Source organism: Ceratotherium simum, chromosome 3, assembly GCF_057802395.1.
Source record: "Ceratotherium simum simum isolate JZ-2026a chromosome 3, ASM5780239v1, whole genome shotgun sequence".
Taxonomy (NCBI): domain Eukaryota; kingdom Metazoa; phylum Chordata; class Mammalia; order Perissodactyla; family Rhinocerotidae; genus Ceratotherium; species Ceratotherium simum.
Genome location: NC_141902.1, coordinates 68,785,096 through 68,854,801, shown reverse-complemented (window position 1 = coordinate 68,854,801; position 69,706 = coordinate 68,785,096). Strand labels below are relative to the sequence as shown.

The 69,706-nt window shown below is 54.5% G+C and overlaps 1 protein-coding gene across 6 annotated transcripts; it reads left to right on the top strand.

The window, feature by feature from the left end:
- Positions 1-23,112: 23,112 nt before the first annotated feature.
- Positions 23,113-66,217, top strand: PSTPIP1 (proline-serine-threonine phosphatase interacting protein 1). Of its 6 annotated transcripts, XM_087428750.1 has the most exons (16): positions 23,114-23,544; positions 24,020-24,116; positions 44,319-44,419; positions 44,713-44,787; positions 54,038-54,072; positions 54,336-54,442; positions 56,775-56,837; positions 57,464-57,562; positions 58,503-58,548; positions 59,616-59,695; positions 60,279-60,377; positions 61,508-61,604; positions 62,114-62,204; positions 64,483-64,538; positions 64,733-64,857; positions 65,918-66,217. In XM_087428750.1, the coding sequence occupies exons 2-16, from the start codon at positions 24,114-24,116 to the stop codon at positions 66,047-66,049; spliced, it is 1,209 nt and encodes a 402-aa protein (XP_087284876.1). In that variant the 5' UTR covers positions 23,114-23,544; positions 24,020-24,113; the 3' UTR covers positions 66,050-66,217. The 6 variants fall into 6 exon arrangements, with proteins under 6 accessions (XP_087284877.1, XP_087284876.1, XP_087284874.1 ...); XM_087428748.1 differs by lacking the exon at positions 24,020-24,116; XM_087428749.1 differs by lacking the exons at positions 23,114-23,544; positions 24,020-24,116 and adding an exon at positions 41,875-42,004.
- Positions 66,218-69,706: the final 3,489 nt, after the last annotated feature.

Here is a 69,706-nt window from a genome sequence, read left to right as displayed (position 1 = left end):
AGTGTGTGCGTCAACCACATACTTTCCTACTGGGCACTCAGAAATACTTCCATCCTTTAAAACTTTCTTTTCTTTGGGGTTGTTTCTCCATGGTCCTTCAATCCAGTCGTTCTCAAAGTGTAGTTCTGAGACCGGCAGCATTAGCATCACCTGGGAATGGGTTAGAAACGCAAACTCTCAGGCCGCATCCCAGACCTCTGAATCAGAAACTCTGGGTGGGCCCAGGAATCTGCGTTTTAACAAGCCCTCCAGGAGATTCTAGTGCATGGTCAAGTGTGAGAACCATCGATCTGAACGTCTGTTTCTATTGGTGTCGGTCGTCAAATTGCTTTCCTTGCAGTTTGCTTCATAATTCTGTGCATCTGAAGTCACCTCATTGTAAGGCTGCTGTTATTCCGGCAGCAAAAACCTCAGTGACAGGAGGGGAAGAAGGAGGAGATACAGACCTACTGGGGTCTGCTTTGAATCTTCACACCTTTAAAAGGGAGAGAACTCACAACTGGGAAGGAAAACAAAAACCATTAAAGTGAAAAACAACTGCTATTTTGAATCTGTAGCACAGTGAATTGAAATGGCCATAACACATTTTCACTTCTGACAACGGAATCCCTTTAGGGCAGATAATGGGCTGTTAAATATCAAAGGAGCAGACCAAGGACCCGAGGACATTTAATACCAAGAAGAGGTGAGGTGGGGAGAGGGGAAGGATGTGAGATCTGCCTTCATCTGGCTACAGCCCAGTCACGGGGAGAAGGACCAGAAACAGAACTAATGCAGAGAACCACGGACAGTTGTTTGGAGGTTCCCTTTGATCATTAGAGCTGCCCAACAATGGAGTAGCATCTTAGGTACAATAGGGAGCCTCCTGGCTCTGGGAGCATGTAAGTCTGGATGGCCATGTGACAGATACCATAATAAATGGAATTCTTGCATCAGGCAAAAAACTGCACTAAGGTCAATGTTTTGCAGCCTTTTTTTAAAAAAAATCAGAACTCTTTCTTCAAGCGAGATAGTACACCATGGTACTTAAATTTATAAAACAGATCAAAGAGGGGCCTCTTTGGTGATCCCCAGGACATCTCTTTGGAATATCCTAAGTGAGAACCAAGGTCCTTTCCAACATGAGCTTCTCTGATTCTGTAGTATTTTAACAATTTTTCAAACAGAACTTCTGCTCTCTCTCCTCTCCAGGCTTCTCCTGAACTGCCCATGAGCTTCCTTGGATGTGGTGTCACCAAGTTAGGAATGTTCAAGGGAACGGAAAAACCCTAAGAGTGCATGCAGCCACATGGCTCACATGCCTCTCCCCAGGGATGGTGCACAGGGAGGGCTTTCATTCTCAGGCCGAGGATCACAGTGCCAGGAGAGGGCAGAGGCTGCGATTTGAGCTCACTGGAGCAGGACATGCCTGTCTTCAGCCACCTTTGGTGCAGACAGGAAAAAAGGCAGGCAGACTCCAAAGCCTGAGCCAACAGGTGGGGCCTGGGTAGAATTGGTTTTGCCATCCTGTGGGAAACTCATCTTGAAGGTGGCCCAGAATGATATCTGGGCCTGGCCTGGTGGGGGACTCAGAAGCGAAAAGGGGGAACTTCCTCAATTCTGAAGGGGCCAAATGTGAGATGGCCCAGGGACCTGCTGCAGAGGGCTGGCAGCCTTTTCTGCCCAACACTTGCTGGCTCTGAGTCTGCTTTTTTCCAACAGAACCAGAGTTTTTGTCATAAAATTCTTGGACTACTTGAGTTTCTGGATTATAATGTCTTTTTTTTTTTCTTTTTTTCCACAGTGATGATAGCTCTAGTCTCTCTCATAAACATCTAATGGGCAGAAAATACTTTTCCTTCAGAGGGTAACAAAAACACCAAGGAGATTTCATTATAGTGTGGCCGCTTCTCTGGTTGGCAAGAAGCACAGCTGTGACCTGGAGCTGATTTTGTTTATTTAAAAGAAAAGAAAATTGTTCATTCATTCAACAAATATTTACTGAGCACATAGGGCGTCTGGGTTTCTGCTGGGCATTGGGGATATTAAGTCAGCCCCAGCTCTGAAGGAGCCATGAGTTGAGGGGATGGACATAGAAAATCATGGACCAGGCATCCATGCATTGACAGCGTTGGCTTACACAGGCTGCTGCATAGTTAGCCAGGTGAATAAGAGAAGGACAAAAAACCTTCTAAGCAGAGAGTAGAGAATGTGTAAGCAGCACGGAGTCAGGGAAGTATGGACTTGTCCTCCTGGGTGGAGGGGACATGAGAGGTGCTGGTGAGACAGGGGCAGCACGTGGCCTGGTGAGCTGGGCAGGGTAAGATCTGCCAGGGTGCTGTCTATAGAGCTAGGGAGTTTGGATTTTATCCTATGAGTGAGGAGGAGCCATTGATGGATTTTAAGCATGGAGAGTCATGACCACATCTGTACTTCAGAAAAACTCCTCTGTGAAGTGATGTGAAGTCTAGGATTTGCATCCACATAAACTCAGATGAAAATACAAATAACAATTAACTGAAGGACTCTTTGCAATGGGAAATAGCCTACAGGTCTATGGTTGAATAAACTATGGTATGTCCATGCAAAGAAGTATTAAGCAGCTGTAAAAAAGAATGGAGAATATCTCCACCTATGATATATTATTGAGTAAAAAAGGTGTATGTGTATAATATTTATCCGAGAAAGACAGCGATATAAATATATGAACATATAAATGTATCCGCTTACATTTAAAACAGACAAGCAATGGAAGGATAAAGCAATGAAAAGTGGTTACCTGTAGTGGGAGGAAGGGTGTAGAGTGGAGGAATGGGGAAAGAAGCTGGACTTATGTGAATATATCTTGTTTTGTATATTTGACTTTGGGACCAAGTAAATATTTTACGTAAGTAAAAAACAAAATTAAATACAAAAGGAATCCCTAAAAGTAAAAAATAATATGAAACAGATGAGCATAAGCACAGATATGGTTGGTGGGATAAACACACAGGGGAACTCTTCTACAGTAATTTGACTGCATAGCTACACAGAGATATAACCTAAGGACAAAAAAACTACAGACAAACAATCTTAAACCGTTTTCAGCAACCATTTGGCTGGTGAGAGAATTGGTATTGGTATTCTGAGACTGTTGCGTGTGCAATGTGGGATGAAGCAAATGAGAAATTATGTGAAATTCTAATTCTATAATTCTTGGTGTCTTTGAGAAATGAGATCCTTAGCATGGAAGAAAGGAGATGCAGGTAGAAGAAATAAGAGGTTATGCAAAAACCCTGTAGGATTGTTGTCGTGGTTATGTTTTTTTCCAAGGGTCCTTATCTTTTAGAAATATATACAGAAATATTTACATACAAAATGGTATAATATCTGAGATTTGCTTCAAAATGATGGCAGAGGGGGAGGATATGGGTGGGGATAGAGATGAAACAAGTTTGGCTATAAATTGATAATTGCTGAAGATGGGTGATAGGGACATGGGAGTTCATTCTTCTATGCTACCTTCTACTTTTGGATGTTTGAGGTTTTTCCACAATAAAATGTTTAAAAATATAAACATAAAGCAATTAAGAAGAAAAGAAGGATCCCTGCAGCAGCCATGTAGAAGATGGACTAGAGGGGCTGTTTAGGGCATTTATTTACCTCTACTCTCTTCTCAAGTCTTTTGCATCTCCTTCCCTATCCCCTGCCTCACAGAACAGGACAATGAATGTGCATCAACCCGCCAAGAGAAGGTAGTGCCGGGCCTGCCCCCAATATTTGCAGGGCCCAAGATAGGACTACACATGGAGGCCACACACCATGGGACATCTAAATAATAAAAAGTATAAATCAAGCTAACAAATTGCTAAGTAAAACATGTTTTATCCTATTACCTTGGCAAATATACTTTCGTACAGACCTGGAAGACTAGGTTCAAATTTAAAATTCTCGGACTCTGTGATGGAACACGGAATCTTGGAAAGGGCTCCCTTTTTGGCCCACCCCCAGCCTTGTCCCACATTGCAAGGCACCTTGTGCACATGCATGTGGACATCTCAGCTCATGTCTAAGCCCTGTCCATATCCCCTGCCAAAGCTGCCCCTTGGCCATCCTCTGGGCCTAGAGCTGCACATGCCAACAGTTCAGTTTACCCTCAGGAAGATAGTGTTGTGAAGAAGAGGCCCTTGCAGGCTTGGAGGACATTTGGGTATGCTATTCCAGAGTCTCAGGGACCTGAAATTTGTTCTAGAAAGGGAGCACAGCTCTGCATGGGTCTGTCTCCTTGGTCCTGTTGACTCTTGTGTTGTGGAGAGGGGTATGGTTGGAGGAAGGCCATAATGGGGCCCAGGGTCCATGGGTCCCCAGGGTGATACCAGTGACAACGAGTGGTGGGAGGATGGAAATTTTATTTTAGCTGAAGCAAAATTGGGAGGCCCTTGGAGTTTTCAAAATCCAAAATTAAATACATGACTTTCATCTAAAGGATGATGGAAAGAAGATAATTTTCTTGGCCCCCAACCCTAACCCCACAGCAAGATGACAAGCCATAGAGAAATCAAGGCATGCAGATGGAGACAGCGTCCTAGAAGACGTCTTAAAGGGACTGATTTATCCTTTGAGGGTTTAAAATCTGACTTGTTTGGAGTAACATTATAAATAATACAATTATTTTGATTTGATTTGAGGAACAAATAAATATAAGATCAATTATACATAGCTTACCTTCTAAAAAGTCACATCACTTATTGAAATTGAATTCATGTTGTGCTTCCAAAATGAAACTGGCATAATTTTCAACAACAAACAGCAGGGGATATTGCTCCCCAAGAGTCACTGGTATGGTCGGCCAGGTGGTGGTCTCTTGGCCTAATAGGAACAATCTTTGTTTTTCAGCTGCCTGAAGTCCCACCACCAGTATTTCATCCCTTGGCATTAGCAGCAATACACACCAGGCTCTTATAGCAATGTGCAACTTGTCCTAGGAAGGGAAACCTTTCAGATCCTCACACCTTAGTGAGAACAAGTTGATCAGCTTTTCCCACAGGAAGGGCTGGGGCAGCTGGAGATCCCCTGGCCCCTGGATGGAAGGGCTGAAGAATGAGCTTAGGACTTTACACATAGGGTACAGACTTCCACCCAAGTTTGCCTTTTTCATAATTTTGCTGAGGGCTCCTATGCCAGGACGTATCACAGACATAAAAGGTGAGTCGTTTCTCAGGGCTCTGTACGCAAGGCAGCACTCTGCAATCTGAGGCTTGTACCTCTTTGGACTCCTGGCTGATTTTGTTTCTTTTAGGAGCTGGATGTAGGGGACCAAAGGCCCAACAGGCTTCAGGTTGACCGGTTCTCTGCTAGAGGCCTGCCCAGCCAGCTCCTGCCTCATGAGCACAGCAGCCTGAACATCAGTGCTGTTGAGCCGGCAAGGGTTCCGAGGTCGGCCAGGACAGACTGACTGCCCAGCCTTCATTTGTCTGAAATTTTGGTTCAACTCAGACCAGAAACAGACTCCCACGACCTCTGGCCACCTTTCCGGCCTCTAGGTGGCGCTGCTCTCAGTCTAACGGTCTTTTTAGGGTAAAACTTCTTGATCCTTGACCACAAGCTTCTAGGAATTTTCTAGAATGCAGGGTCTCTGGGTGGGTGATAAACCACAGGCCACTATACTTTTGACTCGAACTCTTGGAGGACCTTAGGCCCCAGAGCTGGAGTGGATGGACTTGGCCTTGGCCTGGAGACAGGAGCTTTGCAGAGTTTTTTGTTGTTTGTTCTGCCTTCAGGTGCAGGCAGGGAGGTTGAGATACTCAGTCATCATGGCCCATTCTCATCTTTGAGTAAGGCCCCTTTCTGGATGTTTGATTAACGAATTCCCTTTAACCCATAGTTTCCTCCCATTCCTCTCCCCACTACAGATAAGCTTTCTAATGTGCTTAATGCCTATCTTTTTATTTGCACATGTTCTTGCATGTGTTTTGTGTCAAGTATATTTTTTTAACTTGAAAAATTATGTATTTTTCTTAAATGTAAGGAGAAAATTGTAAGCATTAAAACATTATCAGGATTTTATTCAAACGTAGAATAAGCATGTTATTTCAAACTCAGGGCCCAGGCAATGTGAAGATGAAAAATAATTTGGTAGGCAAAAATATATTGTGAATAACGCATATATTTACATTTCCACTTATATATCATTCCTAAGTCAATGTGTAGAATTTTCAAGTACATTTAAATAACATTGAATTATTGAGAGTAACCACTGAAATACCTTTCAACTATGTGAAATATGCAAAAGTTGCAAATTAAAAAAAATAACATAAGAGAGATGTTATACAATCATGCTGGTCTCTGAAATTAGTGTCCAAATTTTGGATGAAAATATGTTCCCCTAATATCTTAAAAAGAAGCAAAGTTTTTGAAATCTTTTACATACTGGTACCAGATAGTCATGCTCATTTTATTAACCCCAGAGGTCTGTATTATTAACGTATGGAAATGGTATTGTGCTATAAAATCTTATCCGGTTTCCTACTTTTTTTACTAAGCACTTTGATTTTAAAACGCATCCGTGTTGCTGAGTGTGCCTGCCGTGCATCGGCCACGTTTTACTCATCCACTCCCCCGACAGACTCTCAGGCTGCCCCTCCCTCCCCCATCATGGGCACAGAAACAGAATTTCTGGGTCATAGGACTGAAAAGGAGGCTTTAGTCCGGAAACCTGCGCAGCGGATGCCAAAACCCCTTCCCTGTGCCTGGAAGAGACGTTCTGGAAGTCTGGAGAGCCACAACGCCTCCCATCCTCCCTGTAGCACCAGGCTTAACTCCTAAAAGTACAGGATTTGGGGTAGGAAAGTTGGAGTTGAGGAGCAGCCAGTCTCCTCTCCTCTTTTCTGGGAGAAGTCATCCCTGGGGCTCGTCGAGAGCTCCGACATCTTTGAAGAATTTGCTTGCAAGTTGCTTGCAAGTCCTGAACACTGAGCCTGCCCCTCCCGCACAGCTCAGGCCAGGGGAACAGCCACCTTTCATTTCAAGGCGGGGATGCGACGGGGGGCAGGGCGGGGCAGGCAGAAGACTTGAGCAAGGACCCTCTGGGATCAGGTGGTGCCTATGCACCTGCCCCTGCATCCCAGGTGAACCTGTGGGGAGCAGCTTCACTAACTCTTGGACTGAAGCCACCATAGGAAGCTCTGGCTTCTTGCACTAAATAAAATTCAGAAACACCCAGGTTGACTCTGGCAGGAAGGTCTTCAAACCCTAGGAAGGGGCCTAGGGGACTCTTGCTGATTTCCACTGTTCCACCCTGCTGGCCTTCAGGGGGCGCTGTTCCTCCAACATTTAAGAGTCTGAGCCAGAACCAAGGGCAGTTCTCAGGTGACAGACAGCTCGGTGGAGCCTCGCAAGGATGATGAAGACCACTCAGATAAAGGCTTGGGGAGGATGGAGGGAAACTGGCCCAGGCAGAATCCAAACCCGGACAACTCCTTGGGGGTATAGCTTAGCTCTCTCCCACCTCGCTCCAATAGCACCATCTCTCCCCTTGCTCAGGAGCCCTTCCTATTCATCCAGACCCTTCAAAATGCAGACCAAGCGAGGCTGAGCCTCCCCCCTGCCCCCCCGCAACTGCCTAGCCCTGCAGTTCCATTTTCTGCCTCCTCTCCTCCTTAGCAGGAGAGCAGGGACCTTGCCTGGTATGCCCCCAGGATGGCCTTATCTCAGGAAGACACAACCACAACTTCCGTGGATAATAGACACAGTAAATAGTGGAAGGGCAGTGTGGGGGAGGACTTTTCTTTGCCCTCTGGACCCTTGTCCCATGGGCATGACTCTGTCAGTTAAGGACAGCTTGGGGCAAGGCCAGTGAGATTACGGGGTGGGGGAGTGGGGAAGTAAGTAGGAGCCATGGGGTGTGGGTGCCTCTGGGGCAGCCTAGGGTGGGGGTGAGTGGTAGAGCCTATAAGCATGGCCCCTGCCTGGAGAAAGGGTGCTCACCGTGACGGTAACATTTACTCATTCAGACCACTATTTTTGAAGCATCTTGCTTGTGTCAGGCACTGCTAGTTGCAGGATACAATTGTGAACAACAGATGTGCGGTTCCTCCTGTCATGGAGCTGACACCAGAGAGCAAGGGAGACAAACAGTAAGTAAAATACGTAATTACAAATTGCAATAAGAATGGAGGGAAATTGGGAGGGTGCTGACATAGAGAATAATGCGAAGGAGGGAGCTACTTTAGACATGGTGGTCAGGAAAGGAGCACTGAGAAGGTATTTCTCCTGAGGCTGAAACAGTGAGTTCTGGGAGGTATCCCTCTGCCCAACATCCCTTTCCCTCTTCTTGTACAGCGTTCTCAGTTCCCTCCTCTACTCTCAATCCACCTTGGCTCCCTGAGTGGACATGTGACCCAGATCTGGCCAATCAGGACACCCCACCCCACTCTGGCCACAGTGATTGGTTCAGAGATGGCACATGACCGGAATCAGGCAAAGGAGAGTCAGGGTGGAAACTAGAGGGACCATTGGACAAGAAGCATATCCTCTTTTGTCTGATGATGCTAAACAAGGACGGAAGCTTTCAACAGCCAGGGGCAGCCACATAGAAAGAGGCTGCTTGAGAATAGAGCCAAGCTCAAGGAAAGCTGAGCTGAGAAATGGAGAGGGAAAGAAAATGAGAAAGGGAGAGAGATCTGATGATCAAGCCCTGATGCCATTTTTGACTCCCTGAATCTGCAGGAGGGGAGAGGAAAAGAAAGATGAGCAAAACTCTCTTCAGAATCATCTTCCTTCGCCCGTCTCCTCTCGCCCCCAACTCTCTTCGAAGCTGGAGGTGGGTGATGGGCTACAGTGCAGGGCCTATTTGGAGTCCCCTCTGGACAGGTCCTGCAAGCACAGGTAGTCTCCTAACGTCTTTCTTTAGCTTCACCTTTGGGCATCTGCCAGAATTCTGAGATAACAAAAAAGCCCCGTTTAACATCCGTTACACGAATATTGTTGGCCTGTTTCTACAAATGAGGAAAATGAGGCTCAGAGAGGTTAAGTAACTTGCCAAGAACCCACAGCTGGTCAGGGAGAGTTGAATTCACATCCAGGTCTATCTGGCTTCAAACCCCCCTCCTCCTTTCTGCTACTCTAGCCTTCCGTGAGACTGGAGTCCCAGCCTAGAAGGTGGTGTGGTCCAGCAGGCAGGGCCGACAGGTGGGAGCAGATACAGGCCCATATGGAGCCAGGTGGCTCCTAACCTCGGGTCCGTAAGCAACTTGGCCTAGGGTTCAAAGCTCTAACTCCAGCTCTGGCAGGCTGGGGGCAGGGCAGTCCCACATCTAGAGGAAATCACATTTATGGGGTCCGGAAGGGGCAGCGCAGGGTCTGGAGTTACCACCATGAGCTGAGTGCTCACTGTGTGCCGGGCACCAAGCCAGGCACTTCGCTGTGTCACTGTTTCATCCAGATAGGAAACCGACTACCAGCCAGAGCTGATGAGCCTTGCTGCTGGATGCCTTCGTATCCCCCTCTCTTGGGTCAGGACTGACCCCAGGGTAGGGTGAGGCTGAGGCCGGCCAGCAGAGAGCGCCAGCTGTTGGGAGCAGAGGGAGGCAACGTCAGGAACCAGGCCTACACACCCTTCTCCCACATCCATCCAGGCCCTGGCTGAGCCTCCTCAGGCCTCTCCAGAAGCCTCCCCTGCCTCCCTGCCTCTAGCCTCACCCCTCGCCCCTGTCCACCAGAGTTGCCATTGCTTTCCTGATTGTTCACTGTTTTGCTGCCAAATTAATGGTCCAAAAACATGTTTTATAATGGCAACCTTTATCCATGAAGAATCTTTGAAACTTCTTGGCCTGGTATTTAAAGTGATTCAAAAGTGTGGCCTTACTGAACGTTTTCAGCTTTATTTCTCCTTGCTTTCAGATGTATACTGCACGTGTCAAACTGCGTGTGCTCATTCCTGCTGCCACTCCTTGGCTCCGGCTGTTTCTCTGCCGCTCCTGCCCTCCCCTCTCTATCTGGTTAATAAAACAACGCAGTCGGTCAACCTTTCACTCAACAGGTGTTTCGGGCGTCTCACTCTGTGCCGGCCATTCCTGGCAGCCTCGTGACTCGAAGCTCTGACGCCTTCTCCCTTGTACCGCGATCTCTGTAACCCTCATTATTAACAGCTGTGTGAGACATCATTCCTCCCCTGCTCCATCCACCGTAAACCCTTCAAGGGTAGAGGCTATGCCTTGCCTGTTTCGCAGCTCCATGGGGTCCTGCTTGTGGCAGGGGTTAACAAATAATAAATGTGTCACATGATTGGGACACACACAGGCTCTGGCAGGAAAGCACTAAACACTGGCTTGAGAGGCTAGAGCTTAGTCCTAGCTCTGCCACTTACCAGCTGTGTGGCTTGTGGAGAGCTACTGTCTTTCTCTGAGCCTCAGGATCCCCCTGTAAAATGAGTCTACCATCCTTGTCCTGGCCGCCTTACTGGGCTTTAGCCCCTCCCTTTAGTAGGGGGGAGACTCTGTACAGGTGTGGGCTGTTGTTATGATGGTTTTCCCTACAGGCAGGATGGGTGTTGGGAGGCGGGGGGAGATGATTGTGTTTCTTGGAGTCCCTTGGCCATAAGAGCTGAGCTGAACAAAGCCAGCTCCCATGACCCTCAGAAGCCGGCCCAGGAGGTTTAAGGCAGGGGGAAATGGCCGGGAAGCTGGTGCACCCGTGACTATCTGAGGTGTGGGTGAGGTGCCCCTATACTCCCGGGCTTTCTGCCGGTGTCCGAGGGGGAACAGGAGCTCTTCTCCAGCCCAAGGCGACCGTCGAGGTGGACGTGGCTCACTCGGCTGGCTCGTAGTCCTGTGGTCCCCAAGGCTTCAGACTGCCTCCAGGGACTGGAGGTGGGGGAGGATTTGAGTCAGGGTGTTTTATCATCATGGGCTATCTGAGTGGGGACAGCTGAGCCCTCTGAGTCAGCAGCCTCACGGTCAGGAGGGGAACCCAAGGCTCACACAGGAGAAGGGACTTGCCCAAGATCACGTTTATAGTCCTGATGTGGGTTTTGGAGACAGAGAAGGTTGAATCCCAGCTGTGCCGCTCGTTAGGTATAAGAGCTAGAGCAAATTATGACCCTGACTCTTAGTTTCTGTAAATGTTGATGGGGGCTTATACTTCTAACATTTTAGAGCTGTGAGGATTAGAGGGAATGATGTGTATAAGGTGCCAGCTCAGGCATCAGGCTCCATTCCCCCGGGCCAGGGTGATGACGATGCTCACTTCTTGAGGGGAAATACCATCCTATTTCGCAGGTGACAAAGCTGCCAAAGCCTTTAGGAGAGATTTGGGTTGGCTTTGGATTTTGGGCAGGAGATGATAAATCTAAGATCCTGCCAGTCAGGAGACTGATTCCAAGGAGGTGAGTGGCTTGGGGCCTGGGCCGCCCTTCCCGCCTCTTCCTTTCTTCCTTGGCTCATTCATTCTACAGGTGTGGATTGAGGGCCACTCAGGAACAGATTCTGTCCTGGCTGTTGCTCCATGGACGAAGACCCAGCTGCCCCTCACCCAAAGTGCTCACAGTCCAGTGGGGAGAGAGACAAAGCCAGGAGGCACCATCAGGGTGGAAATTGCTGTTGGAGTCTTGTGCATGAAACAGGGGAGCCCTGAGGAAGTGGAGCTGCTGAAGACTCGCACTTCCTTCTTTTCCTTGTTTTAATTGCAGAGCACATTTTCATGGTTGGGATCGAGCTACGTGTATAATTTTATAACTTTCTACTTTTATTTGGCGTTATGTCATAAACACTTCCCCCATTAAACTTTTTGTAAATACTTTCAATGGCTGCAGCATATTTTCAGCAGAGCAATGCCACAATTTAATTAGGCTTGGACATTTGTGTTGTTTTCAGGCTTTTTTTTCCTGTGATAAATAATACTCTTATGAACATCTTTGTACATAAATTGTTTCCCATGTTTCTTTTTATTTCCTTGGGGTAGATTTCTAGTCATGGAATTCCTGGACACTGTATATCAACATTTTAAAATCCCTCAATAATCCTTTGATACTTACTGCCAAGTGACTTTCTGAAATGGTTTTCCTGGCGGACGCTATGGTACCTGTGGTATTGTCAGTTATTAAGTCGGCATGGAGTATGGCGTTATAGTGGAAAGATAGGGTAGGGAGGCGGGGTTTGAATCACACAGGCTTGGGGCTCCAGCCCCAGCTCCTTCACACTAATCACGTAGCCCTGGCCATGTCAGTTCTCCCTCCTGAGCCTCCTACATCCTCATCTTTGTCACAGGATGATAATACTACCCTTGAGCAGTTTTGTGAGGACCAGAGACAGTGACTATAAAGCACACAGCTCAGTGCCTGGCTCACAGTAGGAGCACGATAATTGTTTACTGCTACAGTAAACAACTTCCTGGTAGAGACTGCTGTGAATTCATGCTGCTCGGAAGCTGATGCTGCAGAATGAGGCCTCAGCTCCAGCCTCCACCAACCCAGGCATATGTACCCCTGCAGTGGCCAAGCCAGGCCCCCAGGAGCCCTACAGACATCAGGGCAGAAGGCAAAGGCCAAGGCCAGAGGCCACAGAAAGGGAGTAAACGGCTCTGGGGGCAGAACAGAGCGGGGAAAGTGATCGCCAGGCTGCCTGAGATGGAAAGCTGGGAAGGAGAAGGAAGAGGAAAGGGCAGAGGGAGAGGGCTTGGGGGGCCCACAGGAAAGGTCAAGACTAAGGGGCGAGATCCAAAGGGAAGGGCTGGTTCAATGCCAGAACATAAGGGGAACCCAGGTGCTAGGTCACCAGATGCTGGCCCTAGGGCAGGAGCAGGTGCCAGGGGTCTGACGGGCAGCCCAGCACCTGGTTCTATGACTAGCTCACTGTTGACCCTGGACAAGAACCTTGCCCTTGCTGGGCACTGGGTCACCAATCTGCAATAGTCTTCAGGTGTCCTTCCATCCCAGACCTTCTCCGGCCTGGCAATGCTCTGAAGAGATGACTGACCCCCCCACCTGGCCCTCTGAGTGAGTTTAAATGCCTACCAAACAGTTTCCCTGCTGCAGAGAGGAGACGAGAACAGCCCTGGGTCTTTTGGAACAACGGGAAGATTTTCTGGAAGATTATTGGAAAGGGGAAGGGCAGAAGTCAGAGGGAAGGGGCTTGCTTTGAGACCACAGCTAGAGCAGAGTGGAAGGGGAGGGCAGGGGGGCAGGGTGAGGGGAGTGCAGAGGTAGGAAGTGCCAGGTGGGGAGCGCCAAGGCAGGCACAAGGAGAACTAGAAAATGGTGCCTGCTCTGGTGGATGAAGTCCATGTTCATACCACTTGGCTAGAGGAACAAGGGCCCTCACTCATCCCCTTGGCTGGGTACCCTTGTGACACAGGTTGGGTTCTGCAAGAGCGGACACTGAGACAGAGTTTGGGGCACATGACGTTTCTTAGGGATCCATGCCTGTGAAAGGAAGGGGGAGAAAGTAGGATTGAGCAGAGGGAAGTCAACCTGTGTTTCAGGCTCAATCAAGTCTCAGCTAACACAGCACCAGAGTGAGTAGTGCCCATCAGAATTGTCCAGCATCAGATCTAAATGAAGGGAACTTCATACTCTTGTGCCCATCAATCAGCAGATGCAGGCTGCCCCAGGAAGGGTCTGGCCTCAGGTAGGGTGGCTCTCTGCAGCTGAGGCAGGCTCTGAAGGAGCTGACAGCAGGAGGCTGTCTGCTGACCCCTCTCCCTGCAGCTGGGCAGCAGGGCCTTCCTTGAAGGGGGGTCTGGGCAGCACATCTTCATGTCTGTCACACACTGGGCAGTGAACCACCTGCTGAACTGTACATGGCAGCCTGGTGGGAGAGAAACTTTAGAGGATACAAATCTGTGCCTTATCCAGATGTTTTGAAAAATGTGGATAGGGAAAAGAAAGTCAAATAGCAGATAATTGTGTTTGTGCCAAGGGAGCCCCTGTGAGGAGAGTCAGATCCTCCGAGCACGCTGGTTCCTGATTTTCTGGCCTGGCAGTTTTGAAATGTCCGGCTTGTCACATCTCACCACTTCCCTCCCCTCCCCCTGGGCTAGCTCCTTTCTGCTGGGAGAGGGTGTCAGATCGTTCTTCAGTTACATTTAAGGCAAAGAACATCATTTCTTTCCTTTTCCCATTTCTGTGTGATTTGGCCACGAAGCCTTGAAGTCAGGGAGTGAGGAGGCAGCTCTAGAAAGAGACATGACCTGAGGCTTCAAGAGAAGAGGGGAGATGGGACCCTCTGGCTCCAAGGCCTTCAGTGGCTCCTTAGTACTCTTAGCTTAAAGTTCAAAACCTCAGCCTGGTGTGTAATGCCTGCGTGAGCTGGCCCTGCCTCTTCCCAGCATGGCAGAGTGGGGACTCAGTGAGTGTCACTGAATGAATGGAAATGTTTACTATTATTAATAGTGATAATAATAATAAAAGAACTCATGTTTCTCTAGGCTCCACCAAACCATGGGCACTGCTAGGGGCTGAGTATCAGCAATGACCTAAAACTTCTTGGCTCATCTGCTCATGCAAAACCTTGACTCTCTCCTCAAAGTCTACTCCAACCATTCCTGGGAGACAAGAGGTAAAAAGCAATGAGTTAAGAGCAAAGCTTTGGACTCACCAATGAGAGGAACCAGGGATCCTTGGAGAAAGGTTGATTCCAGAGCTGGGGGCAGGTAAAATACAAGATGAGCCTGAAATAAGAAAGTAAGGAAGTGCTCAAAAAAATGGGGCCATATCAAAATGAAACAGAAGTCACTCTATATGGGCTCACACTGGCCAAATCTGGGCCAGTCTGAGCAACAAAATAAATAATAGTAGTAACAGATTATAACCCATTGAATGAAATAGAAATTCCCGAGTCTTCATTACTATAAATGAATAAATGGGGAGAAGGGAACATTCTTCCTTTCAGTAGGATGCCAACTAATTAACTAGATGGAATGATGGTATTGGAAGATCATCAATGGATGCCAGAACCAGTGGGTGAGGGTGTGATGAGAACAGGATATACTTATTTACAGTCTCAAAGTATTTTCCTATAAGATACTTATTAATCACAAAGGGGAAAACAGTAACTTTTTGAAGAAAACTAGTGGACGTCACCTTAATTAAGGGATCAAAGTTAACATCACCAATAATGGCACAAATTAACATCATGTGTCTCTTGATATGATGCATGCAGGAGGACACAGCATCACTTATGTGGTGTTCTGGCCAAAAACGCATGATCTGAATCTAATTATGAGGAAAGGACTAGACACAAACCCAAATGGAGAGACATTCTAAAAAATGACTGGCCTGCAATTTTCTAAAGTGTCAAGGAAAGACAGAGGAACTGTCATAGATTGAAGGAGACTAGGAGAAAAAAATAGACTTAAAAGACATTACAATTGATGGAATTAAATTTGAATGTGGAATGCAGGCAAGACAGGAGCATTGTGTCAATGTTACATTTCTTAATTTTGAAAACTGTGCTGTGATTATGCAAGAGAATGTCCTTGTTAGAATTTAGGTACTATGTCTGTAACTTAGATAATATAAGAAATTAATATGCATATATAAAAATAGAGAAACAATAAAGCAATTGGAGTAAAATTTAAACAACCTGGTGAATCTGGGTAAAGAGACAAGAGCTCTTTGTACTCTTTTCTCTAAATTTAAAATTATATCAAAATAAAAGTTGTGCAAATCAAAAAAAAAGTGAGAAAATGTGCCTCTTACAGATGACCCAAGGAGGGTGCTGCTGAGGGCTGGGCTTGGGAGAGAACTAGGGAGCTGGGCGCCTGCACCATGAGAATGTGGGGTCTCCTGGTCTCATGAAAGTCTGTTGTCAGGCTCCCTGTGCTGCTTAGGCTGCCAGTCGCTCCTCAGCTTGGTTCTGCTATTTGAAGTCCTAGGAGTGAGGCTTTTCCAGCTGAGCCTGAGAGCACAGGGCTGTCAGCAGAACAACACTAGGTCTAAGGGAGCACCATCACCATGGTTTGAGAGCCTGCTGTGTGCGGGATCTGGGCTGGGTGCCTTTTCATGTTCTCAAACACTAGGCTGGGCATGTTAGCTTTAAAGCAACCCTGTTAAATGCACAGGCTCATCATCCCCTTTTTCCAGATGAGAGAACCGAGTCTCAGCAGGGTGAGCCTGGAGCCTGGATTCAAACCCTGCTGTTCTGACTCCAAGCCTAGTGCTCATCCCCACCCCCGAACCCTGGACATGCCAGGGACTCTCCTGCTTCCAAGCCCTGACACACACCGGTCCCTGTGGCTGCATCTCTGGGCCCCTCCTCATATCTCAACTTAGCTATTTTCTGGCCCAGACACGACTGAAGTCAAGGTCTCCTGCCTCTGAATCCCAGGTTCTGGGTGATAAGTAAACACCAACTGAGCCCAAATCAAGCTTTGCCTCACTGTGAACAAGTGATTTTCCGACTAAGTTAAAACCAACCCAGCTGGAGAGGGGATGCCAAAAAACTGCTTTGAAGCTCTTTTGCGAGACAGTTGCCGTAATAGAAAGCACAAAACGAAACAGGCTAGAAAGGACAGGGGTGGGGATGGGAGATGGGGGTAGGGGGTTGTTATACTCTGCCTTCCCTGTTAGAATCAGGTCAGTCGTTCTGTCCTGCTGGGCCTCAGTTTCCCTGTCTGTAAAATGAAGCAGTAAGGCAATAGCAGGAGTTCTGGTCCAAGGGTGTATGTCTGACTCACTTATGAAACCTAAAAACTATGTAGATTCCCTGGCCCCCACCCGGTCAGTAGGTCTAAGTTGGGGCCCGGCCTTTTGTTTTTTTAAAGTCCCACAGGGCTCTGAAAGGCACCCTCCCTGCACTTTGAGAACCTCCAGATGGTCTCTGAGGGCCCTTCCATCACCGCAGGCCTCCACCCTCTGACCAGCGAGCTGGTCCTGGTGATTTTTGGCCCTCGCTGAAGGAGCCCCTCCCCGAAGGAGCCCCTCCCCCACGTCTGCTGGGCCTCAGTTCCGGTTGGGCCACTCCACCAGCTGCCCACTGGCCACTGTGTACCTCTTTGATGTCTTTCAAAGATCCTGACCAGCACCCCAGCTTCTGAAGCCTGACAGTGCTTGGAAACTCAGAGTCACACTCTTGTGGCTGCAAATTACTAAATCTGAAAGCTCTTTGTCAACTCGGGAGAGCTGTATGAGTGCGAAGAAGACATTTTTTGCAACTGCTTTCCCGGAGCAAACAAAAAACAGAATCTATAGCACATCCTGAAGGCTGAGGGCCACACGCTCAGCCCCCACTGAGGATCTGGGGCTGGGATGTCTCCTGGTGTCAGATTTACTGTCTGGGAGCCCCACCCTGACCCTGCATGGCCCCTGGTGTCTGCACTTCCTCCTCAGCTGGGGACTTTCCTTCTTTCCCCTCCCTACTCATCAGCTCCTGCCCCAGACCCTGGGCTGACCCCTCACCTCCAGCCCCATACTCTAGGAAGGAAAGACCCCACTTAGGATGGGACTCTGACAATTAACTGACCTCTCTGAGCCTCCATTTTCTTATCTGCTGGATTAAGTGAGACCTAAGGCATGTGAAATGTTTAGCACAGGGCCCTGGGCAGTGAGACCCCCGCAGGCTATTACAATTATTCTGGAACTCCCTTCCAGCCTGGCCTCACTGGTAAGTTCCTTCTGGTGAGTCCCTTTCCTTAATCAGGCTGCAGCTCTCCTTCTGCAGGAGGACTTCCCAGGCCAGCTTCTCAGCAGGGCCTCTCTCTGATTGTGCACACTGCTGCCTGCCACTCAGCACATTTCCCCTCCTGGGCTGCCTCCCCACCAGACTGGCAGGAGCCGTGCCTTGTTCATTTCCAAGTCCCCAGACAGGAAGGCTCAGTAAATGCCCGTTGGTGCACTGTGGTGGGGCTCCTTCCATGCCGGGCAGGGCAAGTAGGGTTAAGAGTAGGAGCCCCAACCCAGTGGACATGTGTCTCTAGCTACCTGGAGGGACCTTGCAGACATTTCCCCCAGGAACAGTAGATCACAGTGTTCAGGTCCAGGAACATTCCAGTTCAGCCCTGGACTAGGCGGGCACCTGACAGCCATGGCCAGTAACTTGGCAGTGCCCTTGGCTCTTCCAGGAAGGAAGGATACATGTGTTGCTTGGACTGCCTAGTGAACGGCAGATATCAAGACAGCATGTTAGCACTGAAAGGGACAAAACAAATGTCCCTCGGCCCAGTGGCATTGCCGTTTCCACATGAAATTCATGGTAAGGGCCTTCTGGCTTCCTGATGTCACCAAGGAGCTTTGAGATGCTCCTTCTCTGCAGCCCCTTCCCCTCTCTAGAAGGCTCCAATCTAATGCTTCAGATTCTTCCTGTATGAGATGAGGTTGAAGGGTAGCTGGGGCCGGATCATGCAGGGTCTATAGGCTATGTAAGGACAATGACTGTTGTCTTGAGAACAATGGAAAAGCATAGCAAGGTGACAACGGGAAGGTACATGATCAAATTTGGGTCTGAAAATGTCCCCCACTGTGTGAAGAACAGACAGTAGTGAAGTGTTGGCTTCAGGAATGTGAACTAGTGCAGTTACACAGGGCTCTGTTGCTCAGAAGGGGTTTGCACTTGGGGCTTAATGCTCTGTGGTTGCCGTCTTGAAAATCTTACTAATGTTATCTTTGAATTTGTGTTTTGTAAGTGAAGTCTGATGCGACAATGAGGCACGCATCAAGGGCTCGGAGCCTCGGCTCATGTGTGATCCTGCCTCCTACTAGCTCCCCACTCCTGCCTAGCAACCACTGCCACCCTCTGCCCCCAGCAGGGACCTGGGTGCAGGTGTGGGGAGGCTCAGGGTTGCCTGGTGGCATCTCAGGATGGAGCATGGTGGTGGCTGTCCCTGCCCTGGGCTGACAGCACCATGCCACATTTGGCAGGTGACTCAAGGGGGTGAGTCTCTTGCCCACTCCTCACCTACATACCTAGTGCATCCTGGCATGAGTTTGTGATACCCTTGGGGATTGCCATCCACCATGGGTAAGGGAGATGCCTGGCTCGACTTTGCTGCCCCCAGCTGGGGAATGCAATCTGGTGGCTGGCGGAAGGACAAACCCAGAAGCTGCTAGTCAAGACGTGGAGAGTGCTTGTCCCACAAGTATACCCTGCCCAAAGGAGTGGAAACATTAAATAGCAAATAAAGCACCATGACAGGTCGAGAGAACATGGCAAAGGAAAAAGCTTTCTATTTTAATAGTTTAATGGCAATTTTTTCCCTTTTTTAGTAAGAGGCCCCACATTTTCATTTTGCATTGACCTCACAAATTATACAGCTGGTCCTGGTAGCGAGCAATCGATGAGATCAAGCATGTAAAATACATGCAGGCCCTGCAGGTATTAATACTCCCTTAGTGGTGGCTAGCACTATTGTTTTTGTTGCTTATTTGGCTCAAAAGAATGGATGAAGTGGCTTCAGGAGCTGAGCCCTGCCAGGTGACTGGCTGTGGTGATTGATGTTGTAAAAACTGATTTCACATTTTATTCTCAATCCTTGGACCTACTACTTTTTGAATTCTTCAAGCAGATGTGTTCAAATCCCATGCAAAACAGGATGGGGCTCTGCCTGCACAGGGGGACTCCCCCTTAAAAAAAGAGTGACAGCCTGGCCTGAGGTGCAGCAGCCCAGACCTCAAGGCAAATTGTGTTTTGAAGCAGCTGGAACAGTCGTTAAAAAGCTATGATTTTCAGGACTGGATTTCCCTCCCCGGGGGTCTGGTGAAGGAGGGAGGCTGGAGAACAGTTCCCTTTTCTGGGAGGGACACTCAGATGTCTCCATCCTGCTCCTCCACCTCCCCGATGTCCCACCAATCCATCCCCCCACCCCAGTTGCCCCATCCAGGCCTCATCCCTCTCTCAGAGTTATTACAACACCCTCTTCCGGTCTCACCTCCTCTGAGCCACTTCGCATCCGGAGAGATCTTTCTAGAACCTGTCTGTGGACCCCTCAGGGCGGAGACTAGGTCTACATCCTCTCTGAGCCCTAGCCCCAGCAGGACCTGGCAGGAGTTAGTGCCCAGCAGTGTTTGTGGACCTGGTTGAGAGAAGGCTGTGGTGGTCACGGTGGTTGGCTCCCAACATCCATAACACCCCAATCAAGGGATCAGGGGAGGCCAATAATGGTGAAGTATGAGTATGTGACTCACTTCTGGCCAACGAGACACAAGGGAAAGTCTCCTGGGAGGCTGGGGTGGGGAGGACTTTGGAGAAAATGAGACACAAGGAGAGGTGTCCCTTCTCTTCCTGTAGATGTAGCTGTGTGTGGAGTTGTAAGCCAGAGCTGCTGCAGCCTGAGGAGGAAGATAGGAGATGGAGGAAAATCACAGAGAAACTGAGCTGGGGACCCAATGTACCCCACCCAGAGGCCACACTGCATCCAGATCCCTTGTGTGGGTGATAACACACTTCCTCCATGCCAGACCCTCTGGTTGTGTGTTCCTTGCTGCCAAAGCATCCTTAGCGGGTGCAAATAACACAGTGAACTTGGAAGACCATGTACCAGGGCTGGACTCTCACCCAAAAGCACCGCCAGCCCCAACAGCCTCCCTGGACTCAGTTTTTCCACTTGTAGATCAGGGTGAGATGTTCTGGAGGCAGAACCGGAGAAAGAAAGGGGGAAACCCACTGTTAAGAGAGGGCTGTCGGTAAAAGATAGCTGTGGAGGTTAAGAGAATGCGTGGGCTTTGGCATCAGACAGATCTGGGTCCGAAGCCCAGCCCTCTGCTTACTGGCCGCCAGGCCTTAGGTGAGTCACATAAACTCTTTAATCACTAGTTTGCTCCTCTGTGAAGTGGGGATGATGATAGTGTGTACCCCACAGGATGGGGTGAGGGCTAAGCGCGGTGACCCATGTAGAAAGCTTAATGGTGCTCCCAACACTTGGCAAGTGCTCCCAAGCTGACTGGCGGTTCTCGTGGCACAGGCTTGGGAGCTGCATAAGCTGGGGTGGTGGGGAGGGGAGGAGGCAGATTTCTCTGTGGCGGAGAACTTGAGAGTCTCCTTAGATGCCTCCCATTACTCCTTCCCCAATTGCTCCAGCCCACAACCAGCATGCCATCCGTCTGGGGCTGCCCTGGCTGGACCAGAGCAGTTGGGAAATGAAGGCCTCATATGTGGGGGCCTTGAGGGATGGGAGAATTTGCCCAGGTCAGGAAGATCAAGGAAGGCATGCCAGGAGGGAGGCTGGGGGACCAAGGGGCAAAGGTGTGGAGGTAGGGATGGGAAGGTACCTTTGGGGAAAGGGTAAAGTCCTGTTTGAAGTGGAAATTCGGGGGGATGATGAAAAGAACCCCTGGAGAGGCAGGGGAGGGGGCCTGGCCATGAAATTTTCTGCCAATAAGAGGGTTTGTTGCTGTTAGTACCACTGAGTGAATTTTAACTCCTAGTGACCCTGTGTACAGCAGAGCAGAACCCTGCCTGGTCTTTTTGTGCCTTCCTCTCACCTTCCAGCACTATGTCAGACAATGCTCTGCTGCTGTTCATAGGGTTTTCATGGCCAATTTTTTCGCAAGTGGGTGGCCAGGTCCTTCTTCCTTGTCTGTCTTAGTCTGGAAGCTCCGCTGAAACCTGTCCACCATGGGTGACCCTGCTGGTATTTGAAATACTAGTGGCATAGCTTTCAGCATCACAGCAACACGCAGCTGCAACAGTATGACAACCGGCAGACAGGTGGTGTGGTTCCCTGACAGGGAAACAAATCTGGGCCACAGAGGTGAGAGCGACGAATCTTAACCACTAGACCACCAGGGCTGGCTAATAAGAGAGTGGGAGCTTTCTATTAACAGGGGGTTTCTAGTCTGCCTCCAGAACTAGAGGTATCACCCCATTTGATAGGTCACAAAACTGAGGCCAGGGAGGCTGAGTCAGTGCAATCAGAAGTGGTTATGCCATGGGGATGAGGTACAGCCGCAATACTTAGCCTTCTGGGTTTAAGGTGATATTTACACCAGAAAAACCGACTGGAGTGCCTTCAATGCTGAGGGTGTGTATTAACTCAAACCCGAGGATTCTGGAGGTAGGGGACTCCCAGGGGCAGCCCCACTGGTCTGCAATTCTCCCTGATGTGTTCTGTCTTGGGCAGCTATTTCAGAAGCTTGGGTGTGCCCCATCTGTAACCCTGGGCACACATAACTGGCACTTGGGAGCTTAGCTCTCTTCTGCAGCAGCTCTCATCCGTCTTACCACCCTCCGTCAATGGTAGGGGAGGCAGTGGCAAGGGTGGTGATTTGTGGACAAGCTTGACTCATCCCTTCCTGCCAACCCACCCTGGGATCAGGCCCCCCTGCCGGCACCTTCTGCTGAGTGGGCAGGCCCTAGCTCCTCAGAGCTGTGTCTGGGGCTCCAGCCCAGGGATCTTCCCAAGGAGATACCAGACAGTGACCCCAGCACCTGCCCAACCAAACAGAAATTCCAGTAATGTTCTCAACACTGTCTCCTTCCCAAAGACTGGGGGCTGGCAGATGGGGAAACTGAGGCTCAGAGAGTTGAAGGGTCGATTAAGGTCCCTCAACCACTGAAGGGTAAGGCCCAGACAAAACAAAAACTGGGGCTTCAGTTTGGGTTTCCAATGCCTTTATAATCCTGTCTCTCTCGGTCCAACCACATTCTTCCAGCCTGAAGACTCCAACTTCAGAGCGTGGCTTCTTGCCCCAGAGTGTCTACTCTGGAGCTGGGGGGAGGGGAGCAGTGCCCAGCAGGCCTCAGGCTGTTCTCCCTTGGTTAGTTACCGGCTCATCCCACCTCTGTGCTCCCACAGCCCCCAGCCCACAGCTGTGTCTGCCCCCAGACCGTGAGCTCCTTGAGGGTATGACATGGACTGGGGCCCTGAGCAGCCAGGGTTTGATGAATGAGAGGGATGTCCTGGGCCTGGGTAAGCCCCTCCCAAATGGGTGGGTGAGGGGTGGAGAGTCTAGCATCTCTGGGCCTGGTCTGGAGTGGGGCTGGGTGGTGGGCAACAGCACCTGGGTTCCTGCTTCCCTCCTTGCCCACACCTTCCCTGGGCCTCAGGCTCCATAAGTTGATGGCCTCTGAGAACGGCCAGCTAGGACATCAGAAAGGGGCAAGTGGAGGCAGGCAGCAGGGTGGCAGGTGGCAGGCGGGGCTGCGCAGGGGAGCACAGCAGCTCTACTTCCTGTGGGCGATGGCCCTGGTGCCTGCCCCGGAGGAGGTTGCACAAACCTTCCTGCTCAGGCCTCAGGCTGCCTGCCCACCTGGCCTCTGCACCAGCCTGCCTCTCCCGCTGGCCACTCCTCTCAGTCCTGCAGCCTGGGCTGTGTCCTCATCCCTGCAGGGCTGGCCAGGGGCCGGGCCGGACACCGGGACCCGCCCTCCCATCCCTGGGCACCCCGCCTTCCTCATTTTGCTGCTGATTCTAGCCCCAAACAAAATAAGTTGAGTCCTCTTCCTCCCGCAGCAGCGCGTCCCTGGCTTGCAGCTGCCTTCTGAGGCACTGCAGACGGCGCCGGCCAGGGAGGGGGGGGCCTGGGCCAGCCCTGCCGGGTCTGGGACGGTGCGCCTGGCTCCTGGCCCTGTTCAGCCCTGCCTGTGGCAGGAGAGTGAGCTTTGCCGTGGCAGACGCCTGAGGATGATGCCCCAGCTTCAGTTCAGAGATGCCTTTTGGGTGAGTGAAGACGGCTGGGGCTTTGAACAAGTGAAATGGGCCCCGGGGGAGGCGGGCAGCTTGGCTGAAATTTCCTGTGGCAGTTCATGGGGATGTGGCTCCAAGAAGGGGGTTTTCTTATAAAAAATAGTGGTTGGTTTTTTGTCTTGGAAGATTTTTGTCTCGGAGGTGACCTGGGCTACTGTCCTTTCTGAGTTGTAAGATGAAGGGGGTCCTAGCCTGGGCCACTGATTTCTCTGCAAACTCACCACGGTGGATGAGGGATCTCCTCTGTGCTCCCAGGGCTGGGTGACCCTCTCTCCACAGCAGGATCTTTTTAGAGGAGTCTAATGTATGGGTGGGAGTTTGAGGCGAAGGAAGGCGGGGGTCGTGGGTTTGGGGACCAGACAAACTTGAACTTGGATCTTGGCTCTGCTATTTAGAGTCTGGACAAGTCATTTTACCTCTCTGAGTTTCATTTTCTCCATCTATATAGTAGAGATAAATATTAATAAACCTACCAACTGAATGGAAGGATTAAACAAGGCGATCTAACGTCATCAAGTCCTGGCAACTTGCTGGCATGTCAAATGGTAATTCTCATCCCCTCACCCACCCTTCTTCCTTGAACACCTGAGGGGTCCTCTGAGGAGGCAGCAGGGCTGGGTGATTCCTTGCTTGCTTTCTTAAATTCAGCACAGGCACAAATCAAGTCCTTTCCCCGTGAAATTATGGCCCCTGGCGGGCTCACAGAGGTGAAATGGCTTGGCGCAGGCCACACGGCCTGCAAGCCCCAGATCCCCTCAGCTTTTTTCCAGCTGTCTCTCAACCTTCCCGCCTGCTCCTCAAGCTCTCGCTTTCCCTAATGGCTCACTGGGAAAGTGGAGACCTCTCTGGTTAGAGTTGAGGAATGTGGCTGTCCCGAGGGTGCCCCTCCTCCAGCCCCGCAGAGGACTCCTTGGCCCTCTGCTCAGCCAGCTCAGCCTCAGCCAACAGCCTGCCCTCCCTGGGCCCTTTCCTGGGGCCTATGGCCAGGAGGATGAGAGCTAATGAGCCTTCCTTCTCTTCCGGGCCACGCTCTGCTTGAAGCCTATGGCCAGTGTGTGAGTGGCCTGCTTCTCGCTGGCACTGACTGCCCAGTGGGCAGTGGGCTGCCTGGGGAGGGCACCCTGTGCCTCTCTGGGCCTCCATTTCCCCATCTCAAAGAGGGGCTGGAACCAGCCTGGAGAATCTGATGGAGGCAGACCTGGCTCGGCCCATCCCAAGTACCAGGCTGGCAGGTGTGGGTGGGTGGCTGCAGTGGGGGAAGACGGGGGGTGGTGAGTCACCACGTCACACCTCTGACTTTAAGTGTGAAGTTCAAGTAGGGCCTGGAAATCCAGGGTGCTCCGTAGCCCAGGGCAGGCCAGGAGATCCTAAGTGTCTTACCTCCAGGACATCTGGGCCCATCTTCCCCGGGGGAAGAGCTGGGGCAAGGAGCAGCCTCATGGCAGGATCTGGGCAGCAGGGGATGGTATATGAGGGAGCAGGGTGTGGCGGCAGCAGCAGCAAGAAAGCAGCCTACCTGTGGTAGCTTCCTGAGTGGCAGCCCGCCCAGGCTTGCCCCACCTCTGAGCCGCTGCGGGCTTCATGGCCTCCGGATGCCTCCTCCCCTCCATTGCTGACTCCTTAGCCCTGGGTTAGGGGTACAGCTTCCCTGGGGAAGGCCAGAGCAGGGAGGGGGAGAGAAGTGGCCAGTGGGAGCCTCTCACACTGAGCCTAGGCAGATGCCCCAGAAGGTCACTGTCAGCATCACTGCTCCCAGGGCTCTGAATTCTAACACTTCCTCCTGAGGCTCAGCCCAGCTCAGTCCATGAGGAAAACTAAGACTATTGAGCACTACAGAGGTGCCAGATGCTGTTCTCAGGACCGTGTATCTATCTACTCATTTAAAGCGATGAAGTGGATGCTATCCTTATCCCTGTTACTAAGAGGAGGAAGTTGAGGCACAGAGGGCTTAAGTAACTTGCCCAAGGTCACACAGCTGGGCTTAAACTGACATGTCGACTCCGGTGCTGGGGCTTGCACCTGGGGCACTTCATTCTCCCTCAATTAACATAGCAGATCGCTGGGTCTTTGGGCCGCATCAGTGAAATGGGGAGAAAAACTCTGTCCTTCCTACCTCCCAGAGAAGTAAGATCAGACGAGGTTGATAGGAGTATTTTGAAGCTCAATTTACAGACATACTGACTTAACTGCAGTCAGGTGTTAGGGACAGAGCCCAACCTCCCCCTCCCCCGTCTGCCCCCTCCCCCAGCCCAAGGCAATGCCATTGGACCCTGCAGCTTGGCGGCACACTGTTTGAAAATGACTAGTCTTTAATAGTGGGAGGAAGCCCCTGAACGAGAAGGATCATGTCTGGTGCCGTAGCGCTGCAGTTGTCTGGCAACCTCAAATCCAGAACACAGGTGAGAGCCAGCCCTGTTTCTGGCACTAGCTCTCAGAAAGGGGGCAAACATGGTGGTTTCTGAGAAACTAAGAGCTTGCACTAAAGCACATACACTTTATTCACGAGATGGCTCATAGCTTTTAGTTAGAGCCTATGAACCCTGATTTTACCTACAATTTTAACGAGCTTGGTCAGGTGCTCTTTTAACCTATAGATGCAGCGATTAGGAGGGGTCTACATGGAACCTGATATACAGCTGGTGATTGATGAATGTTGGTGGACCCGAGCTGTCAGAGACAGTTTCACAGGTAGCTGTAGCCTGATAGCAAGGGAGGAGACAGAAACGTTGTAAGAAGCAGACATAATGGCTCAGAAGTGGTGGGAACACTCGGTGTGGGAGCAGACCAGTCCTGTCCCTCGGTAGGCCTGTATTTGCAGTTTTGTCAGTGTGGCCACCCAGTATTTATTTATAGCCTGCTTTTATCTGTGGCAGAACATTCAGATGCAGGCTGCTGTGGGAGTGAGGTGGGGGTGGGCCAGCCATGGGGAGAGGGAAGGGATAATTTGATTTCTGTCAGACACACACAGTGATAAAGAGCATCACGACTTTGCAGGAAGTTTGTGGCTGAGCCTCAGAGCGGGACCTGTCAGAGAGACAAGGCGGAGGCTGAGAACACCAGGTGCCCGAGCTGAGAGGGGCTTAGATCTCAGATAACCTGTCTCCGCACAGAGGCAGAGGGGCACAGGAGCCCAGAGAAGGCAGGGTCCTGCCCCACCCCCCATACACACAGCTCTCTTTGCCAGTGGCTCTGCTCCCAGCAGGCAGCCAAACTGTATTGCAAGAAACATCTGTCTGCATCCTCAGCACAGGGCTGGCAAGAGGGGTACGTGTTCAGTCAATGTCTGTAGAATAAATGAACAAACAGTGAAGGCCTCCCTGGTCCCACTGCCTTCCTGAACCCATTTTCTCCTTCATTTCACTTTAGTTATATTCTACAAATAGTTATTGAGCAGGGTTCTCCACTAGGTGGTCTAAGCTGGACCCCTGAGCCTCACCCCCACATCCAACCAGGTGAATGAGACTGTCCTGCCCTCAAGGAAGTCACCATCCAGTGCTGGAGGCTGAGGTTCCCTAATAACTGGGCCAGGTGTGGGGTGCACTGAGAGGAGCAGTGCTCTGAGCTGCACCGCCCCTTCCAGATCTATATATCCAATGGCCTTTGCAAAGAAGTCACTGGATACTGTTTTAAGAGGGAAAAATCTAGTTCTGGACCAGGTTTTACTGAGATCCACATTCTATCCCTTTTGGGGTCATTAAAAGGAAAAGGAAGGGCCTGAGGAGGCTGGGCCACATATCCTACGGGAACCACCAAGGGTGATGGAGAGAATAGGCCTGAACTTTCCCTTTGACTTCTGTCACATCTCTCCCCTTTGAGGCTGGGCTCCAGCTTCATCTGGAAACCTCTGTGCCAAGCTGGGAGGAGCTGAGCCCCCCAACAGAGTGAAGACAAAGGAAGGTACCACTCCCTGGGTGGGGCGAGGGGGATGACTCACCAGGGACAGACACTGGGCTGAGGCTGGGGCTGCCCCTCCCTCATGCGTCCGCTCAGCTGCTGTTGCCTCTTCCCCTTCCCAGTTCCGAGACTCTGAGTTTCCCCATTTAGGAGGCTACAGAGAAGGGGCCCAAAAGGCCCCACTTTGGCCTGTCCTAAAGCTGCCTGTCCCCCACCCAGGACCTGCCAACCATGGCCCTGGGGCCTCATGGAAGATCAGGAGAGGCTGATGTTCAATGGGCACTTGTTCTGTTGCGGGCACTTAGAGCTATGTATATACCTTCTAAAGAAACAAAATCAATGAATATAAGATCCTAAAAGGAAAGTGGGAAAATAGACAAAAAAAGGAAAAAAGTACTCTTAGTCTTGCACACAGAGACAACTGGTAATATTTTGCCATGTTTCCCTAAGATTATTTTACATAGGTGCAAGCATATTGTGTATGTGGTTTTGTATTCTCCCCCACCTTTTTTCCTTGTATTTTAAAATTTATTTTTAATTGTGGTAAAATGCGCCTAACAAAATTTATCATCCTGACCGTTTTAAGTGTACAGTTTAGTAGTGTTAAGTATATTTACATTGCTGTGTGACCTACCCCCATCTTTTCAACATAATTTCATTTTGAACATGTGTGGGTGTGGGTGTGATTTCCTCATCTTCAAAACACCTTTGTTAATGACCGCGCGGCCCTCCAGCTTGTGGATTTGGGGGACATGCTATGATCTATTTACCCAATCCTCTATTATTGGACATTTGGGTTACTGCTAATTGTTTACCATCTGGACAGCAATGCAATGGTAGATTTTAGTGTATCAAGGTTTTTCACTTGAGGATTATTTCCTTGGATAGATTCCCAGAAGAAGAGGCATTCCTGAGTGACAGAGGGGGGCCAGTTCTCTAGCATTTGGCACTGGCAGCCCCTTTGTGACCGCTCATAATCCTCTGGCTGGACAGGAGCCTTTTTATGCAGGAAAAAGGGACCAGAGTGGCCTGGAAGGGACCAGAAGGGTAGGGCTGGAGGGGCTCTGCTGTTAACTGAAGGCTGCTCAGACTTTGTGGGAAGACTTGCAGCAGGGCAGGCCCTTGTGGCCTGGAAGGCCGAGGAGGCTACTGGCTGAGGAGTGGGTCCTTCTGAGCAATAGGGGCTTGTACACAGTGCAGGAGGTAGGAGAGGGAGGCCCTGGCTGTCCCATGTTTGCCGCCACCAGCTGCCTTCCCAGGACCTCCCTGGCCGTGGCTGTCAGAAGCAGTGAGGACGGAATCTCTCTGTCCTGGTTGGGAAAGCTCTTCAGGACGTGGTATTATGTAGAAAAAGCACTGAGCCAAACGGCGTATCTGGTATGCGACCTGTTGTGGGAAGTGGGGGGAACAAGCATTTGCATGGGCGTAGGCTGTACGAACCTGAGAATTTCTGGAATGACACACAGAGAACGAATTGAAGCGGTCACCTTTTTGGGGAAAGAGAGAAGAGAGATGGATGCGGGACAGGGCTGGGGGCAGTGAGTGGCTTCACTGTATACTTTTTTATACCGTTTGATTTTTGAACCATGTAAATGTATTACTTACTGAAAAAATTAAATCACACAATTAAAAATGAAAAAGAGGACATTCGTTTTAAGTTTCGTGAGATTTTTCTCTGAGTCCTATCTACTGAAATCATCCCTAGATGAGCGACAACAGTGCCTGTTTGTTGAGTGTCTATTACGTGACAGGCACGATGAGAGTCACTCCACATGTGTCCCCAAACCCACCCCGCAGGGAAGGGCTTTTCACTGTCCTCCCATCTCTGGCATAGAAGCAAGGGCAGGTCAAGGCCCTCATCCATGGTCACATGTCGAAGACAGAGCAGGGACCCCCACCCAAGTCTGTCGGAGGCCATCACGCTCTGCCGCTGAATTCAAGGAGATTGGGTAGTTTGTTCTCGGTTCAGTTATAATTCTTGTAGGATGAAAGGGTGGCCCCCTAGATGTTAACATTGGTTTCTATGGTTCTGAAAATAAGGTGATTTTCCTCTCCATTTCCCTCCTAATTTTCTGCAGGTGAACACAGATTATGTACATCATTAAAAGGAAAATATTTAAAAACAAAACTAAGCAATTCCCATTTTCAAGGCCGAGATGGTGTTTTTAGGCGGAATTTGTGGTTCAATAGCATTACTTCTTCCACATACTCTGTGCACACTTTGCGGTACGTGGGCCCCCCGGGACCTGAGCGCTGGGTTCATCTATGCACCTTCCACAGGACGTAGCCAGCTGTCTGTTGGTGTTAGCAGATTGCAGAGGTTTGTGGTTATGCTGGCTCTGCTTTTGCGATGCCTGCAGATGGTCACCTGTAGGATTTTCTGGCTACAGTGTCCCGAGCTAAGAATGTAACCCATACCTTCGATTTTATTCCTGGTGGAAAACAAGATCTGCTTCTCAATGACACTCTTTGCACTCCAAATCTCAGGAACGCGTGTACTTTTCCCAGCTGTACCTGGCACCTGCACACAGCTGGGGTAGCCCCTGGGCTGGAGACGGAGGGCCTTGCTTGGGCTTTGAAGGGTGGGTGTGGATTTGGGAGATGGCAGGAGGCAAGTGGCACTCCAGGTGGAAGGAACGGCATGTTCGAAGGTGTGGAAGGAGGAGTGGGCACAGTGGGTTTGGGGGACAGTTTGCTGGCCCAGAGGACTGTGCAGGGTGACTAGTTGGATTGTGAAAGGTCCTGCCCGGCTTTAAGTGGTGGCAGAGATACTTTCTTCTGCCTCTTCGCGTCCTCTCCAGTGGTGGATGTTTCCTCCCATGCAAAGGGGCCTGGAGGCTGCAGGCTGTGGGCGGGATGCCCGCCCTCCTCACCCAGAGCCTGGCTGACGCTGCAAACCACACGATGGAGGGAACTGGGTGAGGAAACTGCAACCACCTCGGCTGCCAGCAAGAGAGAGTGGTGGCCTGTGCCCTGGGGGCCGCCCACGCTGGGGCTCCCCGCTGAGGGAGCTCCAGAAGGTCCCTCCCTCACGATCTCAGTCACTCACCATCCTCCAGGCTGAGAAGGAAACAGGCTTCTTTGAAGCCTCCCCTGGCCCCACCTTCGCTGGCTGTGGGAGGGGGGAGGGAGGGTGGCCTTAGAGAATCATTTCCCCTCTCTGAACTTCAGTTTCCTCATCTGTAGGGTGTCAGAGTGATGCTCACTTAAAATAAAGGCTTTGAAGATTGGGAGGCTCAGGGCAGTTCTAACGGGACTATCTTCTGCTGCTCACCATAGGGAGTTAGCAGACCAGGAATAGGTCCTGAGGGACCCAGACTTATCAATGGGAATGCACCTACAGGGTGAGTCTCATATGTGGGTCCTGCTATTCCCAGAATGCCTCCCCAACTCTGTTCACTGCTGGATATTTAAATTCCACCATTAGAGAGTCATTCCTAGGGCTTCAAGTGACAAGATGCGTTTAATTCCAACAGTAGCCCTGTGAGGTTGGTCTTCTTATTCTCATTTTACAGAAAGAAAAACCAAGGCTGATAGAGGGGATATAGGTCTGGGGATGCCACCTAGGTGGACTTTGGGGCTGCTGAGTTAGGCCTGGCTGCTACCTTCCCTGGCCTGGGTCAGAGAGCCCTGTAAGGCTAGTGGGAAGGTGTAGTAGTTTGCTGAGACCTGGCACCCTGAGCAATGGGTGATGGAGCAGACAGGCAAGTGACATCCTCTTCCGCTGGTGTTGACAGGCAGCTACTATTGGGCAATAGGAAGTGCCAGCTGGAGTTCTAGGAACTGGCAGCCAGGGTGCGGAGGGGGTGGCCAGATGGGACTCAGGGCTTCCCAGCTGCAGAAGTGGGAAAACGGAAGCTGAGCCATACTGGGGAGGAGAAGAGGGGGTGATGGGCTGAGACAGCAGAGAGCTTGACATATTCAAGGGACAAAGAGGGCTGTGTGGCTCAGGCAGAGTGACCGAGGTGGAGAGTAGCTGGAGATAAGATCAGAAATGTAACAGGGAGCCAGATCTTGTAGGACTGTGGTTCTCAAAAATCCCAATGCTCAGGCCACACCCTAGGCCAATTACATCCGAATTTCAGGGTGGAGTGCTGGGCATCAGTATTTTTCAAAGTTCCGCAGTGTTTCCAACGTGCAGCCGGGGTTGAGAACCGCTGGTGTCGATAACTGTGCAGACTCTGGATACACTGCTGCTGCTGATACTGAGCACACATCTGGCTTTTACCATATACGTCACCTCATTTGACTCACTTATGAATGAGTAGATGGTAGAGGTTCGTTTTGTTTTTTGAAACCTTGTAACCTTACACGATTACTTTTTTTATTGTGGTAAATATACGTAACGTAAAATTTACCATTTCAGCCATGTTAAGTGTTTAATTCAGTAGTGTTAAGGACATTCACATTGTTCTACAACCATCACCACTATCTATTTCCAGAACTTTTTCATCATCCCAAACAGAAATTCTGTCCCATTAAATACTAACTCCACATCCCCCTCCCTTTATCTGCTACTTCTGTTGTACTTTCTGTCTCTATGAAAACGCCTGTGCTAGGAACCTCACATAAGTAGAATCATACAGTATTTGTCCTTTTGTGTCTGGCTTATTTCACTTAGCATAATGTCTTTAAGTTTCATCCATGTTTTAGCATGTATCAGAATTTCATTCCTTTTTACGGCTGAACAATATTCCATTCCACGTATATACCCCATTTTGTTTATCCATTCCTCTGTTGATGGGCACTTTGGTTGTTTCCTCCTCTTGAATATTGTGAATAATTCTGCTGTGAACATGGGTGTACAACTATCTGTTTGAAGCCTGCTTTCAGTTCTTTTGGGTATGTACCTAGGAGTGGAATTGTGGGATCCTATGGTCATCCTATGTGTAACTGGTTGAGTAACTGCTAAATTGTTTTCTCCAGCAGCTGCTCCATTTTCCATTCTCATCAACAATGCACGAGGCTTCCGATTTCTCCACATCTTCAACACTTGTTATTTTCTGTGTGTGTGTGTTTTTCTTTAATCATAGCCATCCGAGCAGGCATGAAGTGGTATGTCATTGTGGTTTTGATTTGCGTTTCCCTAATGACTAATGATGTCGAGCATCTTTTCATGGGCTTATTGGCCATTTATATATCTTCTTTAGAGAAACATCTATTTGAGTCCTTTGCCCACTTTTGAATTGGGTTGTTTGTCTTTTTGTTGTTGAGTTGTAAGAGTTCTTTATATATTCTAGATATTAATCACCTATCGTATACATGATCTGCAAATATTTTCTCCCAATCTGTGGATTGTCTTTTCAGTCTCTTGATACTGTCTTTTTTTTTTTAAAGATTTTATTTATTTATTTATTTTTCCCCCCAAAGCCCCAGCAGATTGTTGTATGTCATAGCTGCACATCCTTCTAGTTGCTGTATGTGGGATGCGGCCACAGTGTGGCCGGAGAAGGGGTGCGTCGGTGCGCGCCCGGGATCTGAACCTGGGCCGCCAGCAGCGGAGCACGCGCACTTAACCGCTAAGCCACAGGGCCGGCCCACTTGATACTGTCTTTTGATGCACAAACTTTTTCATTTTGATGAAGTCCAATTTATCTATTTTTTCTTTTGTTGACTGTGCTTTTGGTGTCATATCCAAGAAGTCATTGCCAAATCCAATGTCTTGAAGCTTTTCTCCTATGTTTTCTTCTAAGAGTTTTATAGTTTTAGCTCTTATATTTAGGTCATTGATCCATTTTGCGTTAATTTTTGTATATGGTTTGAGGTAAGGTTTCAACTCATTCCTTTGTGTGTGGATATCTAGCTTCCCAGCATTTGTTGAAAAGACTGTCCTTTCCCCATTGAATGGTCTTGATTTTCTTGAAAATCAGTTGACCATATTATGTGAGTGTTTATTTCTGGGCTCTCTACTTTATTGGTCTATAGACCAATAGTTCTGTCGTTATGACAGTACCACACTATTTTAATTACTGTAGCTTTGTAGTAAGTTTTGAAGTCAGAAAGTGTGAGTCTTCCAACTTTATTCTTCTTTTTCAAGATTGTTGGCTATTCAGGGTCCTGAATGGAGGTATTTTTATCATTCCCATTTTATAGGTGAGGAAACTGAGGTTTGAGCCTTCCTGAGGTTGCCCAACTTGGACTGGTCACCAGTCTATGACAAACCCCCCATAAGTCTCCCAAGCTGGGCACACCTAGAGAGAGATCCTCCTTAGAGAGGCCACCCCTGGGGGTGGTAGAATCTTCCCTATATTTCCCCATCTTCTGGTCCCCTGAGAAGGCCCATGACTTCTGAGCTTCCTTGAGGACCCACCAGCTCTTACTCTTCAAGGAGGGTTTGCCCACAGGCTGGGGTCACTGACTTCCTCAGTGGATCATGGGAAGGCCTGACAGAGAATTGATGTCCACCCTGGCCTCAGACTGCCTGGACCTGAGGGCCTTTGAAAATCAGGACTTCTAGCTCCCGACTTCCCAGCTGGCAGCCACTGAAGCAGAAGGTTTCTTGGTCACCTCCTGAATGTTTTCTCTTCATCCTGGACAAGTTCTGAGCCCTACTCTCCCAGGCATGGGGACCCCAGACTGTGGTGGTAGGAAGGTCCAGGAGGTCAGCTGGGGACAGTCCATGCAAGCAGAGCTGGGGTGGTGGGCAGGGGGATTAGCACAGAAGTCTGAATCAACTTCCTGGAGTTGTCGTGAATACTAAACAAAGTGTGGGGCACGGGGTCTGCACAGCCCAGGGCAGCACAGCAGTAGGTGGTGTGTTAGTGTCTGTGACCATTCTCACTCTGTCACAGAAGAGGATGGAAATTGACCCCAGAACCAAAGGAACAGGCAGGGCTGATGCCAGGGCCAAGGGAAGACCAGCAGCTGAGACTAGGCCTTGGGTCAGGGCAGGAGCTACCACGAAGCTGCTGGAATTTCACCCCAGTCCTTAGGTAACCCCCAGCCCTAGAGGGACTGCAGATTCAATGAGGGAGGGAGTTTGCATCCAGGGTCCAACAGTTTTGGTTTAAGTCCTACCAACGTGTGGGTGCGAATGAGAGGCTGAGAGGGAAAGTCAAACAGTGAATGGTCCCAGAGAGAACAAAGTTCCCTCAGGCAGCCCCAGCGCCCCAGGACTCAGACTGGGGCATCTTGTTCTGCTGAAAGATGTATTTTCCCACAGTGTGCTCTAGGCCTGGTGCATGCTGGCTGTGTTGGGCAGGGTGAAGCAATCTCCCAGTCTCCAACACAGAGCCTTACTTGGAGGGCGCCATCTTTGTCTCTCATGGTGCCTTTAGAACCGAATGCCCTACCTTGATTCTACTACATTCACGGTGTGGCCCTGGTGAGAACTTCCACTCGCTGAGCCTCTGGAACCTTGTCTGTATTAAATAGATTTCCATGGTTAGAGGATTGAGACACGACAAAGTGCACATTAATGGTCTAGCAAGGGCAAGGACACCCTCCCCCCCATGCAGACCCCCTGCAGGTGCAGGAGTGCAGCTAGCACCCAGGCTTAGAAGGCATTGCAGCCAGAGCCCAGGGTCAGCTCTGAGGCCCAGAACCTGCCGGGGCTGGCAGAGGAGGTTGAGGGACCTTCTCCAGAGGCTGCAGGGGTCTGTCCCTGCCTTCGGGGATAGGTGTGGGGATGGGAGTGGGGCTCCCCTGCAGCTCCAGGGGCCCATCTCTGTGTCTTGAGCAAGTCTCAAGCCTAGGGGAGATACACACCTCAGCACACACCTGCAGCAATTCACAGCCACAAAGCAAGGAACCCCACATCAACCTCATGAGGGTGCAGGGTCCAAGTGTTCCTCCCACCTTGCAGATGAAAAAATTGAGGCTGAGAGATTGGGAGCAACCAGTCCAGATAAGTGTCACAGCTAGGATTCAAACCCAGCTCTCCTTTTTAATTTCCTTTCTTGGTTTTCTTTTACTTACTATGTACTAATCACCATGGCCACCATTTTCCAGGTGCTCATTAAGTGTCAGGGTACCCTTTGCTGGACTCCTACCTGTATTATTTCATTTAGTCCTCAGAGCCTCTAGGAGGTGGGCAATATGTTCACACTCATTTTACAGAGGAGGGAATCTGTGCTCAAGAGGTTAAGTGACTTGCCTAAGGTCACACTCTGGGTGCCTGGAACCGGCCAGGAGGAGAACCCAATGCCTGAGCTCTCCGCATACCCCGCTGCCTGGACGTCCTCCTGGGGCAGTGTTCCTGTGGGGCATCCCCTGGCAGGTGTAGGCGGTGAGGGAGGGGTGACACTGGGGGAAGGAGACATGCAGGGACAGCACCTGGACCACTGGTGCCAGCCCCCAGTCCCTGGCTGGTCACTCACAAGCTGGAGCCTATGCAGCAAGGAGCTCTGTGTGGCCAGCCACGGGCCGAGGGTGGACAGAGCCTGAAGGGGTCAGAGTGTCCTCCAGGGCTCAGAGTCAGGGGTTAGCTCAGTTCCCTCCTTCTCTCCATCAACCATTCCCTGGGTCCCACCGGCTCCCTTCCCCACCTGCACTCACCCTGGGCCACTGGCATCTGCCTCCTGCCCCTGCCTCCATTGCTAGATCCTAGTGAGACCCCACTGCCAAATCAGCTCGGCAGGGGCCGTACAGAGGAGCCGTGGGACCTGGGCAAGTCACCCACCTGGCTGAGCCTCAGTTGCTCATCTAGGGGATGCGCATGGGGCAGTAATAGCACAGTCCTGACATTCCAGGTTCTCTGAGGATCGGAGGTGATAAGGTATGGAGAGCACATCCTCCACCTGTCTGCATCCCGCCCAGCCCCCTCCCCTGAACTTGGAACTGGCGCTGGTTCCCGTTACCTCCTGGGAAGACCCCACCGTGCTCTGCCCTCTGCCCGACCCCGGGCTCTCCTCCGCTGGCCCCAGGCGCCCTGTTCAGACACTGGCTCCAGCTCCCTCAGATCCCTCACTGCTTGCAGCCACTCCCAGCTCCGAGCATCAGACTGCCAGTTCCCACGACCCGAGGGGCTCATTCGCACCTCCAGGCCTCTGCCCAGACTTGTCTTCACTCCCCCCGCCCCTTGTTCTAACTTTTCTACACGTTGTGGTTTCATGAAGCAGGAGGAAGAAGTGGGGGGCTGAGCTGGATTGAACCTTTAAGACTTGAGAGAGCAGAGAAGTGGGCAGTACTTCACAGGATGGGGGAGGGGAGTGTGGTAGGGAGACCTTTCCTTCCTGATAACTGAGGAGGCCTATTTACAAGAACAAAGCTTTCTAGCATGAGGGACCTTGGTCAAAAGCCAGGCACACCCACACAATTGCTGTTCCGGCCTGGACAAGTTACACAGCCTCTCGCATCCTCACTTTCCTCAAACTCTCACACCCTGCGGTCATATTACTGAGATAAGAGGCCCCAGGCGCACACGGTAGGTCCTCTTCTGGAGCTCCTGTTGCGCCCCCTACCCTCGCCGGCTCATGTGGGATTCCTCAGACCCTGACAGTTCACAGGGCTTTGACGGGGCCCCCGGAAGGCTGCAGGGTGACCGTCAGCCACAGGCCTGCGGCTCCCCAGGGCGTTGGGGCCCAGTGGGGACCCAAGCCCAGGGGCTGGACATTTCAGTGGCCCAACCAGATGGGCTGCTCAGCTGCTCTGGGGAGAGACCCTGTAAGGCCCTGGGAAAGCCAGGCTGTCAGACTGGGGGCCAGTGGAGAGCTGGGCCCTCTGGAAACACACTTCTAAACTCAAGCTCCTGTCAGCCCAGCTGAACCCAGAGTGGCTCATCTAACCACATTCAACGTGCTTTTGTTCTTTAAAAATAAAGGTCTGTCATTGCCATCTTGGCTCTCTCCCCACGACACCTATCCTGGGTCATTAGAAGAGCTGCAAATAACTCCACATTTATCTGCTTATGCGTGGACCCCTCAATCCTTGGGTCAGGGGACGCCTAGACCCAAAACACCTAGTACAATATCTTGTCTGAGGCTTGAGTCCTCTGCGGAAGCCCTAAGCTGCTCGCAGACCCCAGTGATGGGATGCTCTCCGCCCATCGAGGCAGCTCGCCTTGCATTCTGTGCAAGGCCCACATGGGCTCTTGGAAAACCCTTCCTTATATTGATCTGGATTTGGTCTCTACCCCTGTGAGTCCAGGCTGGGCCTCTGGGGATGCCAAACACAAACGATCCCTCTGTTCCTCATGGCCCCACAAAGGCCTGCAGGTGACAGCTTTCCTCAAGGGCCTTGGCTTGGGACCCTCTCCTTACCCACCCCTCTTCCTGGGATACTCCGGGTAAGCAACCAGCTGCTTGTTGAAGTCGCTGGTCGTCCTTCCTTCCTTCCTTCCTTCTTTCCTTCCTTCCTCCCTCCCTCCCTCCCTCCCTCCCTTCCTTCTTCTTTCTTCCTTCTTCCTTCTTCCTTCCCTCCTACCTTCCTTCCTTCCATCCATCCAAGCCATACCTGCGTGTCTGGCCCTTTGCTTCCTCAACTTGCCAACCAATAATGGTGGGGATGAGCTGCACTGTGGGGTGATAGCTGAAGGGCAATGCAAAGAGCCTGGCTACTACTCATTGACTTATCCTCTCTGAACCTCAGTTTCCTTATTTGTACTGTGGGGATAATACACAATCTTTTACTACTGTAAGAAGTAGAAGAGACATCTGGTTTATTTAAAGGTGTTGGATAGTGAGTCATTGAATCTGCAAGCACATGGTCTGGTCCCCTCCGTGGCGCACCTCAGGAGCCAGCAGTCATAAAGCCACATCCTCTGCAGGGCACCCCTGAGGCCCTTGTTCAGCTCTTCATTCAACGTGTTTGCTGAGCGTTTCTGCTGGGCACGGGGACCCGGCAGGAACCGCACAGACACACTTTCTGCCGTCATGGAGCTGCCTTCTCGAGAGTTCAGAGCTCACTGCCTCAGGTTTCCTAACAATCCTAAGGATTTGTTTTCTCAGTCCACAGAAGACAAGCAACAGTAAACTAGTTGCTAGTAAACCACTAACGGCGGGCAGGCTGGCTGGGCTGTCCCTGCCGTTAAACCGTGCGCAAGATAGAGGGCAAAGCCGCCCGGCGCTGTGCTGCGGCTTCTGAGATGAGAGGGAGCCAGTCTAGTCTCCTTGTTCTGTCTCCCCGCCCACCAATAAAAGGTGATGTTTAAAAAAGGGTTTGAAAAAAGAAGAGCCTATCAATCCAAGAGCATGTCAGACGTTAGAAAGATTTTTGAACTTTTTAAAAAGGTTTTTGAACTTGGCAGGGTGCAGGCAGGAAACAATTTTTCTTGCTTCTACCTTCAAAGCTGCTATTAGCTCTCTCTTCCCCACCCCTGGGCGGGTGGCAGAGTGTCTCTAGTCCTCATCAGGTGTCGCTCGCTCCAGTTCAACCTAATAGCAGAATTTCACTCTCATTCAATTGAAAGCTTCCCTGTCTCCCGGCTATGCACTGGAAGCTTCTTCACTTGCCATGATCTACCCACGCCCACTGCCAGCTGCTTCTGGAGTCTCCGTGGACAGCAGAGCAGGGGGGGATGCCCACCGGTCAGCTCTTTCTCTCTTGGGCACCTCGGTGGGTTCTCTGGCCATCCCACCCCCCTGGAGGATCCCTCTGCTCTGGTCCCTGCAGCTGTCTGCTTCTGACCCTCCCAGCTGTGCCCACCAGCCCACTCTACACAGCTTCTTTTGGGGGCTCCTCCCTCCCTGTCAGGCAGTTCTCACGGGCAGTCACAAGGCAGCTCTTCCCAGCTACCTTCCACAGCCACCACTCGGTTCCCAGGAAAAACAGGTGCCAATTCCTGGTTATGCCCCCCCTCACACCCCAGGCCTCACTCTTTCCCAGGCAGCTCCAACCCACCTCCTGACTTCAGACTTCTCCAGGTAAGATGCAGCCCCTGGTCACCATGGCTTCCTAAAGCCAGCAGACATACATCAGCCTCCCTGCTGGAAGGACAGTTGAAGGTCACTTCCTTTCCCTATAGCCATTTCACAGTCAGGAAGCCCCAGAGAGGGCAAAGGACTTTACCAAGACTACCCAGCTTATTCCTGGCAGATGGGACCCAGAACCAAAACCCAGGCCTCTCCCTCTAAGGTTAGAGGTTTAGCCGTCCTCTGATGTACTTTATATTCTGGAATTCCATGTAAGGGAGCATTTGAAAAGGTTCTGCAGCCTTTTAAATGGAGCCTCTGGGGGCCGGCCCTGTGGTGTAGTGGTTAAGTGTGTGCGCTCTGCTGCTGGTGGCCCGGGTTCGGATCCTGGGCACACACTGCTTGCCAGGCCATGCTGTGGCGGCATCTCATATAAAGTAGAAGAAGATAGGCACAGATGTTAGCCCAGGGCCAGTCTTCCTCAGCAAAAAGAGGAGGGTTGACATGGATGTTAGCTTGGAGCTGATCTTCCTCACACACACTCACAAAAACATTAAATGGAGCCTCTGGTGGCGATGCTGTGTGTGTGGGCTGCGGTGGGGAGATAATCTTTTTTTCCAGCCTGGCCAAAGCTAGAGAAGGTTCTGTCTGCTGGGACAGTGGCAGGCAGGGCATGGGGACCTACCACTTGCTGAACAGCCACTACGCTGGGGCTTTGCAGAGAGGAGAGGGAAGGGGGAGGTTAAGAGCCAAGATCTTGGCCTGGGAGAGCTGAGTTCAAATCCCAACTGTGCCCTGCAGGCTCCTGGGCAGGTTAGATGACCTTTCTGGGTTCCATTTTCCTCATCTGTAAAATGGGGTCATAATCTTTAGCCTGGTACCCCACTCAGTACACCCTCTGATCTCATGTTCGTATTCTCATCTGCACACATTGTTTGATTGGCTTCTCAGATCAACCCTAGGTTGTGGGAACTATTAGGTCCATTTTTACCAAGAGGGTGAGAATGACGCGGGTCACAAGGTGGGGTGTGAACCCATACCTAGGCTGTTGCACTCTGTCCAGTCTCTCAGACCAGGCCTGGGCGCCTTCCTTGACTTGGCAGCCACAGTCTGCCCTGATGGGGCTGTGTCCTAGAGGGGCGGGCTGTCAGGGCCAGGAGAGACGTTGGCCTCTGTCACTACTTTCTCGATGAGGAAACCAGGTCCCAAGAAAGGAAGTGGCTTGCTCGGGGCGCTGGTCTCTGTGGCCTAGCCCCCGCAGCCACCAAGAGTGATATGGGCAAGAAAAGGAGGAAGTGGTGGTAGGTACAGAGGCTGCTTCTCTACCCACCCAGTGGGGGCATGGCAGGCCCAGGGCCAGCTCGCAGGTCTGGACAATGGCTCACACCCGGACCCACCCAGAGAAGGAAGTGGGGGGCTGTCCTTGGGCAGAATAGAGCACCCAGGCCTTCCCCACACTGCCTTGAGGCTGAGGCAGGAATATGCTTCTTCCCGCCCAGAGCTTTCCTGGGCGTCTCCTCCTGGAGCCTCGAGAGACATCCTGCAGTCCCCTTTGGCCCCCCTGTGGGGAAAGGGAGGCCCAGAGTGGCCACACAGCGTGGATGGCAAGGCGAGCGGGGCTGTCAATGGACGGACTGCCCCTGCTGACCACCTGGCGCCCTACCCCAGCGTGGACTGCCCTAGATGCCGCATGGTGGGGGCGTGGCTTCTGGCTGCTTGCTGGCTTTCAGTGCACACATCTGCAGGGCCAGCATGGCCCTTCTCTAGGGCAGCGTCCCTCTGGCCCAGCCTGGGCACGGACCTGGCCTCTGTGAATCCATGGTAATGAAGGATAGCCTGAAATACAGCTTTGATTTGAGGTGAAGAGAATTGGGTAATCATTTTCAAAAGTTACTTGTTTAAATCATTTTTTGATGTTTCAAAATGAGAAATAGTTGCTGGGCTGTCTATTGAGTGACCGATGTAGGGGACAGGCCGACCTGGGTTCATATCCCAGATTCTGACCTTTACTGCTTGAGTGACCTTAGGCTGGCACTTCCTGTCTTTGGGCCGCCTCGTCCCTGTCCTTACCTGGATGCGGCGTTTTCAATAAGATAACGGCTGTGGTTCTTGCTGCAGTGTGTGGCAGGTGGACTCCAAAAATGGTGATTTCACAAAGGGCAAAGCTACTGGCAGGTTTCAGGTGACAGAGGCTGCGGGTGGACAGAAGGAGGCGAGAGGCCCTGCCTTCTGGTAGTTTCCGTATTGTGGAAATGTCAGCTTTGAACGGAGGGGGACCAGCAGGGGGGCCGGGTACTTACAGGGAGGAGCTAGGTGGATGTGGAAAGGGAAGGCCAGGTGGCCCCCCTGGAGGGGGTGATTCTGGTGCTGGGCCTTGCACTGTGGACGTGCAGGGCCGATTGATTAACTGGTCGAATGGTTGGTTCATTCATTTCCTCAACAGCCTACTGAGCCCGACTCTGCCTTGCTCTGAGCAATGAGTCAGAGCCCATCCCCTTGAGGAGGTGGCTGGGGTGGGGGTGGAGGAGGAGGGTGCGGGCTGGGGGAGGGGTGCAGTGCAGAGGAGGCATTGTGAGCAGCCCCGGAGGAGTCAGGCACTTCCTCGGAACAGTCTAGTCACCTGTGACGGTGGCTCCCTCGGCCTCAGCCCCTCCTAGCACCACTGTGGCTCCGAGCAGGGGCCGCACCGGATTCTTGAGCTGCAGCAGCAGGGACACTCGCTGCTTTCTGCCTCCTCCAGAATGGCCAATGTAGGTTCGGTTTTGCTTCTCTTTGCGCTCTGGGGGTCTCGATAAGGACAGAGGGTTTCCTCTGGAGAGTCAGGGCTGGGCGTGACGCTGGCAGGGAAGGCCAGAGCGTCCTGCCGCGGGGCTGAACTCCAGCCCGTGTTTCCCTGGTCAGCTCTCCGCCATCTCCCCCAGGGGCATCATGGAATAATAACACGTCCCCTAAAAGTCCAGATTCTTGTCCTGCCTCTGCCTCTGTGACCTCAGGCAGGTCCTTCTCTTTTCTGGGCCTCAGTTTCCCTGAGGACTTAAGGGTACTGGACAAGATGTCTTCCAGTTCTGGTCGTCCGTGGAATTTGGACCTGAATCATGGTGTCCAGCTGAGAGCGACCCCCTCATGGGGAGAGGGCAGGACGCTGAAGCTCCAGAGTCAATTTCCTTCCCAGCTGACCCAGGCTTCTGCCCTAGGGGTCCAGAGGGAGGGCAGAGGCTGGGGGGCAGGAAGCCGTTGTCTGCTGGCTGGTTAGTGGGCAAGTGGCTGGCTGCCCATGAAATCTGCAGAAATGGAAGCCTGGCCCAGCCTGGCCCAGCAACACCAGCCTGGACATTGGGGCTGACGCCTGCCACGGAACAGGCCTGCCGTGGTTGGAGGGACAACCTCCTCCCGCTGGGGACCTGTTTGTCACCCTGTAGACAGCTCTGCCTGGGCCTCGGGAATTTCTAGGGATGCTTCTGGAGGAGGGTGTGAGCTTGGGGTGCTGTGTCCTACAGGCCTGGAGATTCCACTATTCCCAGTTTGCTGAGGGTGGGCTGGGCTGGCACAGGGCCAGTTGGGGCAGTTTGTGGCATCTCTGCGTTTCCCTACCACATCTGATTCTCCTTAGACCTTGAAGAACAACACCTTCTCTCCCCAGAACTTAGCTCAAATGCCTCTTCCTGCAGGAAGCTCTCCTTGATTTAGACTCTTCCCCTGCCTCTCCCCACACACCCATAACACGGCATTTGCGGGGAGGCATGGGGCAGGGAAAGGAGCTCCACCAGCTTTCGACTCTAAGACGGGTTAGAGCTGCCTCCTCCAACTGCACGTGGCCTTGGGAAAGCCGCACTGATTGCCTGAGCTCTGTGGGGTGGGGCTGTGAGGCGTGTGGTCAGGGAAGCAGGGGCTCCTTCCCCGGGCTCTGAGGCTTTTTGGGGTCTGTAGGGATGGAAAAGACAGACTAGGTGCCGAATCTCGGGGCCTGCCCCGATCTGCAGTTGTCTGGCCGAGCACCCTGGGGGCTGGGGGGTCCTTCCTCAAGAATGGATACGGGAGCCAGGCTCAGGTCAGACACAGACACCTCTGCTCCCAGCAGGACATTTTACTGCCTCCCCCAGGATCCATCTCTCTCCCCTGCAGTGGCGCTGTGTGCAGCACCTGGAGAGCTGGGAGGGGCAGCCTGGCCCTGGGGCCCACTCCCTAGGCCTGGGGATGTCCTAGGAGACCCCCTGCCCCCTCATAGTCCTCAAGTACTACCTGCCTTCCCAACTTCCTGCACCAGCAGCTCAGAATCCACTGCAGGGTGAGAGAGGGGCATCAGATGGTCAGGAACACCAGGCCGGGCTGAGCAGCAGTGAAGCAGCTGTGACCTGGACTCTCCAAGACTCCCCACCGCCCTGGTTAAGAGGGGGCCCCGGGGCGTCCTAGGTGTGCCGTGTCCTACGTGCTTCCTCCACGTGTGTTAGGGTGTGCCCCGCTCCTGACCGACGTCCCCTCAATGCCCACGTCCCCGAGTGGGCGCGGGAGGAGAACCTGAGCCCACACAGAGGGCTGGCGTAGCGAGGGCACAGTTGCTGATGGAGAAACAACCATCGCTATTGTCGCTGCAGAGGCCATTTAGTGTAGGGTGAAGAGCAGGGACTCAGGCCAGACGGCTCTCAAGCTGCGTCACTCAGGGCACACGTCACCCGCCTGAGCCTCCGTTTTCTCACTTGGACGGCTGAGGTAATAGGATTATTGAGAAGGTGACAGGAGCGACCAGTGCCGGGCACCCTGTGAGGCTGTCACCATGGGGCCTTGGTGGTGGCCCTTCCCTGGCCGTCTTGTGTTGGAGTCAATGTGTCATGGACTCTGATGCCAAGCGGGGCTCATGTACACACCTGGATCCTCCACGGATGGGAGGAGACCTACTGTGTGCCTGTGTGAAGCCAGGTCCTGAATCCCAAGAGCTTGAATGGGGGAGATGGAGGCAGATGGGGATGTGGTCAGAGGGGTCCTTGTCTGGCTGCGCGCGGTGCCTCCCCAACCCACACTGCCGGGTGTGGCCTTCACACACCCCTCCTCCTCCACCCCTCGTCACAGTGCAGGGACTTCACGGCCCACACGGGCTACGAGGTGCTGCTGCAGCGGCTGCTGGACGGCAGGAAGATGTGCAAGGACGTGGAGGAGCTGCTGCGGCAGAGGTGAGCGCCCGGCGCCCTGCTCTAAACCGGCAGGAGTGCGGCTCCCCCGTTTTCCCCCAGACCTGGGCCTCCCCCAAGTGGGCAAATAACCTGATGTTCCTTCAAACGTGCCTGTATTTGGCCGACATTTCTTTGGAGGAAGGGCTGGGGGCTTGCCTTTCTCAGGAGGAGCCTGCAGGGCCATGCTCGCCCCCAGAGGCTGGGTGGGTGGACCCTCGGTCCTGGCGCGGACGTTGGAGGGAACTGCAGCCGGCAGGAGTGGGGGAGACGCAGTGCCCACCTTGTTCTTGCAGGGCCCAAGCGGAGGAGCGGTACGGGAAGGAGCTGGTGCAGATCGCCCGGAAGGCTGGCGGCCAGACGGAGATCAAGTAAGAGGCCCGGGCCCCGGCTCCCTCCTCCTTTGCCAGGCACCTTCTGGGCCTTTAGACAGGGTCTAGGGCTGCCTGGAGTGAGGTGGACGTTGGACAGGGAGGGCCAGGGAGGCCTAGATGGCCCCTGGGGCAGAGGGCCTGGAGGACAGCTCTCTTGGGCATCGGGCATTCTGGGTGAGGTCAGGTTCTATGGGGGAGAAAATCCAGTGGTCTGGGCAGAGGGTAGAGGCCATCTGTCCCCAGGCGCTTGCAGCACAGCTGGCACCACCCAGCAGCCCCCACCCAAGTCCTGAGAGGCCTGAGGGGCAGGTGACGGGCCCTCCTCTGGCTGCCCGAGCCCCCCTGCAGCGTTGGCTCTGCCTGAACTTAAGGAGGGAAGTGTGGCCAGAGACGGGGGTTGGGAGGGTACACACATGGGTTCCAGTCCAACACCTCAGCCACCAGCTGTGTGACCTTGGGCTGGTCACTGACACTCTCTGAGCCTCCATTTCCTCATCGGGGAGACAGGATAATAATACAACCTTCCTTGAAGGATTAAGCGAGTCCAGGGGCTCAGCTCAGGCCTGGCTTGGAGGAGAGGCACTAAGGCTGCTGTGGGGCAGCTGGGCCTCTCCAGCCCTGAGGCCTGGTCTCTGTACAGACTCGGGGGGAGCAGACGGGGAGAGGGTGCCAATCTGAGGGCAGCTGAAGGAGGACTTTCTAACAGTGGAGTGGAGGGGCTGCCTTGGGAAGGCGTGGACTCTCCCCTGGGTGAGGACCCAGCCGGGCAGAAGGTCAGACAGGGTGCTGGACTCCAGGTTCAGAAAGGGCTCTGACGAGGCCTCCCCCTCATGGGGAGCCCCAAGATCTGACCCCAGCCCGCGGCTGCGACAGCAACCTCTGACCCTTGCCCCTGCTCTCCTGGAGGTCAGGCCTGTTAGTGCCTGGCTCTGCCCAGGGAAAGAGGCCCTGAAGCCAGTCAGCTCCAAAGCCTGGATCCAGGTGCACCCGTCTGAGTGCCCTGAATACACAGCCCTCTCTAGGTCTTCTAGAGACACCAAGGACCTGGCTCCCAACCTGGAGCCCCAACCTGGAGCCACAGAAAACATGGGAAGGGCTAGGAAGGGTTAAAAGTGGTGTGACCCAGGGGAGATTAATGCTCAATGCCCAAAGGCCCATGCATTGGACTGGAAAGAGTGAAGGCAGCCCAAGGAGAAAGAATGCGTGAGCTCTAGTCCCCACTGTCTTTGTGAGCTGTGTGACTGTGGGCAAGCCACTTAACCTCTCTGAGTTTAGTTCTCATCTGCCTACTCCAGTGGGCTGTTGTGCAGATGAACAAGAACATGGCCTGAGGGCCTCCCAGGGGCAGGGCCGAGGCTAGACGCAGGCTGGGTGCAGAGGAGGGCTCAGGACAGAGTGGGGAATGAACAGAAGGGTCTGTTGGGACCCTTCTTCATCTTCCCTGGGACAGGGCCAGTGGGGAGGGGGGCAGGGGAAGCATGACCCAGGAAGAGTCCCTGCCTGCCTCCTGACCTCCCAGGCCAGCTGGAAAAGGAGAACTTTCCCAGAAAGAGAGGAGACCTCCCGGGGGAGTTGTAGAGGGGGCTCCAGGCAGGGCCACGATGGGAGCCTGGGCTGAGGCAGACTGTGTGAGGCACACTCAGGGGGCTGTGAGTCACAGGGGACTTGACAGAGGAAGGAGAAGCCACTAATGAGGAGGATAAAGTGGGAGCAGAGCCGGGTGGGCAGCGGGAAGGGTGGGGAGGTAACTGTACCCGCCCGTCTTGAGAACTGTGAAGTGGCCGGGGTGAGGCTCGGGGCCCTGACTCCCTGCGTGGTTATAGGAGCCCAGTGGGGCAAGGTCTGCCCTGCCCTACTTACCTGGGATAGTCACCCCCCCCAGGTCCTGGGTTCTTGGCTGTGAAAGGGGACAGTCACCCCCAACAGTTGCTCTTGGCAGTCACATTGTCGAGCTGAGAGCACCAAGCCACAGGGGTGCTCAGTCAGCAGTGGGGTCTTTACAATCTCACAGGCCCCTCTGTAAGTCACAGAAATTGGAGTCTCCTGCTTAGTTTGGGGCTGAGAAGCCTGACCGGGCAGCCGAGACCATTTCCTTTGGGGCCCAGCCCCTCCCTGGCCCAGAGAGCTGGAGGCTGGGAGCCCCTGGAGAGGGAGCCCTCATCCAATGTGGGGGCACCAACGGTGGACCCCCAGGCCAGGGGCCAGAAGCAGAGTCAGGGTCTACCTTGCCGCCTACCCGGAGGAGCTGGAGCCTGGGCTGTGCATGCCAGGCCCCATGGCTCAGCCTAACCAGCAGCAGGAGAGGCAGAAACAAAACCCACAGGGGCCCTGCAGCCCAGCCACACAGGTTCCAGAACAGGCCAGGAGTGGTGCATGCGAGCATCAGGCTGGTGCGGCCAGAGGAGCAGGGCAGAGTGTGGTGGACGGGGAGGGCACCTCCTGAGAGAGGCGGAGAGGAAGGGGAGGTGCCTTCCTGCCAGAGGACCAGCAGGGACAAAGGCTGCAGGGCACACTGAGAGCCAGTGAGTGACAGGCAGGGGTTGAACCATCCCAGCGTACCTGCTGCCTCCCTTAGGGCTATACCCCGTGTGGCTCCCAGGTCAGCTGACTGCACACAGTAGGTGCTTAATAAGTGCTGCTGTTGACCCACGTGGCATGACTAGAGTTAGTGAGACCATGCAGTCACTCCTTTCTTTAACTGTGGGCCAAGCATCCACCATCCCTCCATTTAGTCAACAAGCAGATGGAGAACCTACTGTGTGCCATGCCCAAGGCTGAGTCAGGGGGATTCAAAAGTTTAAAAATAAAATAAAGGGCCTCTGGGCCGGCCCTGTGGCTTGGTGGTTAAGTGCGCGCGCTGCGATGCTGGCGGCCTGGGTTCGGATCCCGGGTGTGCATCAAGGCACCACTTCTCTGTCCAGCCTGAGGCCGAGTCCCACATACAGCAACTAGAAGGATGTGCAGCTGTGACAGACAACTATGTACTGGGGCTTTGGGGGCAAAAAATAAATAAAAAATCTTTAAAATAAAGGGCCTCACTGTCTTAAAGCCAGAGTCTAGCACACTGAGGGTGGCTTCATTCTTTTCCCCAGCCCTTTGCATCAGAACCTCCCTTCAGGGCCCTTTCATGCCTCACCTCCTCCAGGAGGCTCTCCCAGACTCTCCAGCCCGGCCTGACTGTCGGGGTCTTGGCATAGACCAGGCCACCCCGTCCCCACAGCCACATGGAGGGGTCTTTGTGGGAAGAGCGAATGACAGCCTGGGTGGCTTCTGTGTTGTGGAGACTTGTGGGTGGTGTGTTTGGGGTTGGCACCTCCGGGAAAGGTGGCGTGGCTGTTCAGTGTCAGGGCTAGCAGCTCACCCTCCAGAGCCCATCCCCTGGTAGGGGGAAGCCCCCAGCCTTCCCACGGCCAAGCCCCCCATGGGATGCTCATTCTCAGCCCCTTGGAGGGTGGGCAGCGGGCTGGAGGGTGCACAGGCTGGGCAGGGATGAATGAAGAGGACAAAAGCCAGGAGGTTAAGTGACCCCAGAAATAGCCTAGTGAGAGCCGAGAGGGCAGAGCGGGCTGGCCTCCCCGCCACTGCTGCCTGAAGATGCAGCATTTCTGTACCATCTCTGATCTCAGACCGGCCAGAAACCTCACTTGGGCCTGGAGGCTCAGCCACATACACTAAAAGGAGGTTGCAGGGGCTGGCCCAGTGGCGTAGCGGTTACATTCCCACGTTCCACTTTGGCAGCCCGGCATTCACAGATTCAGAACCCTGGGCGCGGACCTACGCACCGCTCATCAAACCATGCTGTGGTGGCGTCCCATATAAAGTAGAGGAAGATGGGCACGGATGTTAGCCCAGGGCCAGTCTTCCTCAGAAAAAGGAGGAGGGTTGGCAACAGATGTTAGCTCAGGGCTAATCTTCCTCACCAAAAAAAATAAATAAATAAAAATAAAATAAAATAGAAGGAGGTTACTCCCGTCTTCAAAGGACTTTTAGCATCTACGTCCTTCACACATTAACTCATGGACATCCCCTGGGCAGTGGCAATGGAGAACGCATGAATAAGAGCAGGTCCCCGAATGTGAGGGGTCCCCACAAGCCCTTTCAATGCATCATACAGACAGCATTAGGTGGGTGCCGGGGGCTTACCGATATGGTTTAAACCACACCCCCAGCCCTGCAGAAGGCTCCGCTGACTCTCCCCTCCAACCTCCGGGCCTCCACTCTGGCCAGTGTCCCCGTTTCTCCTCTGCCCAGTCCAACCCATCCTTCAAGGTCTGCCTGAGATACCGTGCCCCCCAGGAAGTGTCACCTCCTCCTCCTCGTGCTCCTCCTGCCCCAGCTGGGGTGCCGGGGGGCTGCATGCTCCTGGAAGCTGCATGGGGCAGGCATTAGGAAATGAAGGGGCATCGAGGCAGGCAGGGCTGGCGCCATCTTCCTGGGAGCCCCTTTGCAGTTACTGCGAGCAAGGACAGCCCCCCAAGGGGCGTGGGTTTGAATCCTCACCCCCTCACGTCCTTGCCTCGCCCCCACTTATCAGCTTAAAATGTTGTGGTTTTCCTGTCAGAAGAGATTTTTTTTCATGACTTCTCTTCCTCTGGGCTCAGAGAAGGAAGACATCACTGAGGACGTTGAAGGGAGAGAGGCGGGCCCTGTCCCATCAGGGGCCCTCTGACATCAGCTCACTTCAGGCCCAGCCTCCAGCAAGGGAGCTGAGAGGAGCCTGCTCCTGTCAGCTGGGAGGCAGGAGACTCCTGGCCGGAAAGTGGGCAGCGGGTAGGGATGCCAAAGCAGGGACGTGAGGTGGTGCATACTACATGGTGGGGAGAGTACAGAAGGAGATACTTCTGTATACTCAATTTAGGTTGAGCATCCTGAGAGCCAAGTCAAAAAGGGCAATGGGATGAGCTACACAGGAGGTCACTGGTGACTGATAACAGAGGGTAGAGGTCTGCATGGGGGCCTTGTCCTCCACATGTGATGGAGACACAACAAAGGAGAGCTCGAGGAGATCTTGGTGACGGTTTCCCTGAGTGGCAAGAGGGGAGGAACCCGGGAGTGATAGAAGAGCTAGGAGAAACCATCTTTTCTGGGTCTCATGGGCACAGAAAGTCTTTACATGGTCCCCAAATCCTCCCTAAGATCTGGGTTTAAGGCCATTCACTGGGAGAGTCTTTGCCAACCCCCAGTGGGCTGCCTCTGGTCCCGGGAAAAACTGAGGTCCTCCCCTCAGCCCCAGAGCTGAGGCTGCTTCCTGGAAAGTCTGGGGCCAAGAAAGAGAGAGGTGGTGTCCTGGGCCTGTCGTGTGAGCGGAACTGTCACGGCCTGAAGGTGCCAGTGTCAGGAACAGGTGGGGCTGGGGCAGGAGGGTCTGCTGCCCAGAGGTGAGCGGGCAGGGGACCTGGAGCCATCAGAGCCTGTAATCCTGCCCAGCTGTCCCAGGCAGAGTGAGCACCCGCATCTATGCAGCCCCCGAGGCCCAGCAAGCTTGTGGGGGCAAATGGGAGCCTAAGGCGAGCATGGACTTTGTTGCCATCAGGACTGTCCCAGGGCGGGAACAGAGGCTTCAGCATCCACCTGGCAGTGTGGTGGGCTCAGGCAGGGGCTACCAGCATCCAGTGGGGGGTGGGGGAAGGACCAGCTGCTCTCAGATGCTGTGACTCCTTAGAGCCACCCCAGGCCTGGGAGGAAGGGCCTGAGGCCACGGGCCAAGGAAGGTGGGGCACAGATGGGTTTGGAGTGGAGAAAGGCCTTGGTATGTATCCAGTGCTGTGTTTGTCATTCTGGGCTATGAGCTTGGGGACACTGGGGAAGAGAACCAGGCATTGCCCCTGTTCAGTGGGCTCACAGTTCACTGAGGTGACAGACACTGAATGCATCAGCCCAAGGTGACAGCAGGGGCAAGACAGAAGAGGAAGCTAGGCAAAGATGCTGCACCTCAGGGAATTAGCATGTGCAAAGGCCCTGAGGCAAGAAGAAACATGGTATATGGAAGGAACTGGTAGATGGCCAGATGACTCGGGGGCAGAGAACAGGGCTGACAGGTGGGAAGTGAAGCTGGAGGGATAGAGGTGATGGGGCAGGGGCTAGGGTGGTGGCAGTGAGAGGTGGACAGACAGGAGACTTAGGAGGTAAAAAAGAAGGTGGTGTAGGTGGAGGGAAAGGGTAGAGCCAAGGATGGCTCCTGGTTTCTAGGGTGCATAACCCAGTAGACGGTGCTGCCTTTGCTGAGAGGGGAGCCCTGCAGGGGGAGCATGTTCATGGGGTGCCAAGTCCAGTTTTGGACACTCTGAGGTGTCTGTGAGATGCGAAATCCAAAAGGAGGTGAGGACCAGGCAACGGGTGTGCAGGCCCCGAGCCTGGGAGGGGTCTGGGCAGGGTGTGGTCATGAAGGAGTTGGGGGCCCGCGGATGGTGTAGGTGAGAGGTGGGGGGGTGGGGAGAGGAAGGGCCATGCTGAGCCTAGAGAGGCTCTAACCACGGACAGGGAGACTGAGGCAGGAGATGAGTGTGTGGGGAAGGAGAGGGATTGGAGGTGTAACCACTGGCAAGGGGTCAATTCTGTCAGAGAAGAATCCTGACCCTGCCCAAGGCAGGGGGGCTCCCCATGGTAATCACCCCTCTCCTTCCTCTGCTGAGAAGCAGAGCGCGGGCCTTGACCAGGCCTCACCGGGGTCCACCTCTCACCAGTCGTGTGGCCATGGGTGGGCTGCTTCACCTCTCTGACCCTTGTTTTTCTCATCTGTGAGACGGGGATAATGAGGGTCCTCTGCCTCGCAGAACTGGGAGGATTAATAATTTGGGCCAGAGGGTCTCACGTTTGAATGTGCATCAGCAGCACCTGGAGGCTTGTTAAGACAAGTGTGTGGCCCCCACTCTGAGTTCCTGCTTCAGAAGGACTGGGGTGGGGCCTGAGAATCTGCATTTCTAACAAGCTCCCGCCTGATGCAGATGCTGCTGGTGTGGGGACCACACTTAGGGCAAGTGGTCTGGCATTGACTAGACCCCCACAGTTCTCCTCTAGGCCTAGATCCCGGTGGGTCTTGCCAGGTTGCTGTTCCTCCTTGGCCTCAGTTTCCCTAACCGTCCAATGGGAGGAGGCAGCCCCCATTCAAAGCCTGCCTTGCAAGGATTTCGGGAGATGCAGGTGGGAGGGCTGGAGCCCAGGGCTGTCCCGGCTGGGCGTCATGCGGCCATATGGCCACCAGGGGGCGGGCGCGCTGCTGGGTATAGACGCGGCGACGGGAGCGGAGGGGCTCCCTCCGACCGGACACTTCACTGCTGGAGCACCTCTGTGTGACCCCAGCAAGCCTGGCCACGCTCTGGCCTCAGTTTCCCCGTCTGCCTCGATTGACTGCGGCTCCTCGGGCGTCCCGGTGAGGAGGAAGCCGCAGCATATTTTGCCTCCTTGGTTAAGGGGCTGCAAATGCAGGCAGAGAATCTGACCCGAGTGTCTGCAGCCTCCACCCTCCTCTCTGTGCACGGGGAGACTCGGCACCCCTGGGCGCACGCTGGGGCACAGGCCCGGGCGCCCCTCACACACGCGCTGGCGAACGCAGGTCTGCTCCTCATGGCCACGCAGGCTGCAGGGAGAGGGGAAGGGGGCCCTTCCCCTTGAGGCAGCTGGGGCTGCCTCAAGGGACCCCTACCTGAAGGCGAATCCAGTGGGGTGTTTCTGTTAAGAGGGGGCACGCGGAAATCTCCTGGGCAGGGCACTTGGGAGGTACTGCTCAGGTCAGGCTCAGGGGCCCTGGGGGACCCCCCCCAGGACTGAGGGGGTGTGCAGAGGTGAGCTCAGGGGAGGGCTGCACAACGGGGTCCTGATAGAGTTGATTTACACACGTAAATCCATTCAATCCTCACAACCATCCTGTTTGTGTTGTTATTGTCCCTATTTTACAGAGGGGGAAACTGAGACACAGAGAGGTTAGAGAACTTGCCCAAGGTCACACAGACAGTGAGTGGTAGAGCCTGGATTGAACCCAGGCCGTGTGGCTCCAGGGTCTGCCTTAATGCCTGTGGGGGTCCAGAGCAGGAAGCCCCTGCCCAGGTCCTGCTGGTTTCCTGGGCTGGGATTCCCAGTCACCTCCCTCCTCTGTCGTGATGGGGAGGTCACCCTCTGAGAGGCACTGCCCCTGAGAGCTGATGGGCCAGGAGAGTCTCTCTCCCCTGTCGGTCCTGTTTCTGACCAAGGAGCAGTCTGTCTCGTGGGGTCTCATTACTGATCAGCAGATAGGACTGGGTCCTCTGTGGGCTCTGAGGCCTTTGCTTGGGCCTCAACTCCACTCGTGGCTGGAGGAGTTGGGGGAGCCCCCTGGGCAGGGCTGCTGGATAAAATACACAATGCCCAGCTAAATGTGAATTTCAGATAAACAACAAATACTTTTGAATGTAAGTGTGTTCCAAATATTATATGGGGCATAGTTCAACCCAAAAAGTATTTGTTGTCTATCTGAAATTCGAACTTGACTGGGTGTCCTGTGTTTTCATTTGCTCCATCTGGCAACTCCACCTCGGGCGTCACGCCACCCCCCTATGCCCAGGGCCAGCCTCTTCCCTCCTGCTCTCCTGGCGCCGCCCTGCAGTGGACAGCACCTCGTCTCAGCTCCGGACTGGCCACTCTGCTGCCTCCTGACTTCTGCTGGGTTCCCTCAGGCACCCCAAGCTCAGTGCACCCTGAAGTAGACTCCCCATCTTCCCTCCTGGGGCCCCTCTCAGAGGTGTCACCACCGTCCACCCAGCCACCCAGCCACCCAGCCCAGGACCAGGGGGGCCTTCAGCCTCTTGCTGTCCTCACCTCATCCTATTTGTTCTGTCCTAAGGCCCCCACATCTCTCCTCTCCTGCTCGCCCACCCCCTTCTCCCCCATCCACCCTCCTCCAAAAGGTCGTCAGGCCACTGAGTCTGAGCCCTGCCCCCTCCGCTTCAGCTGGTCCTAAAGAGGGGAGGGCACTGTGGGGGGACAGGCTCCAGGGAGGGAGGGCCCTGAAGACATGCAGAAGCCAGGAGCATTCGGCCACAGTGGGGAGGTGTGATTGCTTTATAATTCCCAAAGAGAGCTTTGCCTTCCAGAAATCCCAGCTAGGGCTCTGAATGGATGGTCACCCACTGTCTGGCTAGAGGGTCCCTTGGATCTAGGTCAGTGTGTGTGAGTGACCTAGGGCCCTCTTGCCAAAATAAAAGTCCCTGGGGCCATCAGGGACTTGAGGTTCCGCTGCGCTCCTCCTGCCGACCCTGGGCTTTCTGTTTTGCAGCTCCCTGAGGGCCTCCTTTGACTCCCTGAAGCAGCGTAAGTCCGACTGTCCCCCACCCCAGGCTGCAGTGTGACAGGACCTTCTGGGAACACCCATATCCCCCATAGATGGAGGTGGATGGATTCTGGCCGGGATAGGGGAGTCGGGCTGTACGCAGGGCTGCGAGGCTGGTGGAGGATGTGACCGAAGATGAGGCGTGGGGTGAGGGCTGGGCTGGTCCAGGCACAGGGCGAGTATGTGGGTGGCCGAGGCCCGTCAGGTCCGACATCGGGGACCGACATCCTTCCTCTGCCCCCAGAAATGGAGAATGTGGGCAGCTCCCACATCCAGCTGGCCCTGGCCCTGCGCGAGGAGCTGCGGAGCCTTGAGGAGTTCCGCGAGAGGCAGAAGGAGCAGAGGAAGAAGGTGAGGTGGTGCTGGGGCTGGGCCCCGGGTGGGAGGTGGCCATTGTAGCTGTGAAGGTGGTGGAGGATGGGCCCTCCTGACGGAGCCGATGGAGGGTGCGGGGCTGTGCCCCAGGCTGGAGGGGTGAGGGTGATTTGAAGGAGGAGGGGAAGGGCCTGGGCAGAGGCCAGGCCACTGGAACCAGGGCCCAGCTCTCAGGTCCGAGAGCCCCCCTGGGGGTCTTCCCCCTGAGCCAACTCACACCAGAAAGAGGGAAAGACATCGGTCTTTTGGATTGTCCTACTACAACAGACTGGAGAGGGTCACTGACAGCCTCGGGGTATCCAACGGAGGCAACCTAAGTTGGGGAGTCACCAGAACCTTGTCCTGAGCCCAAGCATCAGGGCTGTTTGTCCAGAAGAAAGACAGACTTGGGGGTCAGTTACTGCAGCCACTCTGCAGGGCTCCCAAGGCTGAGGGGGCAGACAGAGCCTGCGGGGAGTGGGTGCTGTCAGGCTTACCTTAGCATCCAAAGGTATTTCTCACCCATGTGTAGGGCATGGCTGTCCCTAGATGGAGGGACTGCATGGAAAAGAAGTGCAGTCCCCATCATGGAAGGTATGCAAGGAGAGGCTGGAGGGAAGCTGTCAGGGAAGCTGCAGGGGTGGGGTGGGAGGCAGGCTTTGTGACCTCTGTGTCCCAGGGCCTCCTTCCAAGCTAAGTCTCTCTGATTGGCTGAGCACCTGGCCCGCTGGGGGGGCAGGTGGGGACATGTGCTCAGCCTCTCAGGGCCTTAGCGGTGAGGTGATGTCCCAGAGGGTGGGAGAGGCCAGCACACAGAAAACACTTCTTACTTGGAGAGGAAGGATCATTGTAAACTGTCCCAAGAATTGAAAATGGAAAAGTCCACACACCTGAGCAGGGAAGGGGAAGACGGTGCCAGCTCATGGTTGGGACCAGGCTGGACCTGGGTGTCCTGGCTGAGTGGCTTCCCCTCTCTGTGCCTCAGTTTCCCTCTTGCAGGATGGGACATTTATGTCTACCTCCCAAACTTTGGGGACCCAGCCCAGAACCAGGCCCCCCTCAGTTCTCAAAGACAGGGTGCCTGCTCTGATGAGTGGCTCTGACCACAGAAGCTCAGCGTGGCTGCAGTTCCTGTCTGCCCATCCGGCCAGCCAGGGTCTCAGGCTTTCAGGATTCTAAATTTGGGTTCCCGAGCAGACAGTGGGTCCCCAAAACTAGCCCCAGAAGCCGGCCCAGCCTTGAGGTGCTAGAGCAGGCAACCTCTCTGAGCTGGGCCTTGTCTGCAGAGGCCCTGGGCAGGCTATTTTGAGCTCTCCTGTGGCCAGAGGGGCTGTGATGTCTGCAAAAGCTGTTTTGGACAAAGTGATGCCTTCCCCAGAGCGGCCGGGGTCCCCGCAAGCAGAGAGCTGTGATATAGCGTGTGGAAAGCCTGCCTAGGTGTGCGTGTGTACAAGTGTGTGTGTGGGTACGTGTGTGCGCAGAACATGGCACATCTGTGCACGCCTGTGAGTATGACCCTGTGTCTCAGTGTGTTTGTGTGTGCCCAGCTGGCTTGCTGGAGGTCTCCCCACTGGCAGGGGCCCACTGAGACCCCAGGCACACACCGGCTCCAGCCCCAACACAAGGAGCATTTCATTTCCCTTCTCCTGATACCTTGTACCCAATCTCTGTCCGGGCTGAGTTTCATCCTCTCTATCTGAGCAAGGGCCCTGCGAGGGGAGGTGGGGTTGCAGTGGCCCCGTGTGCCCGTGTGTGGCCATGACTAAGTTTGGTGTGTGTGCTCACCTGTGCAGACAGGCCCGTGGCTGTGCGTAGGGGACATGGGAGAGTGTACATGTGTGTACTTGTGAGTGTTGTCTGTGGGTGCTCTGTGAGTGTGCCTGTGAAGGCCTGTGTGTGCAAATGTGAGCAGTGGGAGCATGGGGGCCTGTTAGTGTGTAGTTCTGTGTGTGTCATGAGGAACTTTGTGTGCATGCCAGAGTGTGTCCACAGTGTGTGACAGCCATGAGCAGGTACAGGGGCTTGTGAGTGAAGGACAGTGAGTGTGTGTGTACATGTAGGTTGGGTGTTCCCCAGCTAGAGATCCAGTCCTGGCTGGGTCTGCAGGGAGGGGACACGATGGGTGTATCCATGCCCAGGGCCTCTCTAGCCTTCTGCTCTGCGTGGTAACTGTGAACCAGTAGGCCGTGGGAGAGGGGGCATCTTGTCGCTGCCCCATTCAGAGCCAGGAGGGGATGCTGCGCCTCATCCCAGGGACACCCCATCCTCTTGGCCTAGGGGAGCGTCCTGAGGCCACGGCCCCCCGCTCAGACCCTCGTGTCCCCTGCAGTACGAGGCCGTCATGGACCGTGTCCAGAAGAGCAAGCTATCACTCTACAAGAAGACCATGGAGGTGAGTGCGAGGGTCTTGGGCCTGGAAGGCGGCAGGGCTCAGGGTATGGACCCCAGGAGGCCTGTGCTGGGCACCTGGGACAGGGTTTGGCTCTGCCAGCAACACACATGTGGCCTGTCGGGTGCTCAGGGCTGCACTAGGTGCCAAGGCCCCATGCGGATCGGCCCAGGCCTTGCCCCTGGGGGGCTTCTGCCCGATAGGCAGGTGGTCGGTCCCAGACAGTGGCCCACAGGATGATCCACGCTGACCACTGGGGACTCCAGGGGTGGAAGAAGAAGGGATCCCTGAGCTGTGTCACCTAGGACACCACGCGAGGAGAAAGAGGGCTCCACAAGAGGGGACAGGATTTGCAGAGGCTGGCATCATGGGGGTGCGTGGCGTTTTCAGGGACCTGCTACTGGTTTGCTGTGACCACGCCTCTGAAGAGGCCGGGGCTGTGGGCAGGGTACTGTCCCCAGTGGGAAGGGGCCTGGGAACCACACTCCCTTCTTTGTCTCCGTTCTAGACCCCAGATCCTTGTCCCTGGTGGGGACATACCATCCATAGCCCCCCAACAGGGAGAAGGGAGGCTGGGCTCAGGGAGCCTCACTCTGGGGCCCCCAAGTCACGCCTCTCCACACCCCCAGTCCAAGAAGACATATGAGCAGAAGTGCCGGGACGCGGACGATGCCGAGCAGGCCTTCGAGCGCATTAGTGCCAATGGCCAGCAGAAGCAGGTGGAGAAGGTGGGTAGGGCCACCGAGGCTGTGTGGTGTCACCCACGGCTGGGGCAGGGGGTATGGCGCAGGTAAGGGGTGCCACAGACACGCCCCGGCAAGGTCTGCATCTGGGACATGCTGGCTGCTCACCCCTCTCTGAACCTCGGTCTCCCCATCTGTGAAGTGGGTCTCCTAGAATCTGGGGAGTAGATAGCCGGGTGATCTTGATCCCCTTTGCCATCTCCAGGCTGCACCCAAGGACCCATTCCTCAGAGCGGGCCCCTGCGGCCCAGGCCCAGAGCTCACAGGGCAGTGAGAGCAGATGCTAACCCTCACACAGCCCTGGGAGAGGGGATCAGTAGGCCCATGTCACAGAGAGGAAACTGAGGCCCAGAGATGGTGAGTGATTTGTCCAAGGTCTCAGAGCCAGGAAGCAACAGAGAAAGGATCCAAACCCAGGTCGTCCACAGCCCAAGCTCTCAACTGCTCTGGCCTCTGGGCCAAGGGTCTCAGAGCCACCAGGCCCAAGAACACGTCATCCATTACACAGACAGGAAAGCTGAGGCCCAGAGAGGGTAGGGGCCTGCGGGTGGGTTGGGGGCAGTAAGTTGGGGGCCAGAGCTCAAGCCCCAGCCAGTGGGTTCAGCAGCGGCCACATGGGGCCTCAGGGCCCGGCCCCTGGTGTCTGTTTCTTCCTCTAGGTCTTGACATCTGTTTTTCGCCTGTATCTGCATGGGCTGTGGGTTTCTGTTTTTATTCCTTTTTTATTGGAACGAGCCTGTGGGACTCTGTGGGGTGAGGCTGGAGTAAAGGATGGAAGCTGCCCACGGCTGGCTCCTGAGTGTGGCCCTGGGTGGCCAGGGAGGGTGTGACAGAAGCCCTTCAGGGCTGCCCAGGGAGGCTGGGCGCCCAGGGGCGGGCAGGGTGGTTCCTGGGGCTCAGCGCTGCCTTCCCTCTGTCTCCTCAGAGCCAGAACAAAGCCAAGCAGTGCAAGGACTCGGCCACGGAGGCAGGTACGTGGCCAGCCCGCTTCCTCAGACTGGGCGTGGGGCCTGGACAGTCCTCCCCCCACTGCACACTCCCTGGGGGCACACACACTCACACCTGACGACACAGAGTCACATGCTTGTCACTCTCACTTCCATACTTATGCAATCAAAGTAAAAACATTCGTTTTCTCTCATTTGCCAAGACTGTTCTTGGTGCTTTGAATGTTTTAACTAACGTTTAACTCACACAACAATCCTATGAGATGGCTGCTATTATTATCCCCTTTTTTAACAGAGGAGCAAATGGAGGCACAGAGAGGTTAAGTAACTTGCCCAAGGTCACACAGCCAAGTGGTGGTGTCTGCATTCAAACCCAGGCCGCCTGGCTCCAGAGCCCAGGACTTTCACAGCCACACTCATGGGAGACAGACCCACTCATACATACACTGACACGCACATGTGCACACACTGCCTTCTTGGGGCCTCTGTCCCCTCTATCCTTCACCTGATGCCAGAACCCCCCCACACCCCTTATCCCTGCTGGCACACTTCCTAGGATAGAGCGCTCACCCCTGCTCCCTTCCCCTGGGAAGACTCTCCCTTCTGCTCTGCCTTTCCCAAGACCCAGCTGCCCCCTTAGCTGGGGGCCAGGTGATGCCCAGAGACCTGGGGATGGAAGTCATGGCCCAAGCCTGCTGGGTTCCCAGCCCAACAGCTCCCTATGCTCCCCACCACTCCTCCTTCAGTGAGCCTCAGTTTCCCATCTGCAAAGTGAGACGGTCGGACCCGGGGATGGCAAAAGGCCTGGACTCTGACCTTGGGTGTACGAGGCTCTTCTCCAGCCCCAGGTGGCTCAGAGCCCAGCGGGGAGCTGCGAGTCACCCTGGAAAGAGCAGGAGCAGAGTGGGTGGCCCTGATGAGCGTTCAGATGAGGCACCAGCAGCCAGGGCAGATCTCTCCAGGGAGGAGGAGGGGCCCCAAGGATTCGGGGGAGGAGGGCACCCCGGGGAAGGGGCACTGCGGGAGCAAAGGGGTGGGGCTGTGGGAGGCTGTCTATGCCACTGGCCCCCTGGGGGCCTCTGTGCTTCCAGAGCGGGTGTACAGGCAGAACATCGAGCAGCTGGAGAAGGTGCGGGGCGAGTGGGAGCAGGAGCACCGGACCACCTGTGAGGTGAGGGGCCCCAGGCGTGGAGCCTCCATTTCCCAGGCTACAAAGTGCGAAAGGCGTTCGTCCTGCTTTAGACACTCCGTGGGGGGACATGAGGCAGTGGCAGGGAAAGGCCTCATTCCTTCCTTCATTCACTCATCTGCTCATGCCCCAGGCCCTGTGCTAGGGCCCTGCCCAGGCTGCTCCAGCCTGGTTTTGTGCCCTGGGTCCCTTTGTGCAGACAGGTATCCTTCACTACTTTTTGCTGAAGCTGAAACTGAGGCTCAGACAAAGCCCATGGCTTCCCCGGGCCCTGCTGATGGACAGGGCCCGGGAGACAGGCCTCAGGATTCCGGGTCCAGTGTGTGGTGGGGCCTGGAGGGAGAGCGGGGGCAGGAATCCCACAGGCAGCTCAGTCTCCCTTCCCAGAACCTCCGGGGTGGCCCAGAGGTGGGGGTGGGGACCCCCAGGAAGGGTCTCTCCTTTAGACTTGGCTGTCAGCAGAGGGGTTTGGCTGGTCAGCCCCAGCTGAGCCGTGAGTGGGGCCCAGGCTGGCCTGGCCCTGCAACCCCCTCCTCCTGTCTCACCTCCCTCCCCACCCCCCCAGGCCTTCCAGCTGCAGGAGTTTGACCGGCTGACCATCCTCCGCAACGCCCTGTGGGTGCACTGCAACCAGCTCTCCATGCAGTGCGTCAAGGACGATGAGGTGGGGCTGAGGGCAGGAAGGGTGGGCAGCGTGTGAGGAGAGGGCGGCCTCTGGGCGACAGCACCCCCAGGTCCACCTGAATCCATCAACAAACACCTAGTCCTCTGCAGTCCAAGCCCTGGCCCCAGGGGTCTCCAACCTCAGTGCTCAGCCTTGGCCCCAGGGCCCCACGGACAGGGAGCTCAGAGTGCACAGGGCTGCGGCCCCTCTGCCTGGAAGGCTGTGTTTGTGGTTGTCCTGGCTCTGCCTTCTTTGCTCGCCCCTGCTCCGAGGTCCTTGGCTCTGCTCTCAGAGCACCTGCTCCCTCTGCTGGGGTAGGAGGGGAGGTGGACACAGCCCCTCAGAGGTTTGCAGAGAGGCTGCAGGACTCTGGGCTGCCCTGCTCCAGGCCTGGCACCTCCAGAGCTGCAGTCCCTCCTCTGCCCCCCTAGAAATCTCAGGGGTGTCCTGGTTCCCCTCACTGAACTCTACATGCCGAGTGGGCTGGGGTGGGTCCTCCCCAGCAGACGGGGGCTGCCACCTCACTGCCAGGGGCCCTGACCTCTGATAATGCAGCCCTGGAGCCATGAGCTCTCCCTTGAGGTAGCCCTGACTCCCCGATGCCCACTGCTGTTCCTTGCCTAACCCCTTCTGCCCATGGGTTGTGGGGTTTTGGGGTTTTTTCCCCCCAAATAACTTGAGCCCACCTAGTGGCCTCCTTGTGGCAGAGTAAGGAGTGAGGGCTCTGCATCCTCTCCTACTGGATCCAAAGCCCAGCCACACCGAGTGCTTGCTCTGTGACCTTGGGCAAGTCCCTTTCCTGCTCTGAGTTTCCTCATCTACGAAATGGGGAAATAGTGTCTACCTCAGAGGACGGGAGTGTGGTAAGTCCCTTGCATGGACCTCGTGTCCAGTAGGTGTTCAGGAAACGGGAGAGGCTGTCGGCCAGGGCTCTGACCTCTCAGGCAGGCCTGGGGCAGCTACACCTCCAGGCCCCTGAACAGGTGCTGAGCTGCGCACACGAGGCCATGAGGAGGCGGGGGAGTGGGGGCCCCTGGCCGGAGTTCAGACCCGCAGAGGGGCAGGGCTTTGATGAGGTGGGCATGGAGGTGGCGCCCGGCCCCTCAGCCTCTGCTCTTTCCCACCCCCAGCTCTACGAGGAGGTGCGGGTGACGCTGGAAGGCTGCAGTGTGGACGCCGACATTGACAGCTTCATCCAGGCCAAGAGCACGGGCACCGAGCCCCCGGGTGAGGCCCGGCCCGCGGGCAGCTCAGCCTCTGGGTCCAGGCCCGCCTGCCCCTAGAAGGCCTGGCCCCAGGTTCTCGGAGCCTCAACTGCCGGGACAGCGCTGGGGGTGCTCACAGCTCGCTTCTGGGTGGAGGAGCCTTGGCCAGACCCAGGGGAAGGGTCGAGAGCAGTGCAGTCCCCTGGCTGGGTGCCTGGCCTGCTGCCTCCTTGGAGGTGGAGGATGAGCAGAGCTTAAGAACACTATACACTCAGAAGGAGGAGATGAGGATGGGGAGTAGAGGTGGGGAGCCTTCTCAGAGCTCCACCCCCAGCCTGTTTGGTCCGACTAAATCACGAGTCTGGAATATTTGGTCTTGGTGGTACCTACAGTGGGTGGGCCCCCGGCCAGCATGGGAAGGTGGGCCCCAGTCTGGGTCTCTGGATGGGGACAGGTCAGGGTGTCAGGTGGCACAAGTCCTGCCTGCCCTGCCCTCGCTGACCCTGGGCCTCACGGGCCTGCTGTCCACAGCTCCAGTGCCCTACCAGAACTACTACGATCGGGAGGTGGCCCCGGCGTCCAGCAGCCCTGGCGTCCAGCCGTCCTGCGGCATGATAAAGAGGTAAGGTGCCCAATGGATGCAGAGGCGGGGGGCTGGGTGGGGAATGCCAGGAAGCGGGTCCAGCCTCTCCTCCTGCAACTGGCTCTCGCACACACATTTATTGAGCACCTACTGTGTGCCTGGTATGGCGTTTAGGTGCTGGGCACTCTTTGGGGACAAGACAGGCTCAATCTAGCCTCATGACACCCTCAGCCCAAGGGGACCTAGGCATTAAACAAATAATTACACCCACTTATTCACTGTGTTCAGAGCTCTGGGAGGCCCCAGGCTGGCTTGTCCCAGCAGGGCCCTGCTGCTAGCCTGGGTTGGTGCCCTGGGCTGTCAGCTGGCATGGGATCAGGGCATAGGAGCAGGTCTTGCAGCCAGTACTTCTGGAGAATTCTCCAGGCTTTTCCAGGGCCCCTTCCCTGGCCTGGCTGCAGTAGGTGCCAGGGCCCTAGTGCCATGCCTCAGTGTGTCACCTGCACAGGTCATGCCCTTCTCTAGGTCCAGGGCCCATGAGTATAGGGGTCAGACTCAGAACCTAAGATCCCTCCTGGTTCAGGAGTTGGGTGACGACAGTGACAGCCTAGTGGGAGTGCCACAGCCTGTTGAGGGAGCCCCAGCAGCCAGGTCCCTGACGGGGCCACGTGCCCCATCTGTGGGCATCTGTGAGCATCCATGGGTTTCTCATGTTGTCTGTGGCCGGCCCACACCCTGAGGCCTCCGTGACCTCCTCTCTCCATCTGACCTAGTGCAGGGAAGCGCCTGCCTTTGGGAGGTGGGTGAGGGTGGGGTTGACGGAGTGCCCGGCCCTCCAGGACAGCTCATTTCTGAGGCCTCAGGAGCCCCTGGAGCCACCTGTAGGAAGTCTCCTCGGAGACAGAGGCTCGTGGAAACCACCAGCCCTCAGGGCAGGGAGCACAGCACGCCCCTCCAAGAACCTTGAGAAAGCCATGATGACCCCAGGAGGAGGGCATTCACACCCTCACAATCTTACCAAAATCTGGGGGAATCAGGCCTCCCTGCCCCACCCAGTGAGGACCTGGGTCCCAGCACGGGTGGTCATTTCACCAACTGGATGGAAGACAGTGGGAGCAGTGTCAAGAAAGGACAGAAAGGGTGCCCCATGGGGATGAAAGAAAGAGAGAGAGAGAGGTCCCACCGGGTGGAGGAGGCCTGGCTGCTGGAGAGGATGGGCAGTGGCCATGTGTGGGGCAGCCAGAAGCCAGGCAGGGGGAGCGGCAGGGGGCAGTGGCTGGGAAGTAAGTGGAGGGAGGAATTGGAGTCGCAAGTGTAGGCAACTCTGGGGAAATGGTGCAGTGGGGCAGGGCGCACATGGGCCTCAACAAGCTCTGCTCCTGCCAGCCACAGCCCTGGGGGCTTTAACCCGGCCCCCGGCTGTCCAAGGGGCGAGAGTGTCATCGGCGCTATGTCTGCACCGCCTGTGTTAGGCTTTAGACCTCATGTGTCCAGATCCACACACGCATGTCCATGTGCTCCCATCCTGGGCATGTGTCCACTCCTGGCCCCTCGGCTCCACAAACCCTGTGTGTGTGTGGGGGGGGGGGCAGGGAGGTGGGCTAGACTCTCCTGCCAGTGGGAAAGGCCCCTCGTGTCCCACCTGGCACTGCAGGGCAGCCTCCCACAGGCCCTCGTCACAGCCCAGCCCCTCGTCACAGCCCCTTGGGTGTGGCCCAGTCCCTGTTTCAGCCCTGTCTCCCACACACCCCAAACTGGTCCGCTCCACTCCCCAAACTCCTCCACTTGCACCTTTGCACCCCCTCTCCCGTTCACCGGCAATGCCTTGCACCCCAGTCTCAGCCTGTTAAAGCTGAGTCTTTCAAGACTTAGCTCGACCACAGCAGGAAGCCTTTCCTGATGCAGGCTAGTCAGATCAGCCTCTATTTATTCAGCCCTTAGCACTGGCTGCTTCATGGGGTGCCCCCATCTGCTCCCCGCTAGGTCCCCCAGTGGCTGCCTCTTGCTTGTTCCGTTCTTTTCTTTATTCAACAAAGCTTCAGGACTCTGGCTAAGTCCAGGCCTGAGCCAGGCGCAGGGGAAGGGGTGGATAAACCCAGCGGGTGCTGAGAAGAGGGACAGCATGAGGGACTGGGAGGCGCTGCTGGGGAAGGAAGGGCCACTGGGCCCACCCTCTGGGGATTCCTCACGCCTGAGGGGCACCCCATAAATCACATCTGCACCTGGAAGCTAGGGGCATCCCCAGCCCTGGAGCTCTGAGGGCTCCCCGCCTCACCCCCTCCCTCCAGGACCTCCCCGCTTTCCTCCCCGTCTCCAGGTTCTCCGGGCTGCTGCATGGAAGTCCCAAGACCCTGTCATTGTCAGCATCTGCGGGTAACTGGGGGTGACGTGGGGGGAAGGAGAGGACACTTACGTGGCAGAAATGGGCCCTCCAACAACTGGGGAAGTTGGGGGATGGGGAGATGCTGAGCCAAGTCTGGGGAGCTCTATGCCAGGGGGCCCTCCAGGAACCACTATCCTTTGAAAGGGGTGGGCTCCAGGCCTCACCCTGCTCTCAACCTCCACAGAGACCCCAACCCCCACCCCCAATCGGAATGAGGGTGTCTACGCCACCATCGCAGTGCAGGAGGCACCAGGACCCCCCACCCTGCCAGCCCAGGACTACAGGGCGCTCTATGACTACACGGCCCAGGTGAGGCCCTCGCCCTCCTATCCCCCTCAGGAGGGCACAGGTATGCCCGAGTGTGTGTTCATACATAGGCATGTGCACTGCAAGTGTGCTGGGGTGTGTGCCCTTAGAACAACACCCAGCGTTTGGGAGGGGCTCGGTACGTATCTGCTGAGCAAATGTTGACGAATGGGTACAAGGGCTTGTGTCTGCCTGAATCTATTCACATGCATCCACATGATGTCTAGGCAGGCACGGGCACTGTGTGTGTGCGTGTGTGTGTACACGTGCAGGCAGGTTGACAGCGCCTGGGGCTACCTGCAGGACCCTCGGGTTAGGGCCTTGTTCTCTGTGGCCATGGGTGCTGAGAACAAGCCACAGCCAGAACAGGTCCCTCAGCTGAGCCAGGGTTGATTTTCTGAGATCCATGGAGAGAGGGCAGGTCAAGGAGCCACAGGGCAGCTGTGCCAAGATCCCCAGAGAGTCCAGTCTGCTCCCTGCTTTGAGGTGAGGGGTACAGAGCTGGACATCAGATCCACCCGGACTGAGGCCAAACATCTCCTCGGGGCTAGGCAGGCTGCACCCTGGGCTGCACTGACTCCCAGAGCCTGGTCCCTGGCCGGACAGACAGACCAGGAGAATGATGATGTGCCTGTCTGACGGGGGCAGCAGGGCTGGGGAAGCACAGGGGAGCTCCCAGCAGAGGGGCAGGCTGTGTGCAGTGAGCCTGGAGTGCTTGGGGCCTGGTGAGCACACCTGACCCTGGACTTGCTAAGGTCGCTGTGTGTCTGGAGCAGAGTGGGAGAAGGGAGCAGAGCAAGCAGGAGTTGTGGGAAGCCCACAGTGACAAACCAAGGGGGACAGGAGGCCGAGTCCCATGGGGCCCCCCCATCCTATATGTCTCTAAGGGCTGCCCTGGCCCAGAGAGCAGCCTTGTCCTGAAGCCACAGGAGGCCAGGCACGTCTCAGCTGATGGCCCACCTGGGAGACAAGCTTGCATTTACTGCCTGGGGTGGGGCAACGCTCGCTCAGAGCCCTCCCAGCAGGCCCCTCCAGCCTGACGTGCTCTCATTCTGTTGCCCAGAATTCCGACGAGCTGGATATCTCTGCGGGGGACATCCTGGAGGTCATCCTGGAAGGGGAGGATGGCTGGTGGACAGTGGAACGGAATGGGCAACGTGGCTTCGTCCCTGGTTCCTACCTGGAGAAGCTCTGAGGAAGGGGCAGCAGCCCCCACCTGGACCTGCCCCGCTCATGGGGCCAGCAGCGCCCCCATCACTGCCCTGGCCCTGCTGGGGCTCCGAGACCGACCTACCCCTCCAGGACAGCCGCTGGCCACTCCCCGGCGGTCTCTCCCAGAGAATAAAGGAGTGCATTTTTCTCATCCGTCTGCGAGGGTCCCTTTCTCTTCCTCCTGCCCTCACGTCCAGCGCTCAATTCAGAGGAGGCAGAGGGGTGAGGGGAGAAGTCTGGAGGGCAGAGCTTGCCCACTTCAGCGTTGACACTGAGGCCCCGGTGGGGTCTGTCCCAAGGTCTGCTGGGCTGGGGAGGAGCCCTGGCCCTGTCCCTGAGAGCTGGCAGACTGCCAAGGAGACACAGTCACAGGAGGGCAAATGGGAGAGGGCAGCAGGGGTCAGGGAGGATGGGGAGGGGCGAGGAAGAGGGGCTCGGGAGAGCTGGGATGGGGGAACCAGGCTTCCTGCGGGCAGCAGCAGACAGGACACAGGAAGTGAAGAGCATCAGCAGAGGGCAAGTGTGTGAGCACAGGGAGGAGGTGAGAATGCCTGGAACATTCTGGGGATGCCCCAAGCTCAGTTTGGGCCAGGAAATAGGAGATGGGTCCACTGGAGGTGGAGAGGCCGTGGTGCGGAGTCTGGGGAGACAGGTCAGAGGGTTGTGGAGGCAAGTGACCCTCAGTGTCACCCAGACACAGCTGGGGCCCAGGAAAGCCCCTGTTGCCTGTGCCCCTGCCTCTCACACATGGCACACCCTGCCGGGCAGGGGCTCCAGAGCCCATCTGGGCTGACCCGGGACACCAAGGTGGCCAAACGCCTCTTCTGTGCTTGATGCTCTGAGGCCTTTCTCTTTTTGTTTTTTTGTTTTTTTTTTTGGTGAGGAAGATCAGCCCTGAGCTAACATCAATGCCAATCCTCCTCTTTTTTGCCGAGAAAGACTGGCGCTGAGCTAACGTCCGTGCACATCTTCCTCTACTTTATATGGGACGCCGCCACAGCATGGCATGACATGCGGTGCATTGGTGTGCGCCCGGGATCCGAACCCACAAACCCTGGGCCACTGAAGCGGAGGGCATGCACTTAACTGCTTGCGCCACCGGGCAGGCCCCAAGGCCTTTCTCTTTTTGGATCCATGCCCCTAGCTTCTACTGCTGGCCAAGGCCTGCTGAAGCCCTGCTCCAGCCACCGTAGGCTCCCTCCACACCAGAGGCTGTAGGGGGAGAGCCAGTGGGAACTGGTCGCTCCTCAGTCCTGGGCCTCACCCACACTCACCTGTGGGAGCCCCAACACTCTACCAGCACAACAGGCCAGTAGCCCACTTGGACTCAAGCCAGACAGACTGTAGAGGGTGGGGTGTGGGACATTGGTTCTCCTCCACTGGGCACAGCTGGCGAGAAACTGCTGAACGGTGTTACTGTGCCCTGTAGACCATCTTTCTCTGGGACTGTTAATTACTTTACTTGCTCATTCATAAACCTTTGTGACCTGCCCCCTATGAGAGCAAGATGAGTAAGGCTCAGTCCGTTGCTTTATTCAAGGAGCCCTTGACCTGGTCCAGGGGACCAAACAGCCCAGAAGGTTAACAACAGTGCAGGAAATGTCTTGACAGGCAGAGCATTCATGAGGCTTCTGGGGACAGATGACCCGAGATAAGCCAAGGAAACGGGGACGCTGTTCCAGGAGAGGAAATGGGGGTTCCTTTTGACTCCTGCCTCCCTCTTGTAGCCTCAAGACAGGCAGGGAGAGGGTTCAAGCATGGGACAGAGAAAGGAGTGAGGGGCATCAATGGAATTCCCCAGGATTTAGAACTAGAAGAGACTCTGGGAGAATCTGATCTGACTTCCTGCACGACACCCTCCCCGCCACCCCTGGGGACTGGGCACTGGGCACCCTAGTCGGCTTCAACAGCTCAGGTGACAGAGATCTCATGACACCCATGGAAGCCTGCTTCCCACCGGTCCTGGCTCTGCCTGGCCGGCCGTCCACTTGGCAGCCATACGGAGGACCATCCGATGTGCCCAGGCAAATGTCAGATGCCACAGTGGCAAAAATGAGGGCTTTGACCAAGCCCTGCCCCAGGACAAGGACTAGGAGGGGGCTGCTCCTGTGTGCGCTGCAGATGTCCATCTTTATGCCCTCATCTTCATCACGTGAGCAAAAATGTGGATGTGATTAACAAACACGACGCCTGGTGAAGGAGGGGGATGGGCTTTCTTCTTTGGGGAGGGAAAGTGCCTTTGGATTGCGGCCTCTCACCCGTCTCAGGTGAGTGCGCACCTGGCAAGTCTACAGAGTAGTGAAAGGGTTGTTTACCGCCCAGGTATTATTCACGCTGGGGCCAGGCAGAGGTGAAAGGGCACGAGGCAGCCCCCCGGTGCAGGGTAGGACCCTGGAAGCAGGGCTCGGGCTAGCCCTCTGCTGATGTCACCCACCACTGCTTCCACCAGAGAGCGTGGCAGATGGGGTGGGAAAAGGCTTTGGGCCTCTGAAAAAAATCAGACAGGCTTAAATCCTTCCTGAAATGTCATCTTCCCTTGTAAAGCACATCCTATGAGAGAACTGACCAAACGCCCACACCTGTCCCCGACACATCTGAGGTTTATAAATAGGGATGTTTGGTGAGAAAAATGTAATCTGGTGCTTGGTCTTACACCCCCCTGAAGGAGAGAGAGGGAGAAGTCAGTGAAGAAAGACCAGGCTATGAAAATGCCTGGCTGGGCCAGAAATGCTGCCCGGAACAGCCTGTCAGCAGCCGCAGGGTAATGCAATCAAGGGATTTTGATGACTTGTGTGTGACTGGCACTGTATTTGATAATGGGAGGGAGGTGCTAAGATAAAGAGGTGCCCTCAAAGAGCTCACTCATGCCAAGAGGGGTACACAGACGCTATAACCCCTCTGACACAAGGTAGACAGTGAGCAGGGCAAGAGTGGGAGAGCAGGTGTGGGCTGGCCCACACACAGATGCTGATGGCTTGTCCCAGAAGTGGCAACTGGCCTAGAGAACAACTCTGGAAGAATGAGGGAGAGGGATCAACAGGACTTGGTAACTGATGGGATGTGAGACAGGAGTGGGAAGAGTGGAAAGGAAGGAGATGAGGAGTGCTTTCTGATCTGAGCCTTGAGGATGGGCAGGTCCTCCCCAGGTGGAGTAGGAGGTAGAGGAGGGGTAGCAGACAGGACAGAGCCTGAGCAAGGGCCTAGAAGAGGCAGGACAGCCAAGTAGACTGACCATCGGGGTCAGGTTGTGTATGGGCAGCCAAGGGGAAAGAAAAGAGGAGAAAGTTAGGTATCACTGCTTTATTTACTCCTTGAAAATACCTTGTCATCTTGATTGAGCATCCCATTCGACTGTACAGATTTTTTAAAAACCTTTGGCCTAGACATTTATCACCATCTCTGACAGGTGCAGCAGTATCGATGGGCCCCAGAGGGTGATGGGTAACGAGTGCTAGATAACAGAGCCTGCACTCCAGTCATTCAGGCAGCCAGAGATAGAACTGAAAGCAACTCTCGGGTCACAATTTATACCAGGAAAAAAACCCGCAAGTGAATCGAAGTCAGACTCACTGCCTCTGCAGCATTCTCCATTCTCTGTGCACCAGGTCACAACCTCAGCTGAATGGACAGCAGAGGAGAT

Coding starts and splice junctions, on each gene's coding strand:
- PSTPIP1 (XM_087428748.1), top strand. CDS start 23,509: ATGATGCCCCAGCTTCAGTTCAGAGATGCCTTTTGG. Junction 54,073..54,335: donor CTTTGACTCCCTGAAGCAGC/GTAAGTCCGACT, acceptor CTCTGCCCCCAG/AAATGGAGAATGTGGGCAGC. Junction 56,838..57,463: donor TCTACAAGAAGACCATGGAG/GTGAGTGCGAGG, acceptor CCACACCCCCAG/TCCAAGAAGACATATGAGCA.